The sequence below is a fragment of the Mus musculus genome, chromosome 3, assembly GCF_000001635.26.
Source record: "Mus musculus strain C57BL/6J chromosome 3, GRCm38.p6 C57BL/6J".
NCBI lineage: Eukaryota > Metazoa > Chordata > Mammalia > Rodentia > Muridae > Mus > Mus musculus.
Window position 1 is genome coordinate 90,701,023 of NC_000069.6, and position 72,089 is coordinate 90,773,111.

Genomic DNA, 72,089 nt, shown 5'->3' on the forward strand with positions numbered 1-72,089 from the left:
GATGGAAGTGCTGGTAGGCTTGGTTTGGCTCTTTATAGTCTCTTGTGCTCTTATATGAATTTTAGGACTGTGATAACTGTTATTTTATAGCTTTCTTGTGGGCAGCATGCATCCTCCCCTTGAATTAATACTCCCTTTTGTTCACAGAAGCCAAGATGGCATAGCTCAGCACACATGCCCTTTGTGCACAGACTCCATCTTTTTTTAAAAATATTTTTTAATTACGTATTTTCCTCAATTACATTTCCAATGCTATCCCAAAAGTCCCCCATACCCTCCCCCCACTCCCCTACCCACCCATTCCCACTTTTTGGCCCTGGTGTTCCCCTGTACTGGGGCATATAAAGTTTGCGTGTCCAATGGGCCTCTCTTTCCAGTGATGGCCTACTAGGCCATCTTTTGATACATATGCAGCTAGAGTCAAGAGCTCTGGGGCACTGGTTAGTTCATAATGTTGTTGCACCTACAGGGTTGCAGATCTCTTTAGCTCCTTGGATACTTTCTCTAGCTCCTCCATTGGGAGCCCTGTGATCCATCCAATAGCTGACTGTGAGCATCCACTTATGTATTTGCTAGGCCCCAGCCTAGTCTCACAAGAGACAGCTATATCAGGGTCCTTTTGATAAAATCTTGCTAGTATATGCAATGGTGTCATCGTTTGGAGGCTAATTATGGGATGGATCCCTGGATATGGCAGTCTCTAGATGGACCATCCTTTTGTCTCAGCTCCAAACTTTGTCTCTGTAACTCCTTCCATGGGTGATTGTTTCTAAGAAGGGGCAAAGTGTCCACACTTTGGTCTTCGTTCTTCTTCAGTTTCATGTGTTTTACAAATTGGCACAGACTCCATCTTACTCTGGTTTTCTTTTCACTGTTTCTTCACTCGGACTCAGAAGACCCACCTCTCATCTCCTCACCTTAGGAGTATCCTTCCTCAACCCTCAGTGTGACGTCTTACCCAGCTCTCATTGTTCAAATGCTGTTCTATTCTTTCCATTGGAAGATAATCCCCTTTTTGGGGGCCTTTTCATACAGCACTCTGGCTTTCAACATGTGCTTTCTTGGAATAAAGATGTATGAATATTTGCATCTGTCTAATAATTGGTTGTGGATTCACCAGGAAGGTTTTTGCTCATGGTCTCCTCTCATGCTAGAGTGTGACACATAGGAAAACTTTACAGTTTCTGAATCATCCTGTTTCCTTACTGGCAACCCTCATCCCCCAGGACATAGGGAGGAACCACTTGCTTCTGTTTGTCCAGGATTCACCACTAGGAAAAACACCTCCCCTTCGCATTTCCACCATGCCTTTTCTCCAGTCTTCCTAGAGACTTTTCTCATTGTTCAGGTCCCTCCTGCCCACTTTGCTTTCTGTATGTGCTAATTCTTAGTCCTGAGCACCTTCTGCTGTGTGCTGCTCAGATAGCACATGTAGTTGTGGTTAACCAGAGGTTAGGCAAGGCCCCCAGTTGGGGCATGGGGCCACCCACTCATCTCTAATTTTTTAACCCAGAATTTCTCTTGCCTAAAGGAAATATGGAGACAAAGTGTGGAGCAGAGACTGAAGGAAAGGTTATCCAGAGATTGCCCCACCTGGGGATCCATCCCGTATACAATCACCAAACCCTGACACTATTGTGGATGCCAAGAAGTGCTGACAGTCTGATATAGTTGTCTCCTGAGGGTCTGTGCCAGAGCCTGACAAATACAGAGGCGGATGATCACAGCCAACCATTGGACTAGCACAGGGTCCCCAGTGGAGGAGTTAGAGAAAGGACTGAAGGAAATGAAGGGGTTTGCAACCCCATAGAAAGGACAATATCAATCAACCAGAACCCCTAGAGCTCCCAGGGACTAAACCACCAACCAAGGAGTACACATGGAGTGACCCATGACCCCAGCCCCATATGTAGCAGAGGATGGTCTTGTCTGGTATCAATGGGAGGAGAGGCCTTTGGTCCTGGGAAGGCTGAATGCCCCAGTGTAGGGGACGTGAGGGTGGGGAGGCTGGAGTGGGTTGATGTGTAGGTAAGCACTCTCAAAGAAGCAGAGGGAGAGGGGATCGGATAGGGGGTTTCCGGAGGGGAAACTGGGAAAGGGGATAACATTTGAAATGTAAATAAATAAAATATCCAATTAAAAAAAAAGAAACAAAAAGTTCAGAACTTTTAGCTGAAAGGCCTTTTAGTATTACTTTGATCTCTTCATTTGTCTGTTTAGGTTGTTGACTCTTCCTGGTTTAATTTTGGTAATTTGGCTAAACCTAGAAATTCATCCATTTATTTTAGGTTTTCTAGATTAACAGAGTACAGGTTTTTAAAATACTCCTCTTTGTTTTGGTTAGTTGGGCCAAAGATCTGTTCATCTTGTTTATCTTCTCAAAGAACCACTTTTTAGATTCACTGATTCTTTTCCTGCTAATTTTTATGTTTTATTGCATTGTGGTCAAATAAGATACAAAGAGGATTTTAATACTTTTGAATATGTAAAAATCTGTTTTGTATCCCAGGATGTGGTCTATTTTAGAAAAACTTCCATGTGTTGCTAAGTAGAATGTATATTCTTTGGTCTTTGAGTGAAGTATTCTGTGGATATTTGTTAAGTCCATTAGATATAATATGTCAATTAATTTTTATGTTTCTCTGTTAATTTTTTCTCAGATGATCTGATTGTTACAGAAAGTGGGATATTGAAATTATCTATTATTATTGGATTGATGTTAATCTATGTCTTTAAATTCAGTAGTAAATTTTATGAAATTGGGTACATTTGAATTTGATCCATGTATGTTTAGGATAGTAATATCTTCTTGGTTAAGTGATCCCTTGATTAGAATGAAGTGTCCCTCTTTTTCTTTTTTTCTTTTATTAATTTGTTTTCATCTCAAATGATATCCCACTTCCCAGTTATGCCTCCACAAATCCCCCATCCCACATACGCCCTCTCTCCCATTTGACTGTAAGAGAGTGCTCCTCCACCCACCAACCCTCTCCTGCCCCACTGCTCCAGCATCCCCCTACTCTGGGGCATCAAACCTCCACAGGACCAAGGACCTCCCCTCCCATTGCTGTCAGGCAAAGCCATCTTCTGTTATATATGTGTCTGGAAACATGGATCCCTCCAGGTACACTCCTTGGTTGGTGGTCTAGTCTCTGGGAGCACTGGGTGGTCTGGCCATCCAATGTTGTTCTTCCTATGGGGTTGCAATCCCCTTCCCCGCCTTCAGTCCTTCTGCCAGCTCCCCTGTGGGGTCCCTGAGCTCAGTCTCATGGTTGGCTCCAAGCATCCACATCAGCACTGGTCAGTTGCTGGCCGGACCTCCCAAGGAACAGACACATCAAGTTCTCTTGACTGCAACAGTGTCTGCAGACAGGGTGGATCCCCAGGTGGGGGCAGTCCCCGGATGGCTCTTCCTTCAGTCCCTGTTCCACTTTCTTGTCCCTGTTCTTCTTTTGCACATGAACATTTCTGGGTTAATAGAATGAAATGTCCCTCTTTTTCTGTTAGGATTAGTTGTAATTTGAGGTCTATTTTGTCAGATGTACATAGCATTGCTTGATGCTTCTAGGTATTATTTTATTGTACTATATTTGTCCATCCTTAATTTAATGTGGCATTCATCTTTAGAGCCCTACCTTAATGTGTTTCTTAACAGACAGATGAATTTTGTTTCTTTTTCTAAATTTTAAGTATTTTACTTTTCCATTAGTTAGTTAATTTATTCACTTTACATCCCAGTCACTGCCTTCATCACCCCCCTTGTACAGTCCCTTCCCCCATCCTCTCCCTCTCTCCTCTGAGAGAGTGGAGGACTCCCTGAGTATCTTCCAGCCCTGGTATTTCTCTGCAGAGCCAGGTGCATCCTCTCCTACTGAGGCCAGACACAAGGCAGCCCAGCCATCATTTTGTTTCTTGATTCCTTCAATAAGCCTGTGTCTTTTTATGGGAGAATTGAAACCATTGATATTAAAGTTATTATTTAAATATTAAGGTTATTGTTTAAGTTTTTGTTAATTGTTGTCATTGGGATGCTGGTTTTTAATTTTGTTGTTTGTGTTCTCAGTAGACTTCACTTTTAAATAATAATGGCTTTGTATTTCTTTCCTCAGTTTTTCTGCTATGCTCAGTCCTCTCTTCAGCCCAAAATAGTGTTTCCTATATTTTCTTTAGGGTTGATTTGTTGGATATAAATTTTTGAAAGGCAGTTTATAATGTGAGAAGGTTTTCTTTTTCCTTTCTCATGGCAGAGAGTTTTGCTGGGTATATTACTATAGGCAGAGAGTTTTGCTGGGTATATTACTATACTGGCTGTCATAATCTCTTAGGGCTTAGAATGCATTGTCCCAGGTTCTTTTGGCTTTCAAAATTTCCATTGGGAAATCAGCTGCCATTCTGATGGGTTTTCCTTTATACATGACTTCTTTTTTCTTGCAGCTTTTGATACACCTTGTTATGTATACTTAATGCTTTAACTATGATACATCATGGGATTTACTTTTCTGGTGGTGTCTATTTGGTGTTCTGTTGGCTTCCTGTATCTGTACGATGTGCTTTTCCTTAGTTTGGGAAAGAGGTCTTCTATGAGCTTGTTGAAGATTTTGATCTATGACACTGACTTGGGATTCTTCAGCTGTAGTTTGAAGATTTGTTTTTTCATGGCATCCTGCATTTCCTATATGTTTCTTTCCCTGTGTTTAATTTTTTCTTTATATTCCTTGCTTATTTCGTCTAGGTCCTCTACTTTATTTTTGAGTCCTGATATTTTATCTTCTGCCTGATTCATTAGACTTAGAAAGTTTTCCTTTGAGTTTTCTGGTTGAGTTATTAAGATTTTCCATCTTTATTTCAGCTTGAGTTCTCATCTTATCATTCTTAAGTCCTGCCTGTGCTTATCACCCCCCTCTGCTTCATATTTGTGTCTTCTTGGGCATCACTCAGGTTCTCATTCTCCCTAGGCTCTTTCTCAATTCCACTGAGCTCTTTCTTCCTTTCTTCTTTAAACTTCTTGAATTCTTTGATGAAGATTATGATTATTTAAAAAAAATTCTGTGTCTTGGCATACATGTAGGTAATTCTCATTGGTAAACATTTCTACAGGACTAGTAGATGCTGGAGAGAGGATGCTACCTTGATGTTTCACATTGTTGGTATTTTTGTAATCAGATTTTGCCAATGACCACCCTTAGCGTGGAGAGGGGATCTGAGAGAAGGGGTGTCTGGGAGCAGTGAAAACAAATGACTCGAAGTCAAACCATGGGTTCAAGCTTGCAGCCTAGGTTCTGCTGAGGTGGCTTTCCAGACTACTTTCTCTCTGTGTGTTCTGCTCTGCTCTAGACGGCTTTTTCTTGCTATTCTCAAAACTTTCTGGTTGAGACAGCTCTCTCTGCTAGTAAAAATTCTAAAAGCTATCTGGATAGCTCATGGATTTTCTGACCAAAGTCAGAAAAGCTGCTGTAAAAAAAAATCATTGGATCTTCCAACCAAGTCAAAAAATTCTTGAAGAGCTGTTTTAAGCTCTCTGCAGATCTCCAGACAGCTCGGCTCTCAACAGAGAAAGTTCTAAAGAAGAGCTGCTATTGCTTTCTGCTAGCTCATTGCATGCAGACCAAAGTCTAGTTTTCTCTTTACATATCACTTCAGTTATTTATTCCAGATTCCCTTTTGATTGCCCTATGATTCAACATCCTGTGAACCCAGCCCCTTAATTCTTAGGATACAGTAAGCACACATTTTCTTTTAACATTGCAAAAGAATTCAGAGAGACCTGCCTGCCTCTGTGAAGCATAGATGCTAAGCTGGTTGGGTGGGACCCTGACCTGAAAGTACCATTTCTACCACACCTGGGCCTAACCTTGCTCTGTCACAGGCTCCTCAAATTCCTGAACTTAGGAATTTGTCTGTTTTTGTAAACATAAACCAAGTAAACTTAAGTTGGGTTTCCTGCATATTTGAGAAATCATACATTTTTGTGTTTAGATTTCTTCCCCAGTCTTGAGGGCTGTCCTGAAGGTCCCAGTGTTTACCATTTTGCTGATTCATTACCCATACCTTTGCCTCCCGGACTCCATGTTATCTAATTATCAAAGAGTCATTAACAGGGAGGATGTTCCTTAAAGGAGGAATGTAAAATATGTACATTATACAAATAAACTTTATACCCACAGCAGCAATCGACACTCTTGGAGGCCTATGTCTGCTGGACCTGTCCCAGGGCAGGAACCATGTCAATATGTCCCCACCAAGGCCATGCTGGACTTGGCAAGATCTGGATACATAGACTTCTTTTGTTAGTTCTAAGTCTAATATGGACAGATCAGGTTGGGGCAGAAGAGATGATATTTGGACAGGTTGAACCAAGAGGTTGGAAATGGCTCGGATGAAATGAAGTTAGGTGGACAGATGACTGGTGTACAGGATGTACCTACTAAGTCCAAGTCTGGGGTGCTGGCGTAGATCTGGATGGGTGGAAGGGTTTGATGTAGCATGGGAAGAGCTTGGGCATAGGAAAATAGGTAAGGCAGGTCCTAGCAGAATTCTAGAGATCAGTTGTGGCATAGATAGTGGAGGTCAAACTAGATCAGAATACTGGCTATGGAGTCTGGGCTACATATAGCTGGTTGGGGAGAAGGCATGGATAGGAGGGTCAGGGAAACTCCCTGTTCTAGACCCTGGAGAAGGAAATGGGAGTTCTAGCCGTGTGGGCAGATTGGATGTAGTCCAGAAGGACTTGGGGGGGGGGTGCTCCAGGGCCTTTGGTGACTTCTGGTTTACTTATTGTTTTCTTCTGTAGAGGAAGTTAGTATCCCCCTCACCAAAGTTGCCCTTCAGGCCCAACACCACCCTGCCTGTCTGTAGGTAGCCACAGATAGCTCCTGAGAGACATCCTATTGTACACTGACCCAGAATGAACAGTTTGAGACAAGGGTGCCAGGAAGTTCAAATCCAAAGAGCTCCCAGGTGGTAGGTAAGGAACTATAGACTATTCTGCAATCTCTGGGTCCACACAAAGTCTTGATGATTAGCCACCCTGAAGGCCACCTTCAGCCCTGCCTGCACTTTGGGCTACTCCCATATCCATGCAAGGGCTCTTCAGCTACCTGGCTTCTGAACTCTCATTCATAAGCTTTGTTAAGTCTGCACATTTCTCTCATTCCTACCTGGGCATCTCTGCTCAGAATCTCTGATTGCCAGGAAACTTGACATTCCAAGCTGAGAAAGCTGCTTGTCCCTTTCTTGTCCCTGGCTACAGTTCTCCAGTCCTTCCACCTCCCCTGGATGTTGCTGAATAAACTGTTGCCTTCATTTCACTTCCCACTGAAACTCCAGACCTTATCCCAAGACTTGGAGGTGTTATATCTCAGGAGCTTCCTGTTGCCTGGCTCCACCTCAGGCATCTCCTTGAAGTCTACAACCCTTTGTAGAAAATAACAGGCTTTTCCAATCAGCACACTGTGGACATTATAATTATTGGCTTTTTCGGTCTGTCTCCCTTACTGCATTATTAACCTGCTAACTCATCACTAGATAAGTTTTGCCTGCAGGAGACAGATAAACATTGGCTAAACACAACGAAGACTGTGTTGGTTTTGATAGAATGTATTTTAGAAGGTTATTTTCTACAATTAAGAAGTTGTGCAACACAGGACACATCAGGGAAGACGAGGGATTAGACTGTGAGGGAGATTCCTGTTGGGTAGAAGGTGACATCAGGATTATCAGAATGCATATGCTGCCACCTTATGGCCTGTCTATGTCATGACAGCTTCGGCAGTCTTTTGGACTCTAATTTTAAAAATTTTACATTTAATTTTTTTAGCCTTAATTAATTTACTTTATTTTTGTTGTATATGCTCCTGTATGTGGTAGCCACAGTTGGAGACTGGGTTCTTTTAAGGGAGTCTCTGTGGTGGATTTTCACAAGATGGTCAATGAATTCCCGATAAGGAGACTTGGTGAACACAGCCTCTGTGCAGAGGTTGGGGGTGGGGGTAGGGTTAAGTTGCTGTAGGTCTTGGAAGATGGCACTGAAGATGGCTTTGGCAAAGTTGCCTAGGGTGGTAGTGAAGCCCCTGGATGATGTGGAACAGTCATCAATACTGGTGTTCAGCAGCAACTTCTTGGGCACAGGAGTAGAGATGATGCCAGTGCCTCTTAGGGAAAGGATGAGATGTGCCATCACAAGCCACAGCTACCGGTCACCTCGAATGGAACAGTGTAGTGTTCGTCAACCCTATTCCCTCAGTAACTTCTCTGCCCTGGGATGATGGCCAAGATGATGGTCCCTCTGATGGCAATGGCTACTTCTTTGGAGGATTTAGCACCAAGACCAAAGTGACCATTGTAGTCTCCAGTTGCAGTCAGAGCCTTGAATCTGGTTGATTGGTCAGCCTGAGTCTGCTCCCACACCAACACGATCTTTAGAACTTCAGCCTTTAGGGATGTGCCCAGGAAAAAGTCAATAATCTCAGATTCCCTGATGGTCAGGAAGAACAGGTGGATCACCTCCCAGGGTCTTGATCTTCATGTCCTTAACCAGGCAGCTCAGTTGGTGATGGAAATCCATTCCTTGCCTTTGGCTTTACCTCCATGAGCCCTGTGTTCTCAAGCATGAACGTGGGTCTCAAGTCTGCTGCTAAATCTGCGGAAGCTGCATAGCCTCCTATTGGCCATTTGGTGTTTTCCCAAAGAAGTGACCACTACAGGCTCTGCACTGCGTCTGGGCAGCATAATAGAGCTGGCTATGGAGGTAGGAATCTGGGTGAGCTAGTCCTGAGGGTGTGACAGGGGAGAGCTGGCCCCTGCCAGTCACCTGCAGTGAGGTGGTGTGGGCATGGGGGTGCTACTCTTCCCCACTCACCCTTTGCCACCTGCGGTAGTTTGGCACCAGGGTCATAAGAGCAGGAGAGCTGGTCCTGCCCCTTACTAGCTACAATGCTTGAGAGCTTCAATTCTCTTGGGCAGCACAGTGCAGGATACGTGGCCCTGCTTCTCATCTGTTGTGAGGTTGTGTGGGTGCGGGGAAGATGCCCTCCTTCTCCCTTACCACCTGAGGCAGTTGGGTAAGCCAGCCCGGAGGATGTGAGAACTGGAGAGCTAGCCCAGCCTCTCAACGGCTGAAACGCTTGGAGAATGAGCCCTGCACCTCGACCAGCAGCACAGTAGAGCTGATTCTGGTGGCTCTCAAGAGCATGAGAGAAAGAGAGCTCACACTGCCCCCTGCTGGCTGCAACATTGGGTGAGTTAGCTGGAGCAGTGCTGAAGAGCTCGCCCTGGTGGTGCAAGTGTGGAAGAGCAGGCAGGCTAACCAACTCAGCTAACAAGCAGGTCCAGATCCAGGGCTTTGAGTTGGCCCACCCCAACATCTACCTCATTTATGAACTGCTGGAGCACGTGAAGGGGCCAGTCCTGCAGAATAAAAGCTGCAGGATCTCCTGACACAGGGAAAATACAGGATATCTGAAAGGAGTCCTTGTGAGGATTCAGTTTTGATAGTGTAGCAAAAGCGAGAGGCGTTGCAATGACATTGCAATGCACATTTGCAAGGAAAGATGTGTGGACAAAGGGAATACCATATGGCATACTACAGCTTCTACCATGAGATGTATTCTATGTTTTGTTTTGTTTATTTTTTAAAATGTTTGTTTTTTATTTTCTCTTCAGGGGGAAGTTGCGAGTGCAGAGGGTGTATACAAAGGAAGAGGGAGATGAGTGGGATTGGGGCGCATGATTTGAAACTCAAGAAATATCAGTAAAAAGTTAAAAAAGGAAGTGAGTCCTTTTTAAAAATTCAAGGTAGGAGAAGTTTGAGGATAATTCTTTTTACAACTTAATATTTTATTTAGTATTCAAGTGTGCACAGGTGTTTCCATCAAATGCGCCCCTTATTCCTTCCCTTCCAGTTACTCCCCTGTCCAGTCCCTGAGTTTTTTTCTCCAAATTTCATTTCTTTTAGTTTTCCTTTTTTTTAAATTAAAATTTATTTTTTATTCGTTATTTTATTTATTTACATTTCAAACGTTATCCCCCTTCCCGGTTTCCCCTCTGCAAACTCCTATCCCCCTCCCCTCCCTCCTGCGCCTATGAGGGAGCTCCCCTCTCCCAACCACTCCCACCTCAGCTCACTGGCATTCCCCTACGCAGGGGCATTGAGCTCCACAGGACCAAGGGCCTCCCCTCCCATTGATGCCAGATAAGTCAATCCTGTTACACACGCAGCTGGAGCCATGGGTCCCTCCATGTGTACTCTTTAGTTGTGGTTTAGTCCCTGGGAGCGCTGGGGGATATAGTTGATTGATATTGTTGTTCTTCCTATGGGGTTGCAAACCCCTTCAACTCCTTCAGTCCTTCCCCTAATTCCTCCATTGGGGTCCTTGTGCTCAGTCCGATGGTTGGCTGCAAGCATCTGCATCTATATTGGTCAGGCTCTGGCAGAGCCTCTCAGGGGACAGATATACCAAGCTCCTGTCAGCAAGCATTTCTTAGTATCAGCAATAGTGTTTGGGTTTGGTGTCTGCAGATGGGATGGATACCTAGGTGGGGCAGTCTCTGCTCCACTCTTTGTCCCTGCATTTCCTTCAGACCGGAGCAATTCTGGGTTAAAATTTTTGAAATGGGTGGATGACCCCATCCTTCAATGAGGGCCATGCCTAACCACTGGATATGGTCTCTACAGGTTCTACCTCCCCTTTGTTGGGTATTTTAGCTAATGTCATCCACTTTGGGTCCTGGGAATGTCTTGCTTCCTTGGAATCTGGGGCTTTCTCATGGCTAACCCCAGTTCCCCATCCCCCATTGCTACATACCTCCATTCAATTTCCTGACCTTCTGTACCTCTCCCCTCTCCCCCATGCCCAGGAGTGGTATAGCTGGGTCCTCAGGTAGTACTATGTCCAATTTTTTGAGTAACCACCAGACTGATTTCCAGAGTGGTTGTACCAGCTTGAAATCCTACCAGCAATGGAGGAGTGTTCCTCTTTCTCCACATCCTCACCAGCATGTGCTGTCACCTGAGATTTTGATCTTAGCCATTCTGATTGGTGTGAGGTGGAATCTTAGGGTTGTTTTGATTTGCATTTCCCTGTGACTAAGGATGTTGAACATTTCTTTAGGTGCTTCTCAGCCATGTGAGATTCCTCAATTGAGAATATTTTTGTTTAGCTCTGTACCCCAATTTTAATAGGGTTATTTGATTCTTCAGAATCTAACTTCTTGAGTTCTTCTATATATTGGATGTTAGCCCTCTATTAGATGTAGGGTCGGTAAACATCTTTTCCCAATCTGTAGGTTGCCATTTTGTCCTGTTGACAGTGTTCTTTGCCTTACAGAAGCTTTTCACTTTTATGAGATCTCATTTGTCAATAGTTGATCTTAGATCCTGAGCCATTGGTATTGTTTAGGAAAATTTCCCCTGTGCCAAGGTGTTCGAAGCTCTTCCCTACTTTCTCTTCTGCTAGATTCAATGTATCTGGTTTTATAAGGAGGTCTTTCATCCTCTTGGACTTGACCTTTGTCTCTTATCTTTGGAGACAATAATGGATCAATTTGCATTCTTCTACATGCCGACTGACACTTGAACCAGCACCAGTTGTTGAAAATGCTGTCTTTTTTTCCCCACTGGATAGTTTTGCCTTCTTTGCCAAAGATCAGGTGTGTGGGTTTAATCCTGGGTCTTCAATTATATTTTCTGTACCAATACCCCCCCCCCCCTTTTTTTTTTTTTTTTAAAATCACTACTGCTCTGTAGTACAGCTTGAGGCCAGGGATAGTGATTCTCCCAAACATTCTCTTATTGTTGAGAATAGTTTATGCTATTCTGAGTTTTTTGTTATTCAAGATGAATTTGAGAATTGCTCTTTCTATCTCTAAGTTGGAATTTTGGGGATTGCATTGAATCTGTAGAATGCTTTTGGTAAGATGGCCATTTTTACTATGTTAATCCTGCTGATCTATGAACATGAGAGATCTTTCCATCTTCTGAGGTCTTCTTTGATTTCTTTCTTCAGTGACTTGAAGTTCTTATTGTACAGATCTTTCACTTGCTTGGTTAGAGTCACACTTAGATATTTTATATTGTTTGTGACTGTTGTGAGGGTGCCATTTCCCTAATTTCTTTCTCAGCTCATTTATCCTTTGAATATAGGAAGGCTATTGATTTGTTTGAGTTAATTTTATATCCAGCCACGTTGCTGAAGTCTTTATCAGTTGTAGGAGTTCTCTGATGGATTTTTTTTTGGGGTCACTTAAGTATACTATCATATCATCTGCAAATAGTGATATTTTGACTTCTTCCTTTCCAATTTGTATCCCTTGGACCTCCTTTTGTTGTCTAATTGCCCTTGCTAGAACTTCTAGTACTATATTGAATAGATAGGGAGACAGTGGGCAGCCTTGCCTAGTCCTTGATTTTAGTGGGATTGCTTCAAGTTTCTCTCCATTTAGTTTGATGTTGGCTACTGGTTTGCTGTATATTGCTTTTATTATGTTTAGGTATGGGCCTTGAATTCCTGATCTTTTAACATGAAGAGATGTTGTATTTTGTCAAAGGCTTTCTCAGCATCTAATGAGATGATTATGTGTTTTTTTTCTTCTTTGAGTTTGCTTATATAGTGGATTATGTTGATGGATTTCTGCATATTGAATCATCCCTGCACCCCTGAGATAAAGCCTACTTATCATAATGCATGATCATTTTATGTGTTCTTGGATTCAGTTTGTGAGAATTTTAGAGTATTTTTGCAAACGATATTCATAAGGGAAATTGGTCTGAAGTTCTCTTTCTTTGTTGGGTCTTTGTGTGGTTTAGGTGTCAGTGTAACTGTGGCTTCATAGAATGAATTAGGCAATGCTCCTTCTGTTTTTATTTTGTGGAATAGTTTAAAGAGTATTGGTATTAGGTCTTCTTTGAGGGTCTGGTAGAATTCTGTACTGAACCCCCTGGTCCTGGGTCTTTTTGGTTGGGAGACTTTTAATGACTGCTTATATTTCTTTAGGGGTTATGGGACTGTTTAGATGGTTTATCTGATCTTGATTTAACTTTGATATGTGGTATCTGTCTGAAAAATCATCTATTTTATCTATATTTTTCTGTTTTTGTTGAATATACGCTTTTGTAGTAGGATCTGATGATTTTTAGAATTTCTTCAGTTTCTGTTATGTCTCCCTTTTCATTTCGGATTTTGTTAATTTGGATACTATCTCTGTGCCCTCTAGTTAGTCTGACTAAGGATTTATCTATTTTTCTGATTTTCTCAAAGAACTAGCTCCTAGTTTTATTGATTGCTTGTATAGTTCTTTTTGCTTCTACTTAGTTGATTTCAGCCCTGAATTTGATTATTTCTTGCTGTCTACTCCTCTTGGGTGTGTTTGCTTTTTAAATTTGTACTAAAGCTTTCAGATGTGTATGTGTCCTCCCTCTAGTTGCTTTATGGAGGCACTCAGAGCTACGAGTCTTCCTCTTAGCACTGATTTTACTGTGTCTCATAAGTTTGGATATGCTGTGCCTTCATTTTTGTTAAATTCTAAAAAGCCTTTAATTTTTTCCCTAATATATCATTGAATAGAGAGTTGTTCAGTTTCCATGAGTACGTGGGATTTTTGTTGTTTTTGTTGTTATTGAAGACCGGCTTTATTGCATGATGATCTGATAGGATGCATGGGATTATTTCAATCTTCTTTTATTGGTTGAACATTTAATATTCTGTGCATTTAATGTTTTAATTATTATGTGATGAGAGGAATTTCTTTTCTGGTCCCATCTGTTTGGTGTTCTGTAGGATTCTTGTATATTTATGGGCATCTCTTTTTTTAGGTTAGAGAAGTTTTCTCCTATAATTTTTTTTGAAGATGTTTACTGGCCTTTTGAGTTGGGAATCTTTGCTCTCTTCTATACCTATTATTCTTAGGTTTGGTCTTCTCATTGTGTCCTGGATTTCCTGGATGTTTTGGGTTAGGTATTTTTTTTTTTTTTTTTGCACTTTTCATTTTCTTTGACTGTTGTCAATGTTTTCTACAGTATCTTCTGTACCTGAGATTCTCTCTTCTATCTCTTGTATTCTGTTGGTGATGCTTGCGTCTATGACTCCTGATCTCTTTCCTAGGTTTTCTATCTCCAGGGTTGTCTTCCTTTGTGATTTCTTTATTGTTTCTATTTCCATGTTTTATATCCTGGATGGTTTTGTTCAATTCCTTCACCTGTTTGGTTGTTTTCCTGTAATTCTTTAAGGTTGTTTTTTGTGTTAATTCTTCAAGGACTTTAACCTGTTTACCTGTGTTCTCCTGTATTTCTTTAAGGGAGTTATCTAACTTACTTTCTTTCTTTCTTTCTTTCTTTCTTTCTTTCTTTCTTTCTTTCTTTCTTTCTTTCTTTCTTTCTTTCTTTCTTTCTTCTCTTTCTCCTCCTCCTTCCTCTTCCCTTCTTCTTCCCCTTCCCCTCCTCCTCTTTCCTCTTCCCTTCTCCTTCTCCTTCTCCTTCTCCTTCTCCTTCTCCTTCTCCTTCTCCTTCTCCTTCTTCTTCTTCACAAGCTCATATTTCATAAGTCTGAAATCATTCTCAGCACATGGCATTATACATGGGCATCTGTGGAAACATTCATATTTAACAGGTTGTGGTTTAAAAAGTCATAGTTAATGTGAATTTTGTATAAGACGGTGGATGGCAAGTTAGTTTCTTTTGATTTATAAGCCTCAATGTTACTGCAGAATAAGGAATTTAACCAAAGAAAGTATTATCAGTCACTTGTATAGGACAGCATTGTTTCTATAATTTGAAACTTTCTGAACGGACAGGTTCAGGCCTTATCCAACCATAAGAAAGATTACTCAGTGAATAGACTATATGGGAGTTGTACAAAGTGTCATTAACTTCCATCATTAATAGCTTAATGATATAGCACTATATCATTGTTGCTAGTTAAAACACCCTGCTTCTGAGTCCCCATGGAGGCAGGCTATGCATGCAGCTTCGATGCCCTGGCCAACTCATGTCCAGACATTGAAAAGAATGGCTTTAATTGTCATTAAGTGTGCAGTGGGATGGAGTATGCTTCAGATAGTCTGGTCAGGGTGGGCAGCAGGTCACTCCTGCTGCCACAGCTGCAGACATTTGTTTTTTTTTTTTTAATAGTTTTTATTACGTATTTTCCTCAATTACATTTCCAATGCTATCCCAAAAGTCCCCCATACCCTCCCCCCCACTCCCCTACCCCACTTTTTGGCCCTGGCATTCCCCTGTACTGGGGCATATAAAGTTTGCATGTCCAATGGGCCTCTCTTTCCAATGATGGCCTACTAGGCCATCTTTTGATACATATGCAGCTAGAGACAAGAGCTCCGGGGTACTTGTTAGTTCATAATGTTGTTGCACCTACAGGGTTGCAGATCTCTTTAGCTCCTTGGATACTTTCTCTAGCTCCTCCATTGGGGGCCCTGTGATCCATCCAATAGCTGACTGTGAGCATCCACTTCTGTGTTTGCTAGGCCCTGGCCTAGTCTCACAAGAGACAACTATATCAGGGTCCTTTCAGCAAAATCTTGTTAGTGTAAGCAATGGTGTCAGCATTTGGAGGCTGATTATGGGATGGATCCCTGGATATGGCAGTCTCTAGATGGTCCATCCTTTTGTCTCAGCTCCAAACCTTGTCTCTGTAACTCCTTCCATGGGTGTTTTGTTCCAAATTCTAAGAAGGGGCAAAGTGTCTACACTTTGGTCTTCGTTCTTCTTGAGTTTCATATGTTTTGCAAATTATATCTTGTATCTTGGGTATTCTAAGTTTCTGGGCTAATATCCACTTATCAGTGAGTACACATTATGTGAGTTCTTTTGTGTTTGGGTTACCTCACTCATTATGTGAGTTCTTTTGTGTTTGGGTTACCTCACTCAGGATGATGCCCTCCAGGTCCATCCATTTGCCTAGGAATTTCATAAATTAATTCTTTTTAATAGCTGAGTAGTACTCCATTGTGTAAATGTACCACATTTTCTGTATCCATTCCTCTGTTGAGGGGCATCTGGGTTCTTTCCAGCTTCTGGATATTATAAATAAGGCTGCTATGAACATAGTGGAGCATGTGTCTTTCTTACCAGTTAAAACATCTTCTGGATATATGCCCAGAAGAAGTATTGCAGGATCCTCCAGTAGTACTAAGTCCAATTTTCTGAGGAACCTCCAGACTGATTTCCAGAGTGGTTGTACAAGCTTGCAATCCCACCAACAATGGAGGAGTGTTCCTCTTTCTCCACATCCTCGCCAGCATCTGCTGTCACCTGAATTTTTGATCTTAGCCATTCTGACTGGTGTGAGATGGAATCTCAGGGTTGTTTTGATTTGCATTTCTCTGATGATTAAGGATGCTGAACATTTTTTTCAGATGCTTCTCAGCCATTCAGTATTCCTCAGGTGAGAATTCATTGTTTAGCTCTGAGCCCCATTTTTTTAATGGGGTTATTTGATTTTCTGGAGTCCACCTTCTTGAGTTCTTTATATATATTGGATATTAGTCCCCTATCCGATTTGGGATAGGTAAAGATCCTTTACCAATCTGTCGTTGGCCTTTTTGTCTTATTGACGGTATCTTTTGCCTTACAGAAGCTTTGCAGTTTTATGAGGTCCTATTTGTCAATTCTCGATCTTACAGCACAAGCCATTGCTGTTCTATTCAGGAATTTTCCCCCTGTGCCCAGATCTTCGAGGCCTTTCCCCACTTTCCTCTATAAGTTTCATTGTCTCTGGTTTTATGTGGAGTTCCTTGATCCACTTAGATTTGACCTTAGTACAAGGAGATAGGAATGGATCAATTCACATTCTTCTACGTGCTAACCACCAGTTGTGCCAGCACCATTTGTTAAAAATGCTGTCTTTTTTCCACTGGATGGTTTTAGCTCCCTTGTTGAAGATCAACTGACCATAGGTGTGTGGGTTCATTTCTGGGTCTTCAATTCTATTCCATTGGTCTACTTGTCTGTCTCTATACCAGTACCATGCAGTTTTTATCACAATTGCTCTGTAGTACAGCTTTAGGTCAGGCATGGTGATTCCACCAGAGGTTCTTTTATCCTTGAGAAGAGTTTTTGCTATCCTAGGTTTTTTGTTATTCCAGATAAATATGCAGATTGCTATTTCTAATTTGTTGAAGAATTGAGTTGGAATTTTAATGGGGATTGCATTGAATCTGTAGATTGCTTTTGGCAAGATAGCCATTTTTACTATATTGATCCTGCCAATCCATGAACATGGAAGATCTTTCCATTTTCTGAGATCTTCTTTAATTTCTTTCTTCAGAGACTTGAAGTTCTTATCATACATTTCTTTCACTTCCTTAGTTAGAGTCACGACAAGGAATTTTATATTATTTGAGACTATTGAGAAGGGTGTTGTTTCCCTAGTTTTTTTCTCAGCCTGTTTATTCTTTGTGTAGAGAAAGGCCATTGACTTGCTTGAGTTAATTTTATATCCAGCTAATTCACTGAAGCTGCTTATCAGGTTTAGGAGTTCTCTGGTGGAATTTTTAGGGTCACTTGTATATACTATCATATCATCTGCAAAAAGTGATATTTTGACTTCTTCCTTTCCAATTTGTATCCCCTTGATCTCCTTTTGTTGTAGAATTGCTCTGGCTAGGACTTCAAGTACAATGTTGAATAGGTAGGGCAAGAGTGGGCAGCCTTATCTAGTCCCTGATTTTAGTGGGATTGCTTCCAGCTTCTCACCTTTTACTTTGATGTTGGCTACTGGTTTGCTGTAGATTGCTTTTATCATGGTTAGGTATGGGTCTTGAATTCCTGATCTTTCCAAGACTTTTATCATGAATGGGTGATGGATTTTGTCAAATGCTTTCTCTGCGTCTAAGGAGATGATCATGTGGTTTTTGTCTTTGAGATTGTTTATATAATGGATTACATTGATTGATTTCCGTATATTAAACCATCCCTACATCCCTGGAATGAAACCTACTTGGTCAGCATGATGATTGCTTTAATGTGTTCTTGGATTCAGTTAGCGAGAATTTTATTGAGTATTTTTGCATCGATATTCATAAGAAAATTGGTCTGACGTTCTCTATCTTTGTTGGATCTCTCTGTGGTTTAGGTATCAGAGTAATTATGGTTTCATAGAATGAGTTTGGTAGAGTTCCTTCTACTTCTATTTTTTTTGCAGAACTGGAATTAGATCTTCTTTGAAGGTCTGATAGAACTCTGCACTAAACCCATCTGATCCTGGGCTCTTTGGGTTTGAGACTATTAATGACTGCTTCTATTTCTTTAGGGGATATGGGACTGTTTAGATCGTTAACTTGATCCAGATTTAACTTTGGTACCTGGAATCTGTCTAGAAATTTGTCCATTTCATCCAGGTTTTCCAATTTTGTTGAGTATAGCCTTTTGTAGAAGGATCTGATGGTGTTTTGGATTTCTCCAGGGTCTGTTGTTATGTCCCCTTTTCATTTCTGATTTTGTTAATTAGGATGCTGTCCTTGTGCCCTCTAGTGAGTCTGGCTAAGGGTTCATCTGTCTTGTTGATTTTCTCAAAGAACCAGCTCCTCGTTTGGTTGATTCTTTGAATAGTTCTTCTTGTTTCCATTTGGTTGAGTTCACCCCTGAGTTTGATTATTTCCTGCCTTCTACTCCTCTTGGGTGAATTTGCTTCCTTTTTTTCTAGAGCTTTTAGGTGTGTTGTCAATCTGCTAGTGTGTGCTCTCTCTAGTTTCTTTTTGGAGGCACTCAGAGCTATGACTTTCCCTCTTAGAAATGCTTTCATTGTGTCCCATAAGTTTGGGTATGTTGTGGCTTCATTTTCATTAAACTCTAAAAAGTCTTTAATTTCTTTATTCCTTCCTTGTCCAAGGTATCATTGAGAAGAGTGTTGTTCAGTTTCCACGTGGATGTTGGCTTTCTATTATTTATGTTGTTATTGAAGATCAGCCTTAGTCCATGGTGATCTGATAGGATGCATGGGACAATTTCAATATTTTTGTATCTGTTGAGGCCTGTTTTGTGACCAATTATATGGTCAATTTTGGGGAAGGTACCATGAGGTGCTGAGAAGAAGGTATATCCTTTTGTTTTACGGTAAAATGTTCTGTAGATATCTGTTAAGTCCATTTGTTTCATAACTTCTATTAGTTTCACTGTGTCTCTGTTTAGTTTCTGTTTCCATGATCTGTCCATTGGTGAAAGTGGTGTGTTGAAGTCTCCCACTATTATTGTGTGAGGTGCAATGTGTGCTTTGAGGTTTACTAAAGTTTCTTTAATGAATGTGGCTGCTCTTAACTTTGGAGCATATACATTCAGAATTGAGAGTTCCTCCTGGAGGATTTTACCTTTGATGAGTATGAAGTGTCCCTCCTTTTCTTTTTTGATAACTTTGGGTTAGAAGTCGATTTTATTCGATATTAGAGTGACTACTCCAGCTTGTTTCTTCAGACCATTTGCTTGGAAAATTGTTTTCCATCCTTTCACTCTGAGGTAGTGTCTGTCTTTTTCCCTGAGATGGGTTTCCTGTAAGCAGCAAATGTTGGGTCTTGTTTGTGTAGCCAGTCTGTTAGCCTATGTGTTTTTATTGTGGCATTGAGTCCATTGATATTAAGAGATATTAAGGAAAAGTAATTGTTGCTTCCTATTATTTTTGTTGTTAGAGTTGGCATTCTGTTCTTGTGGCTGTCTTCTTTTAGGTTTGTTGAAGGATTACTTTCTTGCTTTTTCTAGGGCGTGGTTTCTGTCCTTGTATTGGTTTTTTCCTGTTACTCTCCATTGAAGGGCTGGATTCGTGGAACGATAATGTGTGAATTTGGTTTTGTCGTGGAATACTTTGGATTTTTCATCTATGGTAATTGAGAGTTTGGCTGGGTATAGTAGCCTGGGCTGGCATTTGTGTTCTCTTAGGGTCTGTATAACATCTGTCCAGGATCTTCTGGCTTTCATAGTCTCTGGTGAAAAGTCTGGTGTAATTCTGATAGGCTTGCCTTTATATGTTACTTGACCTTTTTCCCTTACTGCTTTTGATATTTTATCTTTACTTAGTGCATTTGTTGTTCTGATTATTATGTGTTGGGAGGAATTTCTTTTCTGGTCCAGTCTATTTGGAGTTCTGTAGGCTTCTTGTATGTTCATGGGCATGTCTTTCTTTAGGTTTGGGAAGTTTTCTTCTATTATTTTGTTGAAAATACTTGCTGGCCCTTTAAGTTGAAAATCTTCAGTCTCATCTACTCCTATCATCCGTAGGTTTGGTCTTCTCATTGTGTCCTGTATTTCCTGGATGTTTTGAGTTAGGATCTTTTTGCATTTTCCATTTTCTTTGATTGTTGTGCCGATGTTGTCTATGGAATCTTCTGCACCTGAGATTCTCTCTTCCATCTCTTGTATCCTGTTGCTGAAGCTTGCATCTATGGTTCCAGATTTCTTTCCTAGGTTTTCTATCTTCAGTGTTGCCTCACTTTGGGTTTTCTTTATTGTGTCTACTTCCCTTTTTAGGTCTAGTATGGTTTTGTTCATTTCCATCACCTGTTTGGATGTGCTTTCCTGTTTTTCTTTAAGGACTTCTACTTGTTTAGTTGTGTTTTCATGTTTTTCTTTAAGGACTTGTAACTCTTTAGCAGTGTTCTCCTGTATTTCTTTAAGTGAGTTATTAAAGTCCTTCTTGATGTCCTCTACCATCATCCTGAGATATGCTTTTAAATCTGGGTCTAGTTTTTTGGGTGTGTTGGGGTTCCCAGGACTGGGTGGGGTGGGAGCGCTGCATTCTGATGATGGTGAGTGGTCTTGGTTTTTGTTAGTAAGATTCTTATGTTTGCCTTTTGCCATCTGGTAATCTCTGAAGTTAGTTGTTATAGTTGTCTCTGGTTAGAGCTTGTTCCTCCGGTGATTATTTTAGCCTCTACCAGCATACCTGGGAGACTAGCTCTCTCCTGAGTTTCAGTGGTCAGAATACTCTCTGCAGGCAAGCTCTACTCTTGCAGGGAAGGTGCCCAGATATCTTGCGTTCAAACTTACCTCCTGGCAGAAGTTGTGTTCCACTCACCAGAGGTCCTAATGTTCCGTGGAGAGTCCTCTGGGGACCTTGGGGGTGTCCGCAGACTCCACGCCCCACTCACAGTGGTTTGTATCAACAGAATGCTTTCATGACAATTACACATACAGACTCACACACTCTAGGGCTCTCTTTATATTCTAAAGAAAATAAACATTTACATTATTCATGATTTATACTAAATAATAAAAAAAGATCAATCATACACTTTTCTCTCAGACAGGATAAACTGCCAGAGTGTACAGCTTAACACCATCATCAGAGTCGTCCGCAAAGGGAACAGAGATTAAAAACACAACACAGCACAACACAACAAAACAAAACAAAACAAAATGCTTTCTTGAGAATGAAGTGCGTTCTGCTATAACCAGCAAGTGCCAGCAGTAAGCAAAATGGAGGAGGCCTGACAGGTCCACCTGGGCAAGCTGACCAGCACATCACAGTTTAAAAAGGAAGGTTATATATGCTATGTTACAAGTCCCAACCAGGCAGTATCAAGTGACATCTATTTCTTTGCTTGCTTTGTGATCATACCCTGTGGTGGTGTGACAGGTCTTGTGGCATTGAGTTTCTTTTTCTCTGAAGTCTTTCAAATCTGGAAGGAACACATGAGTGTTCCATCCACACTCATCATGGCACCTGCATTGTCAAACTCACCACAGTAGTTGGGTGCAGAAAACAGAGCGACTAACTGCGTCTTTGCAAAAAAACTCATACCTATCTTCAACCACTTGATAGGCTCTACATATAAGAGCCAAATCATGCTTATTGAGAAATTTTGCAACCAGTTCTGCACCAAATGTGAAGGACACTCCTCTGTCATTTTCATCTCAGTCGAAGATATCTTTATTAGGGTCAGGCCACAAAAGATAACAAAGAAGACCTTGATCTGGTACATCAGTTGGTCTCATAATTTGCCAAATCTGCTCCATAGATTGAAGATCTGGTGATAATCCTCCCTGACAGCAGAATATCTTCTTGTCCACTATGGTTGTTATTGGTAAGCAGTTAAAACAGTCTGTAAACATTTTCCACAGCTTAATGTATCTTCTTTTACATTCATCATAAAATCCATAGGTTCTATTGATGCTGTGACACTCATGGTTCCCTCTGAGAAGAAAGAAGTTCTCCAGACACTTGATTTGTAGGCCAGCAAGAGGCAGATCATCTCCAGTGACTGTTTTCTCCATCCACATAGTCTCCGAGAAACAAATACTTGCTCTCTGGAGGGAAGGCACCGAATTCAAACAGACAGCAAATCATAGTACTGCTGGTAGATGTTACCACGTATTTTGAGTGGTGCTTCAAGTACTGAAAGGATAGGCTGACTGAGGAAGATCTCCGGAGATTTCAGGCAGAGGTTTTGGATTGTGTTCTCCTGGAGCTGGACATTCTTGCCTGGCTTGGACCCTCTCAGTTCCAGCAGCTGTTGAATGATACTGTTGATGTTGAGTTTATCGATATCCACCATAGCCATCCCGCTGACCCTCCTGCAGGGCACCACCACCCACTTGCTACTGGGTCTCACTTGTCCTCCTTCCTCACACTATGAGCCCCTCGAGCGATCGTGGCAGTGTTGGTGGCAGCAGCAACCACAGCGGTCCCCTCTTCCCCCAGGCATCCTGGCTTCCTTCTTCTCTTCATTTATGTCCTTCTTAAATTCCTCTATCATCATTATCATGAGATGTGGTTTCTAGATCAGAATCTTGCTTTTCTGGTGTGTTGGGGTATCCAGGACTTGCTGTAGTGGGAGAACTGGGTTCTGATGATGCTAAGTAGCATTAGTTTCTGTTGCTTATGTTCTTGTGCTTGCCTCTCACTGACTAGGTATTTCTGGTGTTAGCTGTCCTTGCGCTCTCTCTCTCTCTCTCTCTCTCTCTCTCTCTCTCTCTCTCTCTCTCTCCCTCTGTCCCTCCTGTGAGCCTGGGTGTATCAAGGCTCTTGGGGTATAATCTTCTTCTGGGAGGGATTGGGGTGTAGAGGATTGTAGCACAGGGTCAGCTCCCAGGTGTAGATGGAAACTGGAAGGACTGTGTCCCCAGCTGTGCTGAGGTTACTGTGTCCACTGGGCCCAGGGCCAGACCAATTTGGGCCAGGTATTGGGGTGGTAGTGGTGGTCTCATCTGCAAGCTTGGGTGTGTCAACACTCCTGGAGGACAAGTTTTATGTATCCTGGCCATCCTGGAATTTGCTCTGTAGTCCAGGCCAGTCTTGAACTCAGAGATCCACTTGCTTCTGCCTTCTAAGTGCTCAAGGTGTGTGCCACCATATCCAGCTCACTTTTAGTTTTAAAAATACCCATTGAGGACTCAGAATGAGTGTTGTTGTTGTGTGTGTGGTATGGGCATGCATGTGCCACAGCATGCATTAAGAGGTCAGAGAACAATGCTTGGGAATCAGTTCTCCCCTTCTGACTTGTTGAGGTAGTATGGTATGTTTTGTTTGTTCCATGGCTGCACTGCATACCCTCGGATAGTAGGGCAGTGAGATATCTTTGTTTTCTTTCTCACTGTTGCAGTGTGTGTCTCCATATCCAGCTCATTAACCTGGCTTCTCAAGTTGTCAAGCTGGCACAACCAGTTCTTTTAAATGCTGAGCCATTTCCCAGGTTCCTGGTCTCAGATTTTAAAACATCTTGCTCTTAGAATTATTTTGTGCTTGTGAGAATTATTGAGTACCAGAAAGGGTTTTTAAAACATATCTTTTTTTTTCCTTTTTCTTCGAGGCAGGATTTCTCTGTATAGCCCTGGCTGTCCTAAAACTCATTCTGTAGACCAGGCTGGCCTTGAACTCAGAAATCCACCTGCCTCTGCCTCCCAAGTGCTGGGATTAAAGGCATGCACCGCCACAAAGGGTTTCTATGAGTTCTATTTTATACACTTATTTTGTTAGAATTTGAAAAAAATCCAAATTGTTTAAAGTACCATTAAAAACCCATTAATGTTAACCTATTAAAAATAATTACTTGCTTTACAAAGCTGTTGTATAATGTCTTTAAGACAATATTTACAAACCTCTTTACTGTACATCTTAGAGGAAGAATGCTGTAGTTGTTTTATTTCTATTTTTACATTCAATGTATTTCTATATTCTGTTTATATTGAAGACAGGAAGGAAAATACATCTCAGATAAGTATTTTTGAAGGTAGCAAAATATGCTAGTATTTTTAAATATAGTTATAGATATTATTCTTTTATACTACACCAAAAGGGTAGAAGATGGTGGCATGTCTACCTAGAGTGCTATTTCCTAAGGTCTCTGAAGACTGCCTTATTTGCTGGGATCCGAGAGGCTGTATATCCCCTGTGAAGTCACTGGAATTGTACTATCATGTGGAGCTTCCTCTATGAAGATCTACAGCTCCAAAAGATTAGGCTTCAGACCAGGACACCTGGTCAGGGATGACATAATTAGGCCCTGAGCCAGACGTGGGTAAAGACTGTTTCCTCTTATGGGTCATAGTGTGGGTGAAGCAGGAGGGAAGGTGTTGTACACACAGGCTACAGGGTCAGAATTAGGCACAGTGAACTTCCTCCTGGGAACATGGCTTTCTCCTTTCCTTCCATCACACCTCATGACCTTGGTAGAAAGGCATTTGGAGTAGTTACTGATAAATGACCTAAATCAATGGCCTTCAGATTTGAGAGTAGATCTCTGTTGGCAAGAAGTTCACTGATGCCAGTAACAGCCACCAGACATTTAGGTCCCAGGTCAGCAGGGCTTACTGAAGACTGAGCTGAAGAAGGAGGTGAGAGAGGATGTGGCAATTGTGCCCTTTCCCGGGGAGGAGGAACCCAAGCTTATTCACAGGGCGGGTCCCTGAGCTCTCAATTTGTCTGGTCTTACCTGAGTTCCTTTTGGTGCTCTGAAGTGCGTTGAATCCTAGTCTCAGACCTCTGTCCTCCATCTTTTTTTGGGCTCCCTCATGTCTTCTTTTGAGGAATTTGGAGCCAGAGTACTCCATTCCTAGTGAGAGGGTGCCTTCTTTAGGCAGGGAGAGCAGAAGGAGACACCTGCTAGAGGAGGTAAGAGACCTGGAAACCAAGGCAGAAGGCAGGAACTACCAGAAAGTGAGTGGTGAGCTGGTTGTCCTTTGATCTGCTGGCTGGAATAGAACAGCATCCCCAGGTAATTCTGTTTTGTATGAGAGCATGGTGGTGTGTGTATAGTGTATGTCAGAGTCCTCCCTCCATCTCCTTCTTCCTCCCCTCCCCCCCACTGGTGTGTGTGTGTGTGTGTGTGTGTGTGTGATTTTGAACTATATCATTCTCTCTTGTTAAACACTTTAGCAACTGAGCCATTCCCCAGTTTCAGCTTTTCCTGTTTGAGTGTGATCTTTTAAAAATTATCTCCAGAAGGAACTAGACTCTACTAAGCCAGTTTTAAGATAGATCAGGTGAGCTTTGCCCAAGAACCAGGTCTGTTCTCTCTCAACTCCGACATCCTGCTTACCTCACCCAGTCTTATTCCTATCTAGAAAAAGAATGTCTGCATTAGACCCTTCCAAGTGAGTTTGGATTTCTTAGTTGGACCATTCTTGTATTTTGTTCCTGTATATACAGATTTTGAGTGAGGATTATTTAAGACTTAATGTGTGAGTATCTACATAACACACACATGCACACACACACACACACACACACACACACACACACACACACGGCACCAGTAAAATAGAGTAGCTAGGAGTCTGTACTAGGATGTTGGGCACCAGCTGTGTACAGGGCACCCAGAGGAGCCTTAGCCAGGTGCCGGGCCTTAGAAGGCCCACAGCAAGGCAGTAGATAGACAGGGTTACACACAGTCAGGTGGCATGTCATTGGCAGCTGGCACAGTCATGTTAATTGTCAGTGTCTCTCCTAGGGTTGCTTATCATTCCCCGTGTAGGTGTCCTGGGGCCACCTGAGGATGCTGTCCTGGCTTCTTGTCTTCTCTATCTTGGTTCTTCTGGCACAGGGTAAGTTTTCTCCTGCTCTGGACCAAAAACATGCTCTTCCCTGGCATGTAAGAAGAGCGTTGTGGAGTCTATAGACCTGGGGCTAGCTCTTTGCCTTATTCCAAGAAATAGTTTTCAATAAGCGGTCAAATTCTTTAAATTAAATTCTTTAAATCTTAAGTTCTCTATCAAGATTGGGAAAAGGTTACTTTCCTCTTAAATTTGAGGATTAAGTGAGGTAACACACATGACTGACTTAGCACTTGGCAGTAAGAACCAATCAGTGGGAGCAATAGTTACACCTGTATTAATATTATGCCAGGTAGCATTTCCATAAATTTATATTTGTGCTTGTCAACAAAACAAGGTTCCTTTGGAGCAATAATGTAAACCAGTGTCCACTGACATCCCTCACAGTCCATGTAGGAGCATGGGTTTGACCAATACCCTAGCACAGAGCAAGAAATGGCCTGATTCATGAAAGGCCATTTTAACTATTTCTTCCTTTTGCATCAGATACAGAAAATGTACACAGATGAGAACATTGTGGTTTTGAGGTGCTTGAATATATTTCCCAGTTATTTTTGCCAATTGTATGTTTATATATGTCTTGTAATTGTACAATTGCAACAATTGTAATTGTTAATTGTAATATGCCTAATTCCCTACCTACAGTAATGAACTATGATCCTTAGGGAATTATCTGAAGACAGTATTAGAGAAAACAATGCCACCATCTGTTAGGGGGGTTTCCTGGTTAACCCATAGGGGCTTCTTGGGGGAGGCTTGGGGACTCAGGGAGGGAGAAAGGTAGTAGAGGGAGCAGCTATTTCTGCCCAGAGCACTGTTATTCCCATTATTATCAAAGGGTTTTGGAACTCTTTGAAGACAGATGAAAACAGAAACATTCTTTTTGCAGGTGTTTCCTCCTGGGAAAATCCACAAACTGATCAGGTGTCAGAAGGGCTGCAGCAACTGTTTGGCAACATATCCCAACTCTTTGAGAAAGGCATACTAGGCCGTGATGGTGAGGAGACTTGGGGATCTGCTGGGGTTTCTTATGTGGCCTGAAATGCATTGCAAATTTGCACAGCCAACTGGGACAGGTTGAATAGCATTGAATTGTAGAGGGGCTCTGGCCAGCAGCTCAATTACCTTTTTTATGCTCTTGGGATATAAGGGAATGATATCAAAATGGAAGGAACACTTATACAGGGTAGAGAGCCAATCTCTGTGTTCCGCAGGTCAGAGAGTGAAGGGTAGATGAAGACCCTACCTGGTGAGATCTCCTAGATAGAGGAGGAGGTGTGACTCCTTAAGGAGAGTAGAAGTCACAGAGGAAATTGTCAATGAATGCAAAATCAGGCTAGAGGGCTGGATGGGGACAAGTGAATGGCATGGGCATGCTTCCTAATGGGGATGCACTTATGATGGGGATTCCTAAGATGGAAGAGCAAAATGTCCAGACTCCCTGGCCAGTTCAGCTACATTGGGGGTGAGAATCTGCCAGGTGTATGCATGAGCAGGAAAGTATGGCCATCTGCTGATACCTCTCCTGGAGCATTTTCACCAGCACGGGTCAGACAACATGCAGCTCAGGCAGCAAATGTAGGATGCACTAATTGACATGCCATGCTCTCCCCACAGATGTCTTCACTATGGTTTCTCGTGAGGAATGGGGGGCAGAAGCAATTGGTTGCAGCTCTAAGCTGAGCAGGCCAGTGGATGTCCTTGTCATACACCATATCCCTGGACTAGAGTGCCACAACAAAACTGTCTGTAGCCAGAAGCTTCGGGAACTACAGGCCTACCACATCCACAACAGCTGGTGTGATGTGGCTTACAAGTACGTGGCTGGGCCAGTCATGTGCTCAGAGCTGTTCTGCTAAGGTTCTTGTCTTTCACCCGTTTTTCTTGCTTTCTTGGTTGTGGTTCTATAGGTTTTGTAATGAATGCAGTATTCAAAGTCTTCAAACTTTTCTGTGAGGTTCTTACCTCTGAGATGCAGGATGAAAATCAAGATATAACTGCTTCTTCGAATGCCTCTGGAAAATCTTGGTTTACCTGACACATCACAGTTTACAGAATTCTTCCTTATACCTAAGTGCCTCCATCATCCACCAGTTTGAGTAGGGCAGAACAAGAGTCACTCTTTCCCCAAGGTAGGGAGGTTGTTTGATTTCCTCAGTGTCATACATGGGTACAGTCATCTATTCTAAACTAGCTCATCCTGTCTCCACCCAAGGTATTCTCATCACACTACAGGTATGGGCTCTGATCTCACTGGGGAAATCATCCCACCTATGTCCCCAGCAGCCTGTCTAGGAGACTCTTACCTGACTTTGGCCAGTTGTCAACAGTCTGAAGCTTGCTAATGGCTTCTGGTCTCAAGTGTCCACAGCATCTCTGCTTTCCTACACCGTGCTCTCCTTTTTTTTTTTTTTTTTTTTTCCATTTTTTATTAGGTATTTAACTCATTTACATTTCCAATGCTATACCAAAAGTCCCCCATATCCACCCACCCCCACTCCCCTGCCCACCCACTCCCCCTTTTTGGCCCTGGTATTCCCCTGTACTGGGGCATATAAAGTTTGCAAGTCCAATGGGCCTCTCTTTCCAGTGATGGCCGACTAGGCCATCTTTTGATATATATGCAGCTAGAGTCAAGAGCTCCGGGGTACTGGTTAGCTCATAATGTTGTTCCACCTATAGGGTTGCAGATCCCTTTAGCTCCTTGGCTACTTTCTCTAGCTCCTCCATTGGGAGCCCTATGATCCATCCATTAGCTGACTGTGAGCATCCACTTCTGTGTTTGCTGGGCCCCGGCATAGTCTCACAAGAGACAGCTACATCTGCGTCCTTTCAATAAAATCTTGCTAGTGTATGCAATGGTGTCAGCGTTTGGATGCTGATTATGGGGTGGATCCCTGGCTATGGCAGTCTCTACATGGTCCATCCTTTCATCTCAGCTCCAAACTCCGTCTCTGTAACTCCTTCCATGGGTGTTTTGGAACACCGTGCTCTCCTTAAGGCGTCTGTAGTTTAGAGGAGTTAATGATCCATGGAGGACAGGAATTAGTGGTTAACTTCACCAGTCCAGGCTTTCTGAGTGATGGTTCTAACGTGTATATACACAGTTCTTCAGCAGGAAATGGTGGGTGACTGCCAGTCACCATCAGGTCTGGGTGTCCTTTCTCAAGCTAGTTCAGGCATATACGGTATTGGATTTCTCTCTTTGGTGTTTTTTCTCCTTGCCTCATCTCTGTGGCTTCTGTGACCACTCCTCAAACACACTGCCTGCCACTATGTCCATGTCTCACATGGTGTGTTTATGTAGGATGTTACCTAGCAGGGAGAAAACAAATGAGTAGCCTATGTGGAGATCTTGTGGACAGTATGCCTTCAGTGGGAGGTAGGAGAGCCATTTTGAAGGATGTATGGAATCCATGGAGACAAATATTGTATGGCTAGATTAACTGTAGTTTCTGCAGATGAACAGGGTCGCCTCTTTCTTCTCAATATTTAGGATGATTTATATATAACTTGGGTATGGGAAGTATGAGATGTGTGTGTGTCCTTTTCAATGTTAAGGATGAGAGTACATAACTTGATCTTTCTATTGTCTCAGAGAAATCCATGTCGATACTTTTTGTGAAGCTGCCCTGAGTTCTTCTCCCTTCTCAGCCTAAGTAGGTGGTTTTCTTTGTCAGGGATGTGTACCAGTTCCAGTCAGTAACTTGCGTTTCCCTGCCCACAGTTTCCTGGTTGGGGATGATGGCAGAGTATATGAAGGTGTTGGTTGGAATGTCCAAGGCTCTCACGACCAGGGCTACAAGAACATCTCCTTAGGTGTTGCCTTCTTTGGTACCCAAGAAGGTAATGGCACCTCAGCTGACAGTTCTTCCAAGAGATTTCTGCTGCTCTGACTTGATGGCCTGCTACCCTCTCTGTTTTTCCTGGCATGTTTTTCTCCCTTGGTTTCTAGAATGCACCATGTGATGTTCTTCCTTCTGCTCTGCCTTTCTTCTATGTCTCTGCCACATTTCTTTTATTCCCCATTAATTAATTTATTCACATTCCAATTGCAGTCCCTCTTCCTCACAGTCCCTGTCCACATGGCTTTTCTCCCCCTCCCCTCCCATTCACCTCTGAGAAGGGGGAGGTCTCCCTGGGGAACCAACTTACCCTGGCACCTTAAGTCACTGCAGGACTGGGTACATTCTTTGTCACTGAGGCCAGAGATGACAGCTCAGTTAGGGGAGCAGGATCTACAGGCAGGCAACAAAGTCAGGGACAGTCACTCTAGTTGCTGGGGACCCACATAAAGACCAAGCTGCACCTCTGGTATATATGCTCTGCCACATTTTTTTCCTTGAACTCCCAGGCTTCACTAGGCGAGTCCCTCTTGCTCTTTGCACTGGGCTTCTGTCTGCTAGGTTCTTGCTCTGTTCTTCTTCAGGTAGATCTGTGGTTTGTGTGTTATAACTCTGTGTTAGTGGCCATTGCACCTTTTTTTCCAGGACCGACAGGTCTGTAGCTGCAGGCCAGATGGCTCTCTGTTTCTCACTCAGATTTTCTATCCATTAAAACAAGAAAAACACCTTGATGCTTCCAATTAGGTATTTTTCTTGTTGCTGTAACTAAACACCAGATGAAACCAACTTAAGGAAAAAAAAAGAAGGGTTTATTTTAGCTCACAGTTTGAGGGGATACCTCATCACAATTGGAGAGACATCATATCAGGAGCTCAAAAGTGGTTGGTGGCATTGCATCCACTGTTAGAAATAGGATGACACTGGGGCTCACCCATTCTTCCTATGTTCAGTCCAGGATTCCATCCATGGAATGGTGCTGTCTGAAGTTAGGGTGTGTCATCCACCTCAAAGAACTCATTCAGGATATGTATCTGTAGGGTTGTCTCCTAGATCGGCTCATGTTGACAATTAATTGTATTAATTTTCTTGTATAATATATTTTGACCATGCTTTCCCCATCCCCAACTCTTCCCAGATTTCCCCATTTCATGTTCTCTCTCTCTCTCTCTCTCTCTCTCTCTCTCTCTCTCTCTCTCTCTCTCTCTCTCTCTCCCTCCCTCCCTCCCTCTCTCTCTCTCTCATAGAAAAAAATCCAAGCAAAACAAAATGAAAGAAAAAAAGCACAAAGTGGAGTGCCTGCCACCCATGGAATGTGTTTTGTTTTGTGTTGTGTTCTGGGACATCCCAGCCTCTAATGACAGTCTTTCATTTTCTTCCAAGTCTGTTAATTCCAACCTCTTGCCCCCTTAGTCCTAACACAGTCCCAGCAGCAGGTCAGTGAGTTTGTTAGCTGATTTCTGTAGTTTCTTGTTTTATACTCAGTACACTTTGGGACAGTCCAGGTAGATTCCATTATTCTTATTACTACAGTGTGCAGCCCAAGTTTCAGAGAAGCAGACAACCCAAAGTAACACACCATGGGGAAGAAGTCAGAACATAAGCCTGAACTTCTCATTTCCAATAAGTGGGTGGGTCCCACAGAACCACTGGGTCCAGGATGCCTGTTCAGTTTATAGATTTATTGGTTGGTTTGGGATTTGAAGCATGTACTTTTTAGATCCCATGCTGTTCTTCATGAGCAAGGAGTTTGCTAATAGTACCTGAGTCAGAGCTTTGTGCTAAGAAAAATGATGGGAGGTGCTGGTGTGAGCAGGGAGCTTACTGGGCATAGCTACCTTAAAGGTCTCCTGTGGATGGAGGGTATGGTCATGTAGGTCGTGGAACATCTTTGGGGAGGGCTTCAACCTGAGCCACCCAGAGCCCAGCTATAGCAGGTCCTTGATGAGCACCTCTCTGACCTGTCCCCATGGTTTCCTCTAGCAGTTGTATAGTTTGTCCCTGGTTTCTTTCCACTGTTCCCTGACAATAGGCCAGACTGGGATATCTATAAACCACTCTCTTCCAGGCCATAGTCCCAGCCCTGTTGCTCTGTCAGCCATGAAGGGCCTGATTTCCTATGCTGTGAAGAAGGGACACTTGTCATCCAAGTACATCCAGCCATTGCTTGCGAAAAGTGAAGACTGCCTGGTCCCTCCACAGAAGGGGAAACAGAAGAAAGGTGAGACCCAGGAGTGACTCTTTAGGCTTTCTTACATCCCTCCTAGGAGCCATGTAGTTACCTAGCTTTCTAAAATACTGGTGCTGGCAAACCTTGAGAGGAACCTCTCAGGCTACCTCTTTCTGCATTAGCTGTGGTGACAGCACCCCATCAGAATGAGTGGTGTTATGGGAACAATCTTTCTGCAGTCACTCCACACTTGCTTCCTCAGCAAAACTTATATCTAAGGAACAAAGCACAAAAACCGTTGAGTCACAGAGCTTCAGTGCAGAGGGGAGAGAAAGATAAGGAACAAATTGAACAGGTAAAAGACTCAGTGTGTTGTTATATGGTCAAAACTGTTAGGGAAGAAAATAGGCATAGAAAAGGACTGAGTGCGTTACTGCACAGTTCTTTTTCACAACTGCACATTTACAAATAGAGAAAATAACAGAAACTTGACATTGTCACTCTGACATTAAAGGAGGAACTAAAAAATTTAGACAAGCTAGATGCTGTTTTGGGTTAACAAGCAGTGACAGCATTAAAACCCATGAGTTATTAGATTCATTTGTTTGTTTTTGTGTAGGAGAGTTTTGCCTACACACATATACATTAATGCCATGTTTAAAACCAGTGCCCACGACTATCAGAGGATGGCATCAGATTCCCTGGAATTGGAATTACAGATGATTGTGAGCTGTCATGTGAACACTAGAAGTCAAACCCAGGCCCTCTGCAAGAGCCACAAGCACTCTTAGTCACTGAGCCATGCCTCCAGCCCAAACCCAAACCCAACTTCCTTCCTTCCTTCCTTCCTTCCTTCCTTCCTTCCTTCCTTCCTTCCTTCCTTCCTTCCTTCCTTCCTTCCTCCCTCCCTCCCTCCCTCCCTCCCTCCCTCCCTCCCTCCCCCCTCTCTCTTTGAACCAATGAGTGTTTTGGGGTTAATTACAGGAGCATGGGCAAGGGGTTACTTATGAGGGATCCCATCACCAAAAGCCCACCTCTGTGAGCGTCCACTTCTGTATTTGCCAGGCACTGACATAGCCTCACAAGAGACAGCTATATCAGGATCCTGTCAGAAAAATCTTGCTGGCATATGTAATAGTGTCTGGGTCATCTATTGGATGGAACACAGGGCCCCTAATGAAGGAGCTAGAGAAAGTACCCAAGGAGATAAAGGGGTCAGCAACCCTATAGGAGGATCAACAATATGAACTAACCAGTACCCCACAGAACTGTGTCTCTAGTTGCATATGTAGCAGAGGATGGCCTAGTTGGCCATCAATGGGAGGAGAGGCCCTTGGTCTTGGGAAGATCATATGCCCCAGTACAGGGGAATGCCAGGGCCAGGAAGCAGGAGTGGGTGGGTTGGAGAGCAGGGCAGGGGGGTATAGGGGACTTTTGGGATAACATTTGAAATGTAAATGAAGAAAATATCTAATAAAAATTGAAAAAAAAGATCTATTGGGCTGGAGAGATGGCTCAGCAGTTAAGAGCACTAACTGCTCTTCCAGAGGTCCTGAGTTCAATTCCCAGCAACCACATGGTGGTTTACACCATCTGTAATGGAATTTGATGTCTGAAGAGAGTGACAGTGTATTCACATGCATAAAATAAATAAGTAAGTCTTCTTAAAAACAAAACAAAACAAAACAAAACAAAACAAAACAAAACAAAACAAAAAGCCCACCTCAGTCTGGGTGCAAGTTGGAGCATGTCTCAGCTAGTCTCAGCATTCCTCACTGTGCACACGCACACACAGACACACAGACACACAGACACACAGACACACAGACACACAGACACACAGACACACAGACACACAGACACACACACACACACACACACACACACACACACACACAGAGAGAGAGAGAGAGAGAGAGAGAGAGAGAGAGAGAGAGAGAGAGAGAGAGAGGAGGAACAGGAGAGGCCTAGTGAACATGGCCAGTGTGTCAGGGACTTCCTGAAGCATTTGAGATAAAACTGGTATGAATTATTGGCCTTTTCTTAGGCTTAATAAAGTTTGAAGAAACTTGTCCTTATCGTCATGAACCATGAATCAGTTTGAGCACTTCCTTGAGACTGCTGTCATCTCTCCATATTTAGGATTGCTTTATACAAGCAGAATCTTATGGCTTTTAAATGTCTATCAAACATACTTCCATAATAAAGCTTCTATGTTTGCTGCTTGGATTAGTATAGTCCAGAGTAACACAGCCAGGATTGGGAAGAAGTTTGAGGGTGGTTTGGCAAACAAATCTCAAGAAGCAGAGGATTACAGCTGCCCTCAGTAGTCATGTGGTTGGCATGGGGTGGTAAAATGAATCCTCTATGCTTTGTTGTTGTTTTTTTTTTTTTTTTTTTTGTTTTGTTTTATCCTACAGCAGCTTGTCCCCACATAGTTCCACGGTCTGTTTGGGGCGCGAGAGACTCCCACTGCTCCAGAATGACTCTCCCTGCGAAGTATGCCATCATTCTTCATACTGCTGGGAGAACATGCAGTCAGCCTGATGAGTGCCGCCTGCTGGTCCGAGATCTCCAGTCGTTCTTCATGAACAGGCTAAATGCATGTGACATTGGGTATAAGTAAGCCATCCCCAAAACAGGGTCTTTTTTCCTTCAGTGGGAGAATCAGGTTCTTTCAACAGGTGGGAAAGGCAGATGATTTTAATGGATTACTGACTATATGAGAGACCGACCTATAATTCTATAGGTGATTCTATAATAAAGAATGTGTTACCTAATGGGAGGACATTTTCCCTCTCCCCAGATTCCTTCCCTTATCCTATCTCTGTGTCCGTCTATTTGTCTGTCTTTCTCTTCTCCCACTTTCCTTTTCTCCTCCTACTCTCTTCCTTCCCTCCCTTCCTTCCTTTTCACATAATGTATTCTTTTTTTGAACTCTTTTATGATAGCTTTTTGTTTTTTATTTTTTCCATTTTTTATTAGATTTTCTTTATATACATTTCAAATTTCAAATGCTATCCCGAAAGTTCCCCATCTCCCCACCCACTCCCCTACCCACCCACTCCCACTTCTTGGCCCTGGCGTTCCTCTGTACTGAGGCATATAAAGTTTGCAGACCAATGGGCCTCTCTTTCCAGTGATGGCCGAATAGGCCATCTTCTGATACATATGCAGGTAGAGACACAAGCTCAGGGGGTACTGGTTAGTTCATAATGTTGTTCCACCTATATGGTTGCAGATCCCTTTAGCTCCTTGGGTACTTTTTCTAGCTCCTCCATTGGGGGCCCTGTGATCTATCCCGTAGCTGACTGTAAGCATCCACTTATGTGTTTGCTAGGCCCCGGAATAGTTTCACAAGAGGCAGCTATATCAGGGTCCTTTCAGCAAAATATTGCTAGTGTATGTATTCTAAATGAATATAAAAATTCTATGATTGGGTTTTGTTGGTTAAGAACACATACACTGGGGGCTGGAGACATGGCTCTGTGGTTAAGTGCACCAACTGCTGCCCCGGAGGTCCTGAGTTCAATTCCCAGCAACTACATGGTGGCTCACAACTGTCTGTGATGGAATAAGATGCACTCTTCTGGTGTGTCTGAAGACAGTTACAGTGTACTCATATAAATAAATCTTAAAAAAGAAAACCTGCATTAAAAGACAGTAACTAAAAGACAGTAACTCAAAACTGTAACATAGAAAACAAAGTGTTTGACTAAAGAGTCAAAACCACTGGAGGATGTATCCAGAGCTTGCAGCTAAGACACAGGAACATCTCAGCTCATTTCCCATTACAAACAAACTAAACTTGAAGCCTAAGGACAAGGCACTGCTAACTCATATGGTGTGTTTGTGTGTGTTAATAGAAGAGCCACTCTCTGGGGACATTCACTGTCTGGGGATTAGCTTCTGTAGCTGTATTTTAGTCTTGACTGTTCCCACCAGGCACTTGAGTGCAATGTGCGTGCCTCAGTTGCATTTGTTACTTGATATATTCTTCTAAGATGACTGATCTTTAGTAAAGCACTTTGAAGATGGGAGAAAATATTATCTCCAATTGTGTATCAGGATTTACCAAATGATTAGTAGGTCTTGCCATCCAGGGTAATCTGATGTTGTTCTTTCAAATTGCAATGGAGATATGAATATTAAATATGAACTTAGAATTCTTTTTTTTTCAACTAAGGACAAAGGCTTTCCTTTCCTACTTAGGCTCTAGTTACTGTTTTCTTGTCTCCAGGTTTATATCGTGTCCTACCGCCATTCTTGAAAGGGTCTGAACTCAGGAAACACTCTCATTCATTACAGCATTAGGCTGTGCTCTGGGGCAGGAAGCATAGGTGGCTCTTACCCTCCTGATGTTCAGACTTCAGTGAGGGAGAAACAACGCTAGTCTCAACAAGGTAAATTAAGTGCTATTATGAAGAGCACATGAAAGACAAGCAGGAAGGCAGGAAGAGGAGTGAGGGACTCACTCCTCAGAGGAGAAACTCATTAACTGGGACCCAAGGAGGGAGTGGGAACAAATCAGAGGTGGAAGCAGCAAGAGTGCTTCAAATACAGTTGAAGGCCTGGATTCCAGGGTGAGAATAGTGTCTTTGAGGATCTGAAAGATTGATTATGATCACATAAATGCCAACATTGGGTGTGGTGAGAGGTGAGGCTGGGAGGCAAAGATCCATGTCCTGAAGAATGATGAATCTTCAATTGGGAGTTTAGATTCTGCACAAAGGACTAAGAGCAAGATTTTACATGATTTGTATTTGAGAAAGGCAACTTGGATGATTCTTTGGGAACAAAATGGTGAGGGTAATGAGAGTTTAAGATTTGTGACAATACAGACAAGGCAAGATGTTTATAGAGCTAAGAGGGTACAGATGTCACAGGGAGAAGTGGAGGCACTTAAGAGTTCATGAAAGTGAGTGACTAGTGACTATGGAATAAGACTATGTCAGAGTGTCTGGGAGACACTGGTGACAAGCCTTGGCTGGCAAGTGAATGAATCAAGTCGGCTGAGGTCTAGGTTTGGAGCCAGTAGGTGGTGATTTTCTCTCCAATGCTACCCAGAGAAGGTGGGAGGTGGCTCCAAATGTGAGTTGTGCACTTTCATGGATAGGGAAGAAGTCAAGGAAATGGATAGGTTGGTTCTGAGCAAGTATGTAGAGTAAGAAGGAAAAGGTGCAAGGGAGCACTCCAAGGAGCACAAACTTGAAAAGGCTGAGACACAGAATGGATGTGACAGACAAGAGGGTGAGTAGACCATTACACAGTGGACTTCTGGGGAAGAGGGTGACTGGAGAAGGAAAAGGGATTGCCAGGTTCAACTTTATGGGCAATGATAATTAGACATTTGGGAAATCAGGGAGTCAGTTGGTAAGTCATTTATGTTCTTTTTTTTCAAACTGAGAATGTATTTATTTTACAGATAGATCAATATTTTCTTACAGTAGAGATTGAATGTATATGTGTGTGTGTGTTTAAGAATTTTTATTAGATATTTTCTTTATATACATTTCAAATGCTATCCCGAAAGTTCCCTATACCCTCTCCCCGCCCTGCTTCCTTATCCAACCACTCCCGCTTCTTGGCCCTGGCGTTCCCCTGTACTGGGGCATATAAAGTTTACAAGATCAAGGGGCCTCTCTTCCCAATGATGGCCAACTAGGCCATCTTCTGCTACATATGCAGCTAGAGATACGAGCTCTGGGGGTACTGGTTAGCTACTGTGGCAATTTACTCCTGCAGAGATCAGCCAATGTTTTAATTCTGGGTCCCTCTAGAGCCCCATTCTTCCAGACATTTTCACTAGCATACCACTCACAATGACGCTCTTACTGGTTCTGAAACTTGGTGCTTAGTTGTGTAAAAAAAAAAAAAAGAAAAAAAATTGAGTGAACTGATGAAGGCAAGTGTCAGTCCCTGAGTGTCTCTCTTTCATGCTAATCTCCATCTCTCCTGTGCTTCTTCAGCTTCCTCGTGGGCCAGGATGGTGGTGTTTATGAAGGAGTGGGCTGGAATAACCAAGGTTCCAAAACTGATAGCTACAATGACATCTCTTTGAGTATCACCTTCATGGGCACCTTCACAGGTAAGTGGAGGATTTGGGTAGTTGCGATCCTTGTGTGATGTTTGAGGCGAGTGTTTGATTTGGACTGGAAAGATATCAGTCTCAGACGTTGTTTAAAGCATCATATGCTGAAGCTCTGTATTTACACTTATCTAAGATGAGTGTGGTTGAAAGTGACCCTCAGATCCCAGAGAGTAGGTATTCTGTAGTTACTTTTTTCACACACAGACAAAACTTAGTCTCTCTCTCTCTCTCACTGTCTTTCCTCCCTCTTTTTATCCTTTTCCGTCCGTCCCTCCCTCCCTCCCTCCCTCTCCCTCCCTCCCTCCCTCCCTCCCTCCCTCCCTCCCTCATTCCTCCCTCCCTCTCTCTTTTCTTCCTCCCCTCCCTCCCCCCTCTTTCTGCTACAATGAATGGGTAAAGCAAAGAAAAATGTTGTGAGTAATTCCAGTTCCCCGTTGTAACTATCCTATTTTGGTTCTCATGGTAACAATTCTAGATCATGTTAGCCTTATACAGCAAAGCAGAATTTAGGCATTTGCCTTGACTGCACTGAAAGTATTCATTTACTCAGAGCTTCTGACTAGAGCTACGGTGTTGTTGTTTTGAGTTTCTGGAAAGGTGAGGTACTGTTATTGCTACACATTTCTGGTTGGTTTGAAGATGAGCCCTACATGGAGGCTAAGGGCATGTGAGGAGAGGCTGAGTATTGGCTTTGTTGGGAAGGCCTGTAAAGCTTGCTGCTGCTGACATTCTGGGTGAGACAACTCATTGTCACAGATCTGTACTTTGACGTTTGGTTGGTATGGCCATTCCCCCAACTCAACAATAAAAGTGTTCTTTCTTCTCCCACTCTTCTCCCACTTTTGTCAATCAAGTATATCTCTAGGCATTGCCACACAGTCCTTAGGTTACTGAAGTAGTTCTAATAGAGAACTATCAGGACAAACTTTCACTGTAGGAAAACATTTAGAGTTAGTCAGAACTGTATTTATATTTCCAGGAATTTAGAGTCAGGAAGACTTTGAGACCAAGACATGTAAAATCTTGATCTGCTGTTCTGTCTGTCTATAGAATGGCTGCCAAATATCAAATATGCTATTTTAGTGGTAGGCTGGGTGGGTTTTGGAACATAATCTGTCATGCTCTGGGCACCTTGGGATCTTACAATCAGTGGTTTGGCTGTGTTTTGCAGGTTCCCCACCCAATGCAGCTGCACTGGAGGCAGCCCAGGACTTGATCCGGTGTGCTGTGGTCAAGGGGTACCTGACCCCCAACTACCTGCTAATGGGCCACAGTGATGTGTCCAACACTCTGTCCCCTGGGCAGGCACTGTACAACATTATCAAGACGTGGCCCCATTTCAAGCACTGAGGGAAGCCCTATCCCTATCTGAGGATGCTCTTCCTCCTGCTGGGTGTCTGTCTTTACCTTTCACCTTGGATTAGTATATCTGTCCTCTCATTTCAAAAACTTTACCTTGTTCATTTCCTAGATTGGGATGACCTTGTCCTCTCTTGGTGACATTTACCAGTTTCCCCCAAGTTTTGCACTTATAGTCCCTTGAGCCTGAGCCAAGGCTCTTCTCTCCTAGGTACTTGTCTGCTCAACCAGGCCAGGTAATGGTCTGATTCTTGTCATACCTTATTCCCTAGTTATCTGCCCCCCTGTCTGGTACCTATGGCCTGTCTGGTACCTATGGCCTGTCTGGTACCTATGGCCTGTCTGGTAGTTCCCAGCTCTCATCCGTAGCCCAGGGAGAGTGCCCTCACCTCCTCTGCTCACACATCCACTTGTGCATATGTGGATGCCCCCTTGCAGACATCCAGGTCCTCTTCTAGATTATGAGTTTTCCAGAACAGCCGCAGAATTTTCTTTCCCACTAGGTAGCCTGTGTCAGCTCCTGATCTGTGTTTAAATGTTTCTAGATATTATAGATGTTTGTTGGAGAAATGGAGGAACAAGTTAAAGGCCCCAGTCCTTTTCCAAAGGTTTGCCATCACCCCTCTGTGGAAACCTTGCTGTCCAGTTTCCCATCCTGCCATTATTCTTGGCACTGGTACTTCTTGGTTGGAGGCTCAGAGCTGTGGTGACTTATGTGTCCATAACACATGCCATGTCTCTGAAGTCCTGTGCCATTGTATCCATAGAGCACCCTGAGTGCCAGGACCATATGTTCTTCCAAGGGCAAGGCAGACTGACAACACTTGCTGCCTAGTACTGTGGTCTCCTGAATGAGTCTTGCTGGTCTCTGAAACCCTCCCTACCTTCATAATTTGTTGTAAGCACATGAAGCCTTATCTTACTCTGTGTTGTTCTGAAAAATGGATGGGAGAGTAAGAGGAAAAGAGGAGAGATGAATAAAAGGAATATAGTATAGAGATTGTCTTGTTAAAATTTTCATAAAATAAAGTTTTATCTTATTTTATATGCTTTTGTTTCTCTTATTTTAGTAAAAACAAATATAAGTACTCTCTCTTTTCTGCCCACCCCCATCTTGTTAATTTTTTTTTTTTGGGAGGGCAGGCTGGGGAACTGAACCTAAAGCTTCACAAAGACTACACACTGAACTAATTCCTTGATTTGAAGCTGTCATACTTTAGAGCTAATTTTTTTTTGCCTTTCAAAGCAGTCAGTGGCCTTCATTTGCTTTTCTTTTGGTATTAGATCATTTGTGTAAAGAGTGGAGGGGTTCTCTCTATTTCTCAGTGGCAGAGAAGCATGGTCAAGTTTGGGGTTTCATATTGTCTCCTTCAATAGGAGGACCTGGCTCCAGGCTAGAGCCTCCCAGATACTCTTTCTCCAAGGGGTCCAGCCAACCACAGATCCTCCATGTTGGATATTGAGGACGGGTTCATGTGTTTCGATCTCTACTCTGCTCTGTTTAAGGAGGCAAGTAACCAAAAGGAGACACTGCGCTTTTGGAAAGATGAGATGGAGCTCTCCAGGATCCCTTAGTGCAGATGAAGTGCTGCTGTTCTTGGGGAAGCAAGAGGCAAGATTCCCATTGTTTGCCACCTTTCCTTAAGTAGAGTCAGTCTTCTTTCCTCTCTTCTACAGTCTCCATTTCTCTAAGCCCTTCCCTGATCTACATGAAATGTAACTAAAGGACTAAATTGTTGACATGTTTCATGATTTCAGGCTATTTGAAAATTATTCCTTCATATACCATCTGAGTAAAATGAGTAAGTGATTGTTAGAGGGTTGCAACTTTCGAGTTATTTCCCAGGCCCCATAGATTGATTCATTTCTCTCTGTCTGTTTCTTAGCTTTTCCCTAAACATCTGCCACTAATGATAACAGTATTATGCATCTCATAGGTTGTGGGATTGACTGCATCACTCTGTGTGATGTGTTAGAACCAGTGCCTGACATGTGGTAAACTCTCAACTCTTGCCATGTTGTTATTGTTGTCTTTGCCAGTAGCATGGTATACTGGCTAGTTTTGTGTCAATTTGACACAAGCTGGAGTTATAATAGAGAAATGAGCTTCAGTTGAGGAAATGCCTCCATGAGATCCAGCTGTAAGGCATTTTCTCAATTAGTGATCAAAAGGGAAAAGCCCCTTGTGGGTGGGACCATCCCTGGGCTGGTAGTCTTGGGTTCTATAAGAGAGCAGGCTGAGTAAGCCAGGGGAGGCAAGCCAGTAAAGAATATCCCTCCGTGGCCTCTGCATCAGCTCCTGCTTCCTGACCTGTTTGAGTTCTAGTCCTGACTTCCTTGGTGATGAACAGCAGTATGGAAGTGTAAGGCAAATAAACCCTTTCCTCCCCAACTTGCTTCTTAGTCATGATGTTTGTGCAGGAATAGAAACCCTAACTAAGACACATGGCCACTCCTATTTGGCTCTGGCAGGCTCTGCTTCTTCTTGGACAACACTATTTCCCTGTATGAATTTATTGTTGTATGTGTTAGTGTCTCAACTAGTGGCAGCCATATGAAGCATCGAGGAAGAGAACAGGACTTGGTCATACAAGAGAACAGATAGAAGACACCCATGATGACAGGTAGAATGAAGGCTGGATGAGTCTCTCTTTTCATGAACATTAGTGTGAACAAATTGATAAGGATTTAAATATGCTATAGTGTCCCGTCCAGCAGGACCTAGTTATTCCGTGGGTCGAGGAGGACCGAGGCCTGCAAGAAAAAACGGGCAGAGAAAGGGGAGCGAGCCCAAGCAAAGAGTTGTCAAGGTCTGTTTAATGGAGGCTAGGGGCCTGGTTATAAGCACACAGTGAGAGAAAATAGGGAGGGGTCGAGGGGGCATAATAAAATACAGAGAAAGGGATGGACATCTGGGGCGGATGCTGATTACAGGCTTCTCGAAGCTTATCTTGGAATGTCGGCCCCCTAACAGTTCCGGGCAGCCTTCAAACATTCTGCAGTTTATCTTGGAGTGCCATAAACAGTCTCAGGCACCAAACGGAGACATGGAGGAGGAGGTGAAGCTGCCTTAATCTAAGCAGTTCTAGGCGCCAAGTGGAGACATGAAGGAGGGAGTGAAGCTGGCAGTCTCAGGCGCCTGGTGGAGACAATGAAGGAGGGGGTGACATAATTCCCTTCAAAGGGTCAGCCGGATCTTTAGTATGAGAGTTACTTCGGGACCTAGTTTCCCACAGTTTGGTCTCTCACAGTATAGTTAGCAATTTCTAATATCAACATAGACTTAGGTTGAAGATGATAGGTTTGTTTCAATTCATGCTAAAGACCAACTGTGGTAGTTTAAATATAATCGGCCAGGGAGTGGTACTATTTGGAGGTGTGGCCTTGTTGCAGGAAGTGTGTCATTGTGGATATGTTCTTTAAGACCCTTCTCCTAACCACATGGTAGCCAATCTTCTTCTAGCTGCCTTTGGAATAAGAGATAGAACTCCGAGCTCCTCCAGTGCCATGCCTGGCTAGACCTGGCTGTGCTTCCTGCCATAATGATAATGGACTGAACCTCTGAATGTATAAGCAAGCCTCAACTGAATGTTGTCTTTTATAGGAGTTGCTGTGGTTGTGGTGTCTCTTTACAGCAGTAAACCCTAACTAAGACACCAACTTAGTCAAGGTCACACGTGAGTCAGACACTGTAGTTAACACTTAAATCCTTAAGTAAACCTCTGCTTTACATCTTTGGTAAGACATCCTCTTTTATAGCACAATGTAGTAAATTATCCCAAAGCAGCAGCAGACATCTTCTCCTGGTTCCGATTTACTTCCATCATTTATTTACCAGATCAGTGAACATCTCTGTTCTCCAGTCATCCTATGTACTTCTGGGTGTTATTTTCATCCACCATTCCCTGAGCAATGCTCTTACTTCTTCCTTTTCAAAGAGCAGCGCTTTCAGGTGCTTCTCTGCCATTCGGTATTCCTCAGGTGAGAATTCTTTTTTTCAGTTCTGAGCCCCATTTTTTAATGGGGTTATTTGATTTTCTGGAGTCCACCTTCTTGAGTTCTTTATATATATTGGATATTAGTCCCCAATCTGATTTAGGATAGGTAAAGATCCTTTCCCAATCTGTTGGTGCCCTTTTTGTCTTATTGACGGTGTCTTTTGCCTTGCAGAAGCTTTGCAGTTTCATGAGGTCCCATTCGTCAATTCTCAATCTTACAGCACAAGCCATTGCTGTTCTATTCAGGAATTTCCCCCCTGTGCCCATATCTTCGAGGCTTTTCCCTACTTTCTCCTCTATAAGTTTTAGTGTCTCTGGTCTTATGTGGAGCTCCTTGATCCACTTAGATTTGACCTTAGTACAAGGAGATAGGAATGGATCAATTCACATTCTTCTACATGATAACAACCAGTTGTGCAAGCAGCATTTGTTGAAAATGCTGTCTTTCTTCCACTGGATGGTTTTAGCTCCCTTGTCAAAGATCAAGTGACCATAGGTGTGTGGGTTCATTTGTGGGTCTTCAATTCTATTCCATTGGTCTACTTGTCTGTCACTATACCAGTACCATGCAGTTTTTATCACAATTGCTCTGTAGTCAAAGAGCAGAGCTTTAATTAGTCTATTTATATCTTGTTTGATGGGGTAATTAGGTGTTGGACACAAGTAGTAGTTCATAGCAAGATGATCAAGACCTGGAAAGAACAAGTGTAGACAGCTTGTGTTTATGTGACTATGAATGAAAATCAGTTTGTGATGGGCAGAATCCTTAGTATGTGAGTGAACTGATTTCACTTTCCTCAGCTCCATGGATTTAATTTAAAGAGGTTCCTATAAATACTGTTTGTGTGGTAGAAATCAACACACAGTCAAAATGTGCTTTTCCTTATCAAATAAAGTGTTTATCACTGTTGCTGAGTGAGCAGCCTGCCAGTAACAGAGGCTAGTGCCATATTTCCAATCAAAATCATTACCAGAGAGACTCTTGTGAACACCCACCGCTTGTGAACATCAATTACCATAGATTCCTGTCACCATAGGCAATGCCATGATTTGTCCTCCTTCTAACAGATACCTGGCACATCCATGTACAATTCTTATGTAGTGTTTTTACCAGAATCTTATCCACTGTACCCTTGATGGCCTTATTTTCTACACTGATGCTCCAATCAGCACGGTTCCCTGTAGAGGTGCACATTTGATGGGAAAGAAGCATGGAGAAGGTTCATAGCTGTTTGAAAACTGAAAATCTATCTCTTCTCCAATGTAAAGACATAAGTCATGTGGCTTATGAGGTAGAGAGAGACAGAGACATAGAGAAAGACAGAGACAGAGAGGCTCATTGGTGAAGTCTAATTGTATCACTTGATGTCTCAGTCAGAGCTGAACACATGAAGAATAAAGTCCATGGAAAGAAAGAACACTCAATATACTGTATTTTTGGTTCTTTGGAGTCTAACTTCTTGAGTTCTTTTTATATATTGGATATTAGCCCCCTATTGGATTTAAGATTGGTAAAGATCTTTTCCTAATCTATTGGTGGCCTTTTTGTCTTATCGACAGTGTCCTTTGCCTTACAGAAGCTTTGCAATTTTATGAGGTCCCATTTGTTGATTCTTGATCTTCAGCACAAGACATTGGTGTTCTGTTCAGGAATTTTTTTCCCCCTGTGCTTATATCTTTGAGGCTGTTCCCCACTTCATCCTTTATAAGTTTCAGTGTCTCTGGCTTTATGTGGAGGCCCTGGATCCATTTGGTCTTGATCTTTGTACAAGGAGATAAGAATGGCTCAATTTGCATTCTTCTACATGCTAACCACCAGTTGAGCCAGCACCATTTGTTAAAAATGCTGTCTTTTTTCCACTGGATGGTTTTAGCTCCTTTCTCAAAGATCAAGAGACCATAGGTGTGTGGGTTCATTTCTGGGTCTTCAGTTCTATTCCATTGATCAACATGTCTGTCGCTGTACCAGTTCCATGAAGTTTTTATCACAGTTGCTCTGTAGTACAGCTTGAGGTCGGGGATGGTGATTCCACCAGAGGTTTTTTTTTTTAGTGGGATTGCTTCAAGTTTCTCTCCATATAGTTTGATGTTGGCTACTGGTTTGCTGTATATTGCTTTTATTATGTTTTGGTATAGGCCTTGAATTCCTGATCTTTCCAAGACTTTTATCATGAAGGGTTGTTGGATTTTGTCAAATGCTTTCTCAACATCTAATGAGATAACCATGTGATTATTGTCTTTGAGTTTGTTTATATAGTGGATTACGTTGATGGATTTCCATATATTGAACCATCCCTGCATCCCTGGGATGAAGCCTACTTGATCATGGTGGATGATCATTTTGATGTGTTCTTGAATTCGGTTTTTGAAAATTTTATTGAGTATTTTTGCATCGATATTCATAAGGGAAATTGGTCAGAAATTCTATCCGTGTTGGGTGTTTTCATGGTTTAGGTATTAGAGCAATTGTGGCTTCATAGAATGAATTGGGTAGAGTACCTTCTGTTTCTATTTTGTGGAATAGTTTGAGGAGAATTGGAATTAGGTTTTTTTTTTTTTTTTTGAATGTCTGAATGAACTCTGCACTAAACCCATCTGGTCCTGGGCTATTTTTGGTGGGGAGACTATGAATGACTGCTTCTATTCTTTAGGGGATATGGGACTGTTTATATTTTAATCTGATCCTGATTTAACTTTGGTAGCTGGTATCTGTCTAGAAAATTGTCCATTTCATCCAGGTTTTCCAGTTTTGTTGAGTGTAGGCTTTTTTAGTAGGATCTGATGAATTTTTGGATTTCCTCAGATTCTGTTATTATGTCTCCTTTTTCGTTTCTGATTTTGTTAATTAAGATACTCTCTCTGTGCCCTCTAGTTAGTCTGGCTAAGGGTTTATCTATTTTGTTGATTTTCTCAAAGAACCAGGTCCTGTTTTTTGTTTTGTTTTTTTGTTTTTTTTGATTTTTTGTACAGTTCTTTTTATTTCCACTTGGTTGATTTCAGCCCTGAGTTTGATTATTTCCTGCCATCTACTCCTCTTTGGTGAATTTGCTTCTTTTTGTTCTAGAGCTTTTAGATGTGCTGTCAAGCTGCTTTCTCCAGTTTCTTTTTGGAGGCACCCAGAGCTAGAAGTTTTTCTCTTAGGACTGCTTTCATTGTGTACAATAAGTTTGGGTATGTTGTGGCTTCATTTTCATTAAGCTCCAAAAAGTCTTTAATTTATTTCTTTATTTCTTCCTTGACCAAGTTATCATTGAGTAGAGTGGTGTTCAGCTTCCATGTGTATGAGACCTTTTTATTGTTTATGATTTTATTGAAGACCAGCCTTAGACCATGGTGATCTGATAGGATGAGCGAGATTATTTCAATCTTCTTGTATCTGTTGAAGAGTCTGTTTTGTTACTGATTATATGGTCAGTTTTGAAGAAGGTACAATGAGGTGTTGAGAAGAAGGTATATTCTTTGTTTCAGGATAAAATATTCTGTAGATATCTGTTAAATCTATTTGTTTTATAACTGCTGTTAGTTTCACAGTGTCTTTGTTTAGTTTCTGTTTCCATGATCTGTCTATTGCTGAGAGTGGGGAGCTGAAGTCTCCTACTATTATTATCTGCAGTGCAATGTGTGCTTTGAACTTTAGTAAAGTTTCTTTTATTAATGTGGGTGCCCTTTAATTAGGAGCATAGGTATTCAGAATAGAGAGTTCTTCTTGGTAGATTTTTCTTTTTGATGAGTATGAAGTGTCCTTCCTTATCTTTTTTTGATAACTTTAGGTTGGAAGTTGATTTTATTCAATATTAGAATGGCTATTCCAGCTTGTTTTTTGGGATCATTTGCTTGGAGAATTGTTTTACAGTCTTTTACTGTGAAGTAGTGTTTGTCTCTGTCCCTGAGTTGGGTTTCCTGTATGCAACAAAATGTTGGGTCCTGTTTACATAGCCAGTCTGTCAGTGTATGTCTTTTTATTGGGGGAATTGAGTCTATTGCTATTAAGAGATATTAAGGGAAAAAGATTTTTGCTTCCTGTTATTTTTGTTGTTAGAGGTGGAAATATGTTTTTTTTGTTATTATCTTATCTTCTTTTTGGTTTGTTAAAATAAGATTATTTTCTCACTCTTTCAAGGGTATAGTTTCCTTTCTTGTGTTGGAGTTTTCCATTTATTATCCTTCAAAGGGCTGGGTTTGTGGAGAAATATTGTGTAAATTTGCTTTTGTCATAGAATATTTTGATTTCTCCATCTATGGTTATTGAGAGTTTTGCTGGGTATAGTAGCCTGGGCTGGCATTTGTTTTCTCTTAGGGTCTGTATGACATCTGTCCAGGATCTTCTGACTTTCATAGTTTTTGACAAGAAGTCTGCTGTAGTTCTAATAGGTCTGCCTTTATATGTTACTTGACCTTTTTTCTCTTATTCCTTTTTAATATTTCTTTGTTTTGTGCACTTAGTGAATTGTGACAGGAAGAATTTCTATTCTGATCCAATCTATTTGACGTTCTGTAGGCTTCTTGTATGATCATGGGCATCTCTTTCTTTAGGTTAGGGAAGTTTTATTTTATATTTTTGTTGAAGATATTTACTGGCCCTTTAAGTTGGGAATCTTCATTCTCTTCTATACCTATTATTCTTAGGTTTGGTCTTCTCATTGTATCTTGGATTTCCTGGATGTTTTGAGTTAGGGTATTTTTGCATTTTGCATTTTCTTTGTTGTGTCAGTGTTTTCTGTAGTATCTTCTGTGCCCGTGTTTCCCTCTTGCATTTCTTGTATTGTGTTGGTGATGCTTGCACCTGTGACTTCTGATCTCTTTCCTAGGCTTTCTATCTCCAGAGTTGTCTCCCTTTGTGATTTCTTTATTGTTTCTATTTGCATTTTTAGATCCTGGATGGTTTTGTTCATTTTTTTTCACCCGTTTGGATGTGTTTTCCTGTAATTCATTAAGGGCTTTTTGTGTTTCCTCTTTACAGGCTTCCTTGAAACCTGTTTACTTGTGTTCCTATATATTTCTTTAAGGGAGTTATTTATGTCCCTCCTAAATTCTCTATCAGCATCATGAGATATGATTTTAACTCCACATCTTGCTTTTCTGGTGTGTTGGGGAATCCAGGACTTGCTGTGGTGGGAGAACTGGGTTCTGATGGTGCCAAGTAATCTTGGTTTCTGTTGGAAAGATTCTTTTGTTTGCCTTTCGCCATCTGGTTATTCTGGTTTTAGATGTTCTTGCTGTATCTGGCTGGAGCTTGTTCCTGCTGTGGGTCTGTAAGCCTGTGTTAGCACTCCTGGGAGACCAGCTCTCTCCTGGTGTAACTTGTGTTCAGAGTTCTCTGGAACAGCCCATGCTCTGGGTGCAGATGGCAGACTGGAAAGCGGACAGAATCTTTAAGGATGCTAGTTCTGAGAATACAACTTAAGAGTCTGAAAAGCACTGTTGGAAAGCTGTATGTGTGAACCTCTCTGACAAAGTACAGAGATGGGGGAGAGGGCTGAAGAGTTTCAAGGAAGCAGAATCATATTTGGAGAGGCATGGATGGTGAATGTATGTGATGGCTACAGGTTCTGAAGTCCTAATGAGGACACATAGTGAACTATTTCCTGGGATTATAATATTTTATTTCTTTCCCAGAATTCAGCCCTTGTGGAAAGGAAAAGGGGATGGTAGTTGAGGGTGAGCTGACATCATAGCTCTCAGACAAGTGAAGCACACCCATCACCACAGACCTGATATTCCTTGATGTCAGGGACACAATCCATAGACCACTCCAGGCAAATGTTGGTAAGGATTATTGAAGGCTGCTTTTAGGAAGGAGCTGTGGGAGTATGTAGCTATCTGACTCTTTCCCAGGGAGAACCTGTTTTTTTTTTTCCACAGGGGATTTCCAGGTGTTCTCAGCCCTGTCCTAGTTTTATCTGAGTTTCTTTTGTTGCTTTAGTCCGAGTCAGCCTTAAACCTTGTATCTTGGTCACGTCTCTTTTGTTTCAGATCAATGCTTGTTACTTCATTTCTGGGAAACTAGAGTTACAGTGCTCTGCTCCTAGGGAAGGGCTTTCCTCTAAAATCAGAGAGAACTAAGTCTGGAGGCGGTGACAGCTGTTGGAGGAGGGACAGCTTCTGAAATCGAAGGCTGAAGGATGGAAATGCCAGGCAAGGCAGACCAAGCCAACTAGGCCCTCATCTGTTGGCTGGGCCAGCTGAGGGTCCTCAGTGGGCATGGATGTGCTTGTTGTTTAGCTATCATCTTCTCAGTGGGGGTAAGACTCCATGAGGTTAAAATGAAAATAGGGGAGAGAATTCTCCTACCTTTTCTCTTTAAGAGAATCTAAATCCACAATTCTTCAGAGGTGATTAATAGAGCCATTGACTCAAGGATCCTTTACCCTAGGATATCTCTAAAGGAAGCACAAAAGGCTATAAAACAACTCCAGCCTCTTGAGAGAGTCACTTGGATTCACACTTCATAAAGATCAACACATATTGCTCAGTTAGCCCTACCACCAGCTCTGCAGAGTTCTTGGGAAGGGAAACATATCTACCTCACTTCTTAGATAAAAATACTGTATTCTAGAGTAACTATTTATTGCGTCACATGGAAAAATGTGACTAAAAAATGGACTGAAAATGGGTTTGTAGTCACTACTACTCCATTGTTCACGTTGCTAGAATTCAAGTATTCTTCCCCAGACAGCACTGCCTGGGTCTGCTTCAGAAAAACTTTTAGAGGTTTAGTGTTGTATTAGAATTGTTTGCAGAGATCAGTGAAGAAGGCCTGGGCCGAGCTTGAAAATGGCTGGCATGTTGGGGGAAGGCCATCAGCTTTTTGTTTATGCAGTGCCAAGGGCCACATTTACAGGCTAAATATGGGAGCTCCCACTCAAACAGTAGGCATATATCCAAGATGGGGCAGAGTCACAGTTGAATCCCGAAAGATGAAAGCAGACAAACAAGTTGCTGGTTGTCATTTCATTTTGATTTAATGGGGGAGTTTGAGCTGCAAGCAAGAGCAGACCTGTCTAGTGCTCATCCTACTGAGAAGGATAAGTCTAGGAGGCAGAAGCATCATGGAAGGCATTAGCCTGAAAAAGACTTTATTGCTCCTCATACCACAGCTCAACAAATAAGCCTATGTGACACAACATTCTTTGTCGTTCTGGTTGGACAGGTGCAGTGTCTTGGTCTTCTGATTAGTTGCTTTGGCAGTGTCCATGGCTATCAAAGGAGGCTTGGGCATATCTGGAACCCTGGCGATGGCCACATGAGGAAGTATTCTTGTGACTCTCTTTATGTATATTAATCATTACCCTATCTATGAGGGCCAAAAATTCTTCCAAGCTCAGGTGTTTATATTTATTTGTGTTGAGGTCATCCACCATGTAACTCATGGCTTCCTCATACTATCTCCATTTCTGTAGTTAGAAGAGAGACATCTGTTAGTGCTGTTCATGGGCACAGAAGAGAACTAGGGAACACTGTGAGTGATATTATGGAAAATCCAGGGAATCAGTTTAAAATTTGAAATGATGGACTGAGTGTTTATGGTGGAGTAGATGCTTGAAGTCATACTTTTTTTTCAACCTACTTTAAAAAATATTTATTTATTTTATGTATGTAAGTACACTGTAGCTGTACAGATGATTGTGAGCCTTCATATGGTTGTTGGGAATTGAATTTTAGGACCTATGCTCGCTCTGGTCTGCCCTGCTCCCTCCAGTCAATTCAGATCACTCAGTCCCTGCTTGCTCTGGCCTAAAGATTTATTATTATACATAAGTACACTGTAACTGACATCAGACGAACCAGAAGAGGGCATCAGATCTCATTACGGGTGGTTGTGAGCCACCATGTGGTTGCTGGAATTTGAACTGAGGACCTTCGGAAGAGCAGTCAGTGCTCTTATCTACTGAGCCATCTTGCCAGCCCACAACCTACTTTTAATGTGTTCAACCTCACGACCTAGCAGAGGTAGTGGAAGAGAAAAGTTATTAGGATATGGGAGAAGTGGATTTGTTCAGCAATAGTTCTTTGGGGGCAAGCTTGATCTGTTTTCTCAATACTTCAATCCCATAGCAAACACCAAATACAACTCAGCAGCTGTGGACCAGTCCTCTAGGCGGGCAGATACCAGGCACGGACAGGCAGCTGTAGTTCAATCCTGAAGAAGCCACCAGGCTCACCAGGCCTGAGGAGAGGCCAGAGAAGTGGCAAGCTGCTTCAGGAACCTAGAGAGCAGTTCTTGGGCATCATCCTCCCTCATTAGTTAAGCTTTACCTTGAGGAAGTTTCACATGTCCTGTTTGCCAGCTGTTTGAATTCCTTTTGGATCAGGGTATTAGAGTCTCTCTCCTTCCCAGAGTTCTGGTGAAAGGTTTTGATGATCTCCATGCCTTGTTCTATCAGTGTCTTTGAGGGTTGCCTTTTTTGCACCCTATTGGAATCCTGGAGGAGCAAATATGCATGTAAAAGAATTGGCTGCCAAGCTTCCCTGAACTGGTCTCCACCCACAATCAGGAAAGAAGTGGAGGGGGCATACACAATAAAAGAAAGGAAAAGGTGTGATTGAGTGGGGAGCTACCCTTTCACCCACATGTAAAAAATGAATTTCAGAGCATGATGAAAGTAATAGAAAACAAAGAATTATGCAGTAAGAAGCTTTTAGGCAGCTGTAGAAAATTACAAAGCTGTCAGGATAAGGAAGGCAGGATCTAGTAGACTGGTTTGGAAGAAAGATAGTCTGGGAATGGAAAGAAAGAACTGGAAGGCAAGTCCCTGACTAGGGAAGCTGAGCTGACTTACCAAAGCTGAGGGGACACACAGAATGTTTGGCAGAGTAGTGTAGGCCTAGCATTTATAGGCAGTCCCTGGCTGACATGTTTTCCCCCATCCCAGGATAGATCCATCACAGATGAACAGTGTGGTATTTCTGTATAGGGTGGGAGAGAATTGAGAGGCAGGCCAGAAAATATAACTCTGTGGATAGAAGATTATTAATAAGAGACTAGAAAATGGAGGCTGATACCCTTCATGATTTTTCACCACCATAGTCCAGATATTCAAAACTGCTAGGCAGAGTACTCTAACTGACATCACAGAGCAGCTGCCTGGTGTTGAGTCACTCAAATCTTTGAAATTGACTGTATCTAATCAGCTAGGGCTACCTTCATTTACATGTCCCTGATTTACATGGTCTCAACTTGCATGGTTGAGATTGCACACATAGAAATTCCATTCACAACAACTCATTCTAGTTATAAGAATTATATGTCAATCAGTCATGTTTGTCTTCATTTACATGGTATTAATTGTATGCCAAGAATCTGCGCACAAAGCACTCTGTATTCTCTCAAGTGGGTACCCCAGTAGCACATAGTCTTAGTTTGTGAGGCATTCTCTAATTCATGCCTACCCAGAAGCTTTCTCCGTAGCACACAATAGAATATTTTATAATTAAAAACTCATTATTTTCCAATTATTATAATATATCTTATATCTAACCAACTACCTTGGAACCTTATAAGAATATATGTTTAGGGAACAGGTACCATTTTTTTCTTCTTTCTCTGGTACCTCATACTTGTACTGAATTGTCTTAGATACCTGAAGGCTTTTGGCTATGGCCATGGCTTGATTTGTGACCTGCAAGCTCATCACTTTTGCTGATGGGTTGTATTGGCTCACCTCCAGCTCTTGACTTTCAGTTCAGAGACTAATCTCAGAGACACCCTAAGAGTTCTGGCAGGGTATTTTTGGCATGCTGGAATAGCTAGTTGCTTCAGGGCTGCATATCTGGTTTCTGGTATGTCCTTTCCACTATGCTAAGGATTGAGAGACCCCAGGTATTCTGGAGTGGAATTGAGACCCTTAGAGAACAATTCAGTTAAGGATTGGGGGCTACAATTTTTGTTTCCCTTTCTCAAGGGGAAAACTCATAGACCTGAGTTCCTCGAAAAAGAAACTGGAGGGAGTATATACCAACAGCTTGACAAAATACCTTAAAGCTCTAGAACAGAAAGAAGCAAACATACCCATGAGGAGTAGAAGGCAGGAAATAGTCAAACTCAGGGCTGAAATCAACCAGTTAGAGACAAAGAGAAATACAAAGAATCAACAAAACTAAGAGCTGGTTATTTGAGAAAATCAATGAGATAGATAAACCCTTAGCCAAACCAACAAAAGGGCACAGACACAGTATCCAAATTAACAAAATCAGAAATGAGAAGTGAAACATAACAAAAGAAACCGAGGAAATTAAAAAATTCATCAGGTTCTACTACAAAATCCTATACTCAACAAAACTGGAAAATCAAGGTGAAATGAATGATTTTCTAAACAGATACCACATACAAAAGTTAAATCAAGATCAGGTAAACCCTAAGGAAATAGAAATAGTCATTAAAAGCGTCCCAACAACATCATCATCATCATCACCATCAACAACAACAACAACACAACAACCCAGGGTCAGATGTTTTTAGTGCAGAGTTCTACCAAGTCTTCAGAGAAGAGCTGCATCCTTCATACAAATGATAAACAGGCTGAGAAATAAATTAGGGAATTAGCACCCTTCACAAGAGCCACAAATAGTATAAAATATCTTGGTGTAACTCTTACCAAGCAAGTGAAAGATCTGAATGACAAGAACTTCAAATTCCTGAAGAAAGAAATTGAAGACCTCAGAAGATGGAAAGATTTCCTATGTTCATGGATTGGTAGGATTAACATAGTGAAAATGGCCATCTTACTAAAAGCAATCTACAGATTCAATGTAATCTCCATCAGAATTCCAACACAATTCTTCACAGACCTAGAAAGAGCAATTCTCAAGTTCATATAGAAAAACAAAAAATCCCCAAGGTAGTCAAAATACTTATCAACAATAAAGGATCTTCTGGGAGAATCACCCTCCCTGGCCTCAAACTATACTACAGACACTAGTGATAAAAACTGAATGGTATTGGTACTGAGACAGACAGGTTGATCAATGGAATAGAATTGAAGACCCAGAAATAAAACCACACACTTACCGTCACTTGATCTTTGACAAAGAAAGTGAAAAACATACAATGGAAAAAAGAAAGCATCTTCAACAAATGATACTGTTCTAACTGGTGATCTGCATGTAGAATGCAAATAGATCCATATTGATCACCTTGCACAAAGCTCAAAAATCTCAATATAAAATCAGATACTGGGAAATAGCCTTGAACTCATTGACACAGGGGGAAATTTTCAGAACAGAACACCAATGGCCCAGGCTCTAACTTCAACAATAAATGGGACTCCAGAAAATGGAAAAGCTTTTGTAAGGCAAAAGACACCATTAATAGGACAAGTCAGCAACCTACAGATTGGGAAAAAAACTTCACTACCCCTACATACAATAGAGGGCTAATATCCAAAAATATATAAAGAACTCAAGAAGTTAACCTCCAAAAAACCCCAAATAATCCAATAAAAATGGGGTACAGAACTAAACAGAGAATTCACAACAGAAGAATCTCAAATGGCCAAGGTGCACTTAATGGAATGTTCAAAGTCTTTAGTCATCAGAGAAATGCAAATAAAAATGATTCTGAGAGTCCACATCACATCAATGGCCAAGATAAAAAAACTCAGTGGCAGCAACCCTCCATTGCTGGAGGGATTGTAAACTGGTATAACCACTCTGGAAATCAATCTGGATGTTTCTCAGAAAATTGGAAATAGTTCTATCTGAAGACTCAGCTATACTACTTTTAGGCATATACCCAAAAGGTGCCCTACCATACCACAAAGACATATTCTTAACAGCCTAATTTGTAATAGCCAGAATCTGGAAACAATTCAGATGTTTCTCATCAGAAGAATGGATACAGAAAATGTGGTTCCTTTACACAATGGAATACTATTCAGCTAGTAAAAATGAGGACATCATGAATTTTGCAGGCAAATGGATGAAACTAGAAAATATCATCCTGAATGAAGTAACCCAGACCCCAAAGGACATGCATGGTATGTATTCACTGATACATGGATATTAGTCAAAAAGTACAGAAAACTCAGCATATAACCCACAGACTGTAAGAAGTGTAACAAATAGAAAGGCCCAAGTGAGGGAGCTTCAATTCCACTTAGAAAAGGAAAGCAAATAATCATGGGAGGCTGAGGGAGGGAGGGACTTGGGTGAGAGAGGGAAGGGGGAGGAGAAAAGGGTAACAGGATCAGGTGTGGGAGGGAAACAGGAGAAAAGCCCAGAGGGCCAGGAGAATAATGTAAATAATGCAGCCTGGGGGCGGGGGGGGGGGGAGACCTGGGAGGTGAGAGACTCTGGACTCCATAGGGGTGACCTTAGCCAGAATGCCCAACAACGGGGAGGACCTCAGAGTCCACCTCCAGTAGATAAACAGGGCCTCAACTGGAGGGTTGGGGTTAATAACCCATAGTCAAAATTTCTGACCCAGAATTGTTCTTGTGTAAAAGAACTGCAGGGACCAATATTCAGAAGAGACTGAAGGAAAGGCTATCCATCCAATGACTGACCCAACTTGGGATCCATCTCATTGTAGGGGCACCAAGGCCTGATACATTACTGATGCTATAATGTGCTTACAGATGAGAGCCTGACATGGTTGTCCCCTGAGAGGCCCTACCAGCAGCTGAGACAGATGCAGATATCTACACCCAACCACTGGACGGAAGTTGGGGACCTAATGGCTGAATTAGGGGAAGGATTGAAGAAGCTGAAGGGGAGGGTGACTTCATTGGAAGACCAGCAGTCTCAACTAATCCACATTCCAGGGAGCTCCCAGAGACTGAGCCATCAACCAGGCAGCATATATGGGCTGGTCTGAGGCTCCAAGCACATATATAGCAGAGGACTGCCTGGTCTGATCTCAGTGTGAGAAGATGTGCTTAACCCTTGAGAGTTTCCAGGGAAGGGGGAGGTCTGGTGGCAGGGAGGACACTTTTGAAGGCAAGGAGGAGGAGGAATGGGATGAGGAACTGTGGGAAGGGGAACCAGGAAAGGGGAGGCAATAACTGGAATGTAATTCAAGCTGTGTTGAAAGTAAAAAGGACAGGTTTATTTGGGAGCAGCTCACTGGTGCCAAGGAATGAGGCCAGGGAAGTCAGTATGCAGAAGGACACAGAGGGGGAGTGTAAAGAGAAGGAGAGAGAGAGAGAGAGAGAGAGAGAGAGAGAGAGAGAGAGAGAGAGAGAGAGAGAGAGAGAGAACCAAAATGTCTGAATTATATAGTGAAGAGCCTCTGGGTGAGAGGAAGCCCAAAGCCGGAAAGTTCAGGTGGGGACTGGGGGATGCTGGGAGAAACTGGAAGCCAGGTTCACTTTGGTATGTTAAATAGACACCTCAGTCACTTCTGAATTCCAATGGTGGCCAAGCTACCAAAAGCAATCTATAGATTCAAGGTAACCTCCATCAAAATTCTGGTGTGATTCCTCCAGAAATTAGAAAAGCAACCTCAAATTTCATACGGAATCACAAACTACTCATGGTAACCTAAACAATGTTGAACAACAACAATAACAACAAAATGTCATTATAGGTATCACCAACCCAGATTTCAAGTTAAACCACAGAGCTACAGTAATAGCAATAGCATGGCATTGGCATAAAACAGACTGATTGATCAATGGAATAGGATTGAGGATGCACACAGAAGCAGCCAGCCACCCGATTTTTCACAGTGAGAATAATGGTACACATTGTAGAAAAGATAGCATCTTTAAGAGACATACATGTAGAGGGACGTAAATTGATTCCCTGTGTAAAACTCAACTCCACATGGATCAGGACCTCAACAGAAAAAATATAGATAGAGGAGAAACTTGAGTAGCTTGAACTTACTGGCACAGGACTTTCTAACTAGAACTCTGGTAGTACAGATATTAAAACTGACAACTGATACATGAAATTGATATTCTTTAAACTAAAAGCTTTGGTACAGCAAAGGACACCATCATTTGAGCGTAGAGGCAGCCTACAGAATGGGAAAATACTTTTATTATTTGTGTTAATATCACAAATATACAACAAAAGAAAACAATTAAACATCAGGAAAACAAACAACCTTACTAAAAATGGGGCATAAAACTAAAGTGAGAGTTCAAAAAACTAAAACAAACAAACAAACAAACAAAAACCACCACCAACAACAAAAAAACCATAGAAACAAATGACTGAGAGATGTTTAAAGATGTTGAACATCGGTGGAGGTGGCGGTGGCGGTGGCCCCGACGAGGTGTTGGGCGACAGGAGCGGGCCCAGAACTTGGCGCTCAGCATGCCGATGGTGGAGGAGCTGTACCGCAACTACAGCATCCTCGCCGATGCCACGGAGCAAGTGGGCCAGCATAAAGATGCCTACCAAGTGATACTGGATGGCGTGAAAGGCGGCACCAAGGAAAAGCGATTAGCAGCTCAGTTTATACCAAAATTCTTTAAGCATTTTCCAGAGCTGGCTGATTCTGCTATCAATGCACAGTTAGACCTCTGTGAGGATGAAGATGTGTCAATACGACGCCAAGCAATTAAAGAGCTGCCTCAGTTTGCCCCAGGAGAAAACCTTCCTAGAGTAGCAGATACACTGACCCAGCTTCTGCAGACAGATGACTCTGCAGAATTTAACCTGGTGAACAATGCTCTGTTAAGTATATTTAAAATGGATGCAAAAGGAATGTTAGGTGGCTTGTTTAGCCAGATTCTTCAAGGAGAAGACATTGTTAGAGAACGAGCAATTAAATTCCTGTCCACAAAACTCAAGACGCTCCCAGATGAGGTGTTGACTAAGGAAGTGGAGGAGCTCATACTCACTGAGTCCAAGAAGGTCCTAGAAGACGTGACTGGTGAAGAGTTTGTTTTGTTCATGAAGATACTGTCTGGGTTGAAAAGCTTACAGACAGTGAATGGAAGACAGCAGCTGGTAGAGCTGGTGGCGGAACAGGCTGACCTGGAGCAGACCTTCAGCCCCTCAGACCCCGAACCCCGACTGTGTGGACAGGCTACTGCAGTGCACGCGGCAGGCTGTGCCTCTCTTCTCTAAAAATGTGCATTCTACAAGATTTGTGACATATTTCTGTGAGCAGGTTCTCCCTAACCTCAGCACCCTGACCACCATATTGTTTTCACAATATCCTCACTATCCAGACTTCATCTTGTGAATCTTGCTTTTACACATCTTGATGGTTTGTCACTGAGATCTGACTCTGTTGGAAAAGTCAGTCTAGCCTGTGATCTGGTGAAGATCATCACTCTTGAAACGTTACTGTTCTCCTCCCCATTCCGTTAGGTTTCTGCCCAACACATGGAGAAGAGTTAAGATTAGTCTTAACCTTCTGCTTTCATTGTTTTCTAAGGAAGCTGCTAGGCAGTGTTGTCGCATTCCTGCCAAGTCATAGAAATAAAACACCAGCTTCTCACAGTGTACAGGCGATGCCAGCCTTTTAGAAAGAACTTGCTTTGCATTGCCCCTTCAGTCTTCTCCATATTTTGGGATTCAGCTTTGAACACAGGGTCTTATTATTTGAATAGGAGTACATGTGCATAATATACATACAGACATAAGCATATGTTTGTTGTGTGTGTATATATGCATGCTATGGAACTTGAGTGTACAACCAATCAATACATTAAATTCTCAGAAGGGGTCCTCTGACATAGCGATTATCCCTTTGAGGCTGAATCCATTACTGACTTGGTATCTAGGTTTTCACTCCAGAAGGGAGGAATTTCAGTCAGTTGAACTTACATGATTATTATTGTTGCTTAAAACTAAAAAACAAAGGCTGTTTTTACAGAGACAAATTTAAAGACCCTTGTTGGTGAAATAAAGCCAGATCTGGTGTACATACAGGTTCCCACAGGATCTGCTAGTGTAATGTAGGATTTGGAGACTTAATAACCAGGGCTACCCAGGAGAGTGACTTGGTGACATAGTACCATAAAAGTTGCTCACTCAGCTTGCTTTTGCCACTTTCAAATTTTAACTTCTCAGGTTATTAATCAGATTATTGTGTAAGTTAGCCAATAGTCTTTAGGTTAAGGCAACAGATGGGAGGTTCGTGGAGTGTCTCATGTTGGGCATTTTTAGTAGCCCAGACTGTTCATTTGAATGTTTCACACATTTTTGTTCACAGTTAATCTTCCAAGTTTAATATTCAAATCAGAAATTCAGATGACATTTCTAGTGGTTTACTGTTTTGGTTTTTTATGTATTTTGTTTTTTTGAGGTTTTATTTCTTACACAGGTGTCTTCATCACCATCACTTCTACACTGGGGGAAAAATCTTTGTGAGAATCACTGCACGTATTTATGGTGAAAATATTTCTGAAAGCCTAGAATGATACAAGTGAGCACAAGAAGTTGGTCAGCTTGCCTATGGAGTGCCAGCAATAAACTCTGAACATTCCACAAGACTGAGCTGAACCTAGGCTCCCTTGGAATCTGAACAGACATAGGAACATGGGATTGCCAGTTGAATACTGGGACCATCTAGTTATGGACCTCAGAGATAGATCAGCATGGCCTAAAGCCATTTCAAGTACAAAAATGAATTGGACTATAGCAACATAAATTTGAACACAGTAACTTTTCCTCTCTTGCCTGAGGGCATTTGTAAACTCCGCAGAAGTAACTTGACCTCATGTCTACTGCAGAGCTCACTGCATCCATCCCCTCCTCATCCTTTTGCTTCCTTCCCCCTGCCTAGTCAGTAGTTCATAAATTAGTGTTCTTTTTGCTTCAGAAATTTGAAAGAAAATCTTCATGCCATGAATCTTTTTCTTCTGAAAGGACACCTGTGTCTCCCGTTGTTTAAATAAATGTAAATGCTCCCTTATGCTTTTGAAATAAATTTCCTTTTGTAAAAAAAAAAAAAAAAGATGTTGAACATCTTTAGCTAGCAGAGAAATACAAATCAAAATGCTTGAGAGTTTATCTTATCCCTGCCAGAATACCTAAGATTAAAAACAAACTTCCAGAAATTAAAGACTTTTTAGAGTTTAATGAAAATGAAGCCACAACATATCCAAACTTATGGGACAATATGAAAACATTTCTAAGAGGGAAACTCATAGCTCTGAGTGCCTCCAAAAAGAAACTAGAGAGAGCACACACTAGCAGCTTGACAATACACCTAAAAGCTCTAAAAAAAAAGGGAAGCAAATTCGCCCAAGAGGAGTAGATGGCAGGAAATAATCAAACTCAGGGGCAAAATCAACCAAGTGGAAACAAGAAGAACTATTCAAAGAATTAACCAAACGAGGAGCTGGTTCTTTGAGAAAATCAACAAGACAGATGAACCCTTAGCCAGACTCACTAGAGGGCACAGGGACAGCATCATAATTAACAAAATCAGAAATGAAAAGGGAGACATAACAACAGATCCTGAAGAAATCCAAAACACCATCAGATCCTTCTACAAAAGGCTATACTCAACAAAACTGGAAAACCTGGACGAAATGGACAAATTTTTAGACAGATACCAGGGACCAAAGTTAAACCAGGATCAAGTTAATGATCTAAACAGTCCCATATCCCCTAAAGAAATAGAAGCAGTCACTAATAGTCTCCCAGCCAAAAAAAGCCCAGGACCAGATGGGTTTAGTGCAGAGTTCTATCAGACCTTCAAAGAAGATCTAATTCCAGTTCTGCAAAAACTATTCCACAAAATAGAAGTAGAAGGTACTCTACCCAACTCATTCAATGAAGCCACAATTACTCTGATACCTAAACCACAGAAAGATCCAACAAAGATAGAGAACTTCAGACCAACTTCCCTTATGAATATCGATGCAAAAATACTCAATAAAATTCTCGCTAACCGAATCCAAGAACACATTAAAACAATCATACATCCTGACCAAGTAGTTTTATTCCAGGGATGCAGGGATGGTTTAATATACGGAAATCCATCAATGTAATCCATTATATAAACAATCTCAAAGACAAAAACCACATGATCATCTCCTTAGATGCAGAGAAAGCATTTGACAAAATCCATCACCCATTCATGATAAAAGTTCTGGAAAGATCAGGAATTCAAGACCCATACCTAACCATGATAAAAGCAATCTACAGCAAACCAGTAGCCAACATCAAAGTAAATGGTGAGAAGCTGGAAGCAATCCCACTAAAATCAGGGACTAGACAAGGCTGTCCACTTTCTCCCTACCTATTCAACATTGTACTTGAAGTCCTAGCCAGAGCAATTAGACAACAAAAGGAGATCAAGGGGATACAAATTGGAAAGGAAGAAGTCAAAATATCACTCTTTGCAGCTGATATGATAGTATATAGAAGTGACCCTAAAAATTCCACCAGAGAACTCCTAAACCTGATAATCAGCTTCAGTGAAGTAGTTGGATATAAAATTAACTCAAACAAGTCAATGACCTTTCTGTACAAAAAGGATAAACAGGCTGAGAAAGAAATTAGGGAAACAACACCCTTCTCAATAATCACAAATAATATAAAATACCTTGGTGTGACTGTAACTAAGGAAGTGAAAGATCTGTATGATAAGAACTTCAAGTCTCTGAAGAAAGAAATTAAAGAAGATCCCAGAGGATGGAAAGATCTCCCATGCTCATGGATCGGCAGGATCAACATTGTAAAAATGGCTATCTTGCCAAAAGCAATCTACAGATTCAATGCAATCCCCATCAAAATTCCAAATCAATTCTTCAACAAATTAGAAAGAGTAATCTGCAAATTCATCTGGAATAACAAAAAACCTAGGATAGCAAAAACTCTTGTCAAGGATAAAAGAACCTCTGGTGGAATCACCATGCCTGACCTCAAGCTGTACTACAGAGCAATTGTGATAAAAACTGCATGGTACTGGTATAGTGACAGACAAGTAGACCAATGGAATAGAATTGAAGATTCAGAAATGAACCCACACACCTATGGTCACTTGATCTTCGACAAGGGAGCTAAAACCATCCAGTGGAAGAAAGACAGCATTTTCAACAAATGGTGCTAACTCAACTGATGGTTATCATGTAGAAGAATGCGAATTGATCCATTCCTATCTCCTTGTACTAAGGTCAAATCTAAGTGGATCAAGGAGCTCCACATAAAACCAGAGACACTGAGAACCGGACAGCTTCTGGGACAGGCAGAAGCACAGAGCCACTGAGGCAGCACTCTTTGCGGGCCGCAGACAGCCGGCCACCGTCAGGACCAGAGGACAGGTGTCTGCCTGGCTCAGGAGGCGGCCTCAGCCTCAGTAGCAGCGGTCGCCATCTTGGTTCTGGGACTCTGCAGAACTTAGGAATTTAGTCTGCACTTGAGAGTCTGCACCACAGAAACTGACAGCTTCTGGGAACTGCCAAAGCAACACAGCTTCTGAGAAAGGTCCTGTTTTGGGCCTTCTTCTTCGGCCAGGAGGAGGTCCAAACACAAGATATCTGCGCACCTTCCCTGTAAGAGAGCTTGCCAGCAGAGAGTGCTCTGAGCACTGAAACTCAGAGGAGAGAATCTGTCTCCCAGGTCTGCTGATAGACGGTAACAGAATCACCAGAAGAACAATCTCTAAACAGAGTCAACTATAACTACTAACTCCAGAGATTACCAGATGGCGAAAGGTAAACGTAGGAATCTTAGTAACAGGAACCAAGACCACTCACCATCATCAGAACCCAGTACTCCCACTTCGCCCAGTTCAGGGCACCCCAAAACACCCGAAAACCTAGACCAAGATTTAAAAGCATATCTCATAATGATGGTAGAGGACATCAAGAAGGACTTCAATAAATCACTTAAAGAAATACAGGAGAACACTGCTAAAGAGTTACAAGTCCTTAAAGAAAAACAGGAAAACACAACCAAACAGGTAGAAGTCCTTACAGAAAAAGAGAAAAAACCATACAAACAGGTGATGGAAATGAACAAAACCATACTAGACCTAAAAAGGGAAGTAGACACAATAAAGAAAACTCAAAGTGAGGCAACACTGGAGATAGAAACCCTAGGAAAGAAATCTGGAAACATAGATTTGAGCATCAGCAACAGAATACAAGAGATGGAAGAGAGAATCTCAGGTGCAGAAGATTCCATAGAGAACCTCGGCACAACAATCAAAGAAAATGGAAAATGCAAAAAGATCCTAACTCAAAATATCCAGGAAATCCAGGACACAATGAGAAGACCAAACCTACGGATAATAGGAGTGGATGAGAATGAAGATTTTCAACTCAAAGGACCAGCAAACATCTTCAACAAAATTATTGAAGAAAACTTCCCAAATCTAAAGAAAGAGATGCCCATGAACATACAAGAAGCCTACAGAACTCCAAATAGACTGGACCAGAAAAGAAATTCCTCCCGACACATAATCATCAGAACATCAAATGCACTAAATAAAGAGAGAATACTAAAAGCAGTAAGGGAAAAAGGTCAAGTAACATATAAAGGCAAGCCTATCAGAATTACACCAGATTATTCACCAGAGACTATGAAAGCCAGAAGAGCCTGGACAGATGTTATACAGACACTACGAGAACACAAAACCAGCCCAGGCTACTATACCCAGCCAAACTATCAATTACCATAGATGGAGAAACCAAAGTATTCCACGACAAAACTAAATTCACCCATTATCTCTCCATGAATCCAGCCCTTCAAAGGATAATAACAGAAAAAAACCAATACAAGGACGGGAACCACTCCCTATAAAAAACAAGAAGATAATCCCTCAACAAAACTAAAAGAAGACAGCCACAAGAACAGAATGCCAACTTTAACAACAAAAATAACAGGAAGCAACAATTACTTTTCCTCAATATCTCTTAATATCAATGGACTCAACTCCCCAATAAAAAGACATAGACTAACAAACTGGCTACACAAACAAGACCCAACATTTTGCTGCTTACAGGAAACTCATCTAAGAGAAAAAGATAGACACTACCTCAGAATGAAAGGCTGGAAAACAATTTTCCAAGCAAAGGGTATGAAGAAACAAGCTGGAGTAGCCATCCTAATATCTGATAAGATTGACTTCCAACCCAAAGTCATCAAAAAAGACAAGGAGGGGCACTTCATTGTCATCAAAGGTAAAACCCTTCAAGAGGAACTCTCAATTCTGAATATCTATGCTCCAAAGACAAGGGCAGCCACATTCATTAAAGACACTTTAGTAAAGCTCAAAGCACACATTGCACCTCACACAATAATAGTGGGAGACTTCAACACACCACTTTCACCAATGGACAGATCATGAAAACAGAAACTAAACAGGGACACAGTGAAACTAACAGAAGTGATGAAACAAATGGATCTGACAGATATCTACAGAACATTTTATACTAAAACAAAAGGATATACCTTCTTCTCAGCACCTCATGGTACCTTCTCCAAAATTGACCACATAATAGGTCACAAAACAGGCCTCAACAGATTCAAAAATATTGTAATTGTCCCATGTATCCTATCAGATCACCATGCACTAAGGCTGATCTTCAATAACAAAATAAATAACAGAAAGCCAACATTCACGTGGAAACTGAACAACACTCTTCTCAATGATAACTTGGTCAAGGAAGGAATAAAGAAAGAAATTAAAGACTTTTTAGAGTTTAATGAAAATGAAGCCACAACGTACCCAAACCTTTGGGACACAATGAAAGCATTTCTAAGAGGGAAACTCATAGCTCTGAGTGCCTCCAAGAAGAAACGGGAGAGAGCACATACTAGCAGCTTGACAACACATCTAAAAGCTCTAGAAAAAAGGAAGCAAATTCACCCAAGAGGAGTAGATGGCAGGAAATAATCACACTCAGGGGTGAAATCAACCAAGTGGAAACAAGAAGAACTATTCAAAGAATTAACCAAACGAGGAGTTGGTTCTTTGAGAAAATCAACAAGATAGATAAACACTTAGCTAGACTCACTAGAGGGCACAGGGACAGCATCATAATTAACAAAATCAGAAATGAAAAGGGAGACATAACAACAGATCCTGAAGAAATCCAAAACACCATCAGATCCTTCTACAAAAGGCTATACTCAACAAAACTGGAAAACCTGGACGAAATGGACAAATTTCTGGACAGATACCAGGGACCAAAGTTGAATCAGGATCAAGTTGACCTTCTAAACAGTCCCAAATCCCTTAAAGAAATAGAAGCAGTTATTAATAGTCTCCCAGCCAAAAAAAGCCCAGGACCAGATGGGTTTAGTGCAGAGTTCTATCAGACCTTCAAAGAAGATCTAATTCCAGTTCTGCACAAACTTTTTCACAAGATAGAAGTAGAAGGTACTCTACCCAACTCATTTTATGAAGCCACTATTACTCTGATACCTAAACCACAGAAAGATCCAACAAAGATAGAGAACTTCAGACCAATTTCTCTTATGAATATCAATGCAAAAATCCTTAATAAAATTCTCGCTAACCGAATCCAAGAACATATTAAAGAAATGATCCATCCTGACCAAGTAGGTTTTATTCCAGGGATGCAGGGATGGTTTAATATACGAAAATCCATCAATGTAATCCATTATATAAACAATCTCAAAGACAAAAACCACATGATCATCTCGTTAGATGCAGAAAAAGCATTTGACAAGATCCAACACCCATTCATGATAAAAGTTCTGGAAAGATCAGGAATTCAAGGCCCATACCTAAACATGATAAAAGCAATCTACAGCAAACCAGTAGCCAACATCAAAGTAAATGGTGAGAAGCTGGAAGCAATCCCACTAAAATCAGGGACTAGACAAGGCTGCCCACTTTCTCCCTACCTTTTCAACATAGTACTTGAAGTATTAGCCAGAGCAATTCGACAACAAAAGGAGATCAAGGGGATACAAATTGGAAAAGATGAAGTCAAAACATCACTTTTTGCAGATGATATGATAGTATATATAAGAGACCCTAAAAATTCCACCAGAGAACTCCTAAACCTGATAAACAGCTTCCGTGAAGTAGCTGGATATAAAATTAACTCAAACAAGTCAATGGCCTTTCTCTACACAAAGAATAAACAGGCTGAGAAAGAAATTAGGGAAACAACACCCTTCTCAATAGTCACAAATAATATAAAATATCTCGGCGTGACTCTAAGGAAGTGAAAGATCTGTATGATAAAAACTTCAAGTCTCTGAAGAAAGAAATTAAAGAAGATCTCAGAAGATGGAAAGATCTCCCATGCTCATGGATCGGCAGGATCAACATTGTAAAAATGGCTATCTTGCCAAAAGCAATCTACAGATTCAATGCAATCCCCATCAAAATTCCAACTCAATTCTTCAACGAATTAGAAGGAGCAATTTGCAAATTCATCTGGAATAACAAAAAACCTAGGATAGCAAAAACTCTTGTCAAGGATAAAAGAACCTCTGGTGGAATCACCATGCCTGACCTAAAGCTTTACTACAGAGCAATTGTGATAAAAACTGCATAGTACTGGTATAGAGACAGACAAGTAGACCAATGGAATAGAATTGAAGACCCAGAAATGAACCCACACACCTATGGTCACTTGATTTTCGACAAGGGAGCTAAAACCATCCAGTGGAAGAAAGACAGCATTTTCAACAATTGGTGCTGGCATAACTGGTTGTTATCATGTAGAAGAATGCGAATCCATCCATACTTATCTCCTTGTACTAAGGTCAAATCTAAGTGGATCAAGGAACTTCACATAAAACCAGAGACACTGAAACTTATAGAGGAGAAAGTGGGGAAAAGCCTTGAAGATATGGGCACAGGGGAAAAATTCCTGAACAGAACAGCAATGGCTTGTGCTGTAAGATCGAGAATTGACAAATGGGACCTAATGAAACTCCAAAGTTTCTGCAAGGCAAAAGACACCGTCAATAAGACAAAAAGACCACCAACAGATTGGGAAAGGATCTTTAACTATCCTAAATCAGATAGGGGACTAATATCCAACATATATAAAGAACTCAAGAAGGTGGACTTCAGAAAATCAAATAACCCCATTAAAAAATGGGGCTCAGAACTGAACAAAGAATTCTCACCTGAAAAATACCAAATGGCAGAGAAGCACCTGAAAAAAAATGTCCAACATCCTTAATTATCAGGGAAATGCAAATCAAAACAACCCTGAGATTCCACCTCACACCAGTCAGAATGGCTAAGATCAAAAATTCAGGTGACAGCAGATGCTGGGGTGTATGTGGAGAAAGAGGAACACTCCTCCATTGTTGGTGGGATTGCAGGCTTGTACAATCACTCTGGAAATCAGTCTGGCGGTTCCTCAGAAAATTGGACATAGTACTACCTGAGGATCCAGCAATACCTCTCCTGGGCATATATCCAGAAGATGCCCCAACTGGTAAGAAGGACACATGCTCCACTATGTTCATAGCAGCCTTATTTATAATAGCCAGAAGCTGGAAAGAACCCAGATGCCCCTCAACAGAGAAATGGATACAAAAAATGTGGTACATCTACACAATGGAGTACTATTCAGCTATTAAAAAGAATGAATTTATGAAATTCCTAGACAAATGGATGGACCTGGAGGGCATCATCCTGAGTGAGGTAACACATTCACAAAGGAACTCACACAATATTTACTCACTGATAAGTGGATATTAGCCCCAAACCTAGGATACCCAAGATATAAGATACAATTTCCTAAACACATGAAACTCAAGAAAAATGAAGACTGAAGTGTGGACACTATGCCCCTGCTTAGAAGTGGCAACAAAATACCCTTGGAAGGAGTTACAGAGACAAAGTTTGGATCTGAGATGAAAGGATGGACCATGTAGAGACTGCCATATCCAGGGATCCACCCCATAATCAGCATCCAAACGCTGACACCATTGCATACACTAGCAAGATTTTATCGAAAGGACCCAGATGTAGCTGTCTCTTGTGAGACTATGCCGGGGCCTAGCAAACACTGAAGTGGATGCTTACAGTCAGCTAATGGATGGATCACAGGGCTCCCAATGGAGGAGCTAGAGAAAGTAGCCAAGGAGCTAAAGGGATCTGCAACCCTATAGGTGGAACAACATTATGAACTCACCAGTACCCCAGAGCTCTTGACTCTAGCTGCATATGTATCAAAAGATGGCCTAGTCGGCCATCACTGGAAAGAGAGGCCCATTGGACTTGCAAACTTTATATGCCCCAGTACAGGGGAACGCCAGGGCCAAAAAGGGGGAGTGGGTGGGTAGGGGAGTGGGGGTGGGTGGGTATGGGGGACTTTTGGTATAGCATTGGAAATGTAAATGAGCTAAATACCTAATAAAAAATGGAAAAGGAAAAAAAAAAGAAAAGAAAAAAAAGGGTCAGCATTAGGAAAGTTGAGAATCATTGTTCTATGTGGAGTGGCTGTTTGTTGGTTATGACCTTTAATTCTCACGAATTCATGAGATTATTATTACTAAAAAAAAAAAAAACCAGAGACACTGAAACTTATAGAGGAGAAAGTGGGGAAAGGCCTCGAAGATATGAGCACAAGGGAAAAATTCCTGAATAGAACAGCAATGGCTTGTGCTGTAAGATCGAGAATTGACAAGCGGGACCTCATGAAACTGCAAAGCTTCTGTAAGGCAAAAGACACCGTCAATGAGACAAAAAGGCCACCAACAGATTAGGAAAGGATCTTTACCTATCCTAAATCAGATAGGGGACTAATATCCAATATATATAAAGAACTCAAGAAGGTGGACTCCAGAAAATCAAATAACCCCATTAAAAAATGGGGCTCAGAGCTAAACAATGAATTCTCACCTGAGGAATACCGAATGGCTGAGAAGCACCTGAAAAAAATGCTCAGCATCCTTAATCATCAGAGAAATGCAAATCAAAACAACCCTGAGATTCCATCTCACACCAGTCAGAATGGCTAAGATCAAAAATTCATGTTTCAGCAGATGCTGGTGAGGATGTGGAGAAAGAGGAACACTCCTCCACTGTTAGTGGGATTGCAAGCTTGTATAACCACTCTGGAAATCAGTCTGGCGGTTCCTCAGAAATTTGGACATGGTACTACCCGAGGATCCTGCAATACCTCTTCTGGGCATATATCTAAAAGATATTCCAACTAGTAAGAAAGAAACATGCTCCACTATGTTCATAGCAGCCTTATTTATAATAGCCAAAAGCTGGAAAGAACCCAGATGCCCCTCAACAGAGGAATGCATATAAAAAATGTTGTACATTTATACAATGGAGTACTACTCAGCTATTAAAAAGAATGAATTTATGAAATCCTCAGCAAATGGTTGGACCTGGAGGGCATTATCCTGAGTGAGGTAACCCAATCACAAAAGAACTCAAATGATATGTACTCACTGAAAAATGGATATTAGCCCAGAAACTTAGAATACCCAACATAAAAGTTACAATTTGCAAAACATATGAAACTGAAGAAGAATAAAGACCAAAATGTGGACATTTTCCCCCTTCTTAGAATTGGGAACAAAACACCCATGGAAGGAGTTACAGAGACAAAGTTTGGAGCTGAGACAAAAGGATGGACCATCTAGAGACTGCCGTATCCAGGGATCCATCCCATAATCAGCCTCCAAATGCTGACACCATTGCATACACTAGCAAGATTTTACTGAAAGGACCCTGATATAGCTGTCTCTTGTGAGACTATGCCTGGGCCTAGCAAACACAGAAGTGGATGCTCACAGTCAGCTAATGGATGGATCACAGGGCTCCCAATGGAGGAGTTAAAGAAAGTACCCAAGGAGCTAAAGGGATCTGCAACCCTATAGGTGGAACAACATTATGAATTCACCAGTACCCCAGAGCTCTTGACTCTAGCTGCATATGTATCAAAAGATGGCCTAGTTGGCCATCACTGGAGAGGCCCATTGGACTGCAAACTTTATATGCCCCAGTACAGGGGAACACCAGGGCCAAAAAGTGGGAGTGGGTGGGTAGGGGAGTGGGGGGGGAGGGTATGGGGGACTTTTGGGATAGTATTTGAAATGTAAATGAGGAAAATACCTAATTAAAAAAACAACCTTCCTCAAACAGAAAATCAACATAAAAATAGCAATGAACACCTGAGGACACATGCTGATGTGGCTGTGGGGGTGGGTACACTTACTGACTGTGGATGTGAGTACAAAGAGGTGCAGCCATTGTGGGAATTAGTGATGAGGTTTGTCTAAACAGATCAACTACATGATCAAGCTATTCTACTCTTTGGCATACTTCCAAACGATTCTATATCCTCCTACAGAGACACTTGGTTGGCTACGTTCATTTCTGCTCTATTAACAATAGCCAGGAAATGAAAACGGTTTAGATATCCATCAACTGGAGAATGGGTAATAAATATCTGTTATATTTACACAAAAGAATGTCCAGTAGTTAAGGAAAATGAAATTCAGGGGAAATGGATGAAGATGGAAACAAGTGTTCTGAGTGAGGTAACCCAGACCCAGAAATACAAACTTTATAACTTTTTTCTCATTTGTGGAATTCTCAACAGAGACATCTCTAATGGTTGAGAAATACTTAAAGAAATGTTCAACCTTCTAAGTCATCAGGAGAATGCAACTCAATATGACTCGACATTACACCAGTCAGAATGACTAAGATCAAAAACTCAAAGGATAGCACATTCTGGTGAGGATGTGGAACAAGGGGAGCAATCTTGCATTGCTGGTGGGAGTGCAAGCATTTATAACCACTCTAGAAATCAAGATGATGGTTTCTCAGAAAATTAGGAATACCTCAAGACTCAGCTATACCACTCCTATACCCAAAAGATGCTCCATCATCCCACAAGGACACTTGCTCAACTATGTTCATAGCAGCTTTATTCATCATATCCAGAAACTGGACCAAAGAACAGATAAAGAAAATGTGGTTCATTTATACAGTGGAATACTACTCAGCTATTAAAAACAAGGACATTCTGAATTTTTCAGGCAAATCGCTGGAACTAGAAAATATCATCCTGAGTGAGATAAGCTAGGCCCCAAAGGACACGCATGATACATGCATACTCACTTATAAGTGGATATTAGCCATAAAATACAGGATACCTGTTCTACAATCCAGACCCAAAGAAGCTAAATAACAAGGTAGGGCCAAGGAAGGAAGCTTGAATCTTACTCAGAAGGGGAAATAAAATAGTCATCAGAGGCAGATGGAGGGAGGGAACACGATGGGAAAAGGGATGGGGAGGGGAACTTGGGGGATCAGGATCAAATGAATGTAGGTCCAGGAGAGAGGTTCAAGAGAATGAATGGAGATTGGCAGCTGGCAGGTGGCAGGTATCTCTAGGACATGCCAGAGACCTGGGATTGGGGAGGTTCCCAGGAGTCTGTGGGGGTGACTCTAGCTGAATTTCTTAGCAGTGGGGAACATGGAATCTGAAGTAGCCACCTCCTATAGTCAGGCAGGATACCCAGTGGTGGGAGAAGGACACCAATATACTCACAAAACCTTTGACCCCATATTTGCCCTGCCTACAATATGTGCAGGGATAAGATGGGGCAGAGACAGAGGGTTGTCCATCATTTTGGTCATCCTTGTCAGCTGGTCTTCAACCTACTTAGAATACATATTAAAGTGGAAAAATGCCATGGTGAGAAGTTTTAATGACACAGAGAGCTCCCCAGTACTAAGGATCTCAGTCAAACAGGTGCTGCTTCCAGTAAGACAAGGGGTACACAAGAGCCTCTCTAGGCAACCTTAGAGATT

General features: G+C 41.8%; 1 protein-coding gene and 2 pseudogenes across 3 annotated transcripts; 2 read left to right on the forward strand and 1 right to left on the reverse strand.

The window, feature by feature from the left end:
• Gm5284 (predicted gene 5284) lies at positions 21,081–22,660 on the reverse strand (annotated as a pseudogene).
• Pglyrp4 (peptidoglycan recognition protein 4) lies at positions 25,884–40,495 on the forward strand. 3 transcript variants are annotated; one of them, NM_001165968.1, is made up of 8 exons: positions 25,884–25,978; positions 26,877–26,984; positions 27,605–27,803; positions 29,715–29,833; positions 31,898–32,050; positions 34,420–34,621; positions 37,969–38,087; positions 39,262–40,495. In NM_001165968.1, exons 1-8 carry the CDS (start codon positions 25,930–25,932, stop codon positions 39,438–39,440), a joined length of 1,128 nt encoding a protein of 375 aa, NP_001159440.1. In that variant the 5' UTR covers positions 25,884–25,929; the 3' UTR covers positions 39,441–40,495. The 3 variants fall into 3 exon arrangements, with proteins under 3 accessions (NP_001159440.1, NP_997146.2, XP_017175121.1); NM_207263.2 differs by having other exon boundaries at positions 34,423–34,621; XM_017319632.1 differs by lacking the exon at positions 25,884–25,978 and adding an exon at positions 26,388–26,391 and having other exon boundaries at positions 39,262–40,487.
• Positions 40,496–58,344: 17,849 nt separating this feature from the next.
• Gm5104 (predicted gene 5104) lies at positions 58,345–60,291 on the forward strand (annotated as a pseudogene).

Excerpts from the sequence above, each read along its gene's own strand:
- Pglyrp4 (NM_001165968.1), top strand. The coding sequence starts at position 25,930 with ATGCTGTCCTGGCTTCTTGTCTTCTCTATCTTGGTTCTTCTGGCACAG. Across the intron at positions 27,804-29,714 it reads TGGTGTGATGTGGCTTACAA|TTTCCTGGTTGGGGATGATG; the intron begins GTACGTGGCTGG and ends CCCTGCCCACAG. Across the intron at positions 32,051-34,419 it reads GAAGGGGAAACAGAAGAAAG|CAGCTTGTCCCCACATAGTT; the intron begins GTGAGACCCAGG and ends TTTATCCTACAG.